At 37.2% G+C, this 72,089-nt stretch overlaps 1 long non-coding RNA gene across 8 annotated transcripts; it reads right to left on the reverse strand.

Moving 5' to 3' along the window:
- Positions 1 to 344: 344 nt before the first annotated feature.
- LOC123524500 (uncharacterized) lies at positions 345 to 47,507 on the reverse strand. Of its 8 annotated transcripts, XR_008370264.1 has the most exons (11): positions 47,393 to 47,507; positions 42,721 to 42,804; positions 39,282 to 39,366; positions 37,997 to 38,094; positions 37,538 to 37,635; positions 35,591 to 36,113; positions 30,864 to 30,977; positions 29,900 to 30,021; positions 28,304 to 28,442; positions 26,295 to 26,422; positions 345 to 3,982 (listed from the first exon to the last, which is right to left on the reverse strand). It is a non-coding gene; the product is annotated as an uncharacterized LOC123524500 (long non-coding RNA). The 8 variants fall into 8 exon arrangements; XR_008370263.1 differs by having other exon boundaries at positions 35,591 to 37,635; XR_008370265.1 differs by having other exon boundaries at positions 35,591 to 35,731; positions 36,016 to 38,094.
- Positions 47,508 to 72,089: the final 24,582 nt, after the last annotated feature.

The raw sequence follows: 72,089 nt of genomic DNA on the forward strand, positions 1-72,089 counted from the left end.
TATGGTAATCTACCCTTTATTTTGCAAATAGGCTCTAAGTAGCTGCATGACAAAAGACAGGTCAGGGTATAATATTTTGCAAATAGCATTAGGGTGATGTAACACTGAATGACCAAGTTTAATAGGGCAGGGGTAAACTCTTATTTTGCAAATGGCTAAAAAGAATGGAGAGTACTATTGATGACAAAGTACAAGTCGGTAAGGATACTCTTTGAATTTTGCATATGAAGGAAGTAAACTTTGTAAAGGAAGGGTAGATTTAATGTTGGAAAGATTTCCGAAATCTTAGGTAATAATAAATGCAATTGTTTGTCATTTCATTGTTTTTAAAAAAGTAAACAACACAACAGAATGGCGTTTATTCGTTATTCAAACAACAATAAATAACACAAAAGACATTTTCAAGTATAATTTTAGTGTTAAAATTCTGAAAAATATATCTTAAAATTAAATACCTGAACTAAAATTCATTGAATTGAACTATGCTCTCACATCAAACAGTAAAACTCCTTGCGAAAAAAGGTAAGCTTACAAGTATATTTAAAATTCTGACTTTGCGAAGGAAAATTATACATTACTACAATACAAAATATAAAATGTATATAATTAATAGATCTAGAAGACAGACATGGTTGATTTATAAGAGAGAAAAATAATTATTTTTCAAATGTGAAAATGTACTCTTCTTAGGATTATAAACCATAAAATATCTAAACACAGTAATACAGTTACTGAAATTGTGAATGTCATTTCGAAATGGTAAATTTTCAAATGTGAAAAGGGCACTCTTCTTGGGATTATAAAAATATTTAACAACAAATATATTAATTTCTGTCTTAGGTTGATTCATCTTATTTTTAACCATTATTCCTCAAAATATTAATGTTTGTTACCTATTCCTGCTGTAAAAGATATAGAAAGGGGGCATTTGCTTGTTTCAGTATAAGATCGAAATATCTTTCACTGAGTAAATTTTAGTCTGGTGTTCCGAGTGCAAGATAATTCAGTATTACACATTTTTTTAAATTCCTACATTGGTCGGTTAAAAAGCTCACTTACAGTTTATGTTGCATTGTTTTATATCTTGTCGAGTTAATATAAATTTATTTAATAATTCCACCGCACAGAGACATGCGTGTTGCGTAACGTCGCTCTGTATTTTATGCTGTCATAATGCTTATGTTGATAGGTCTACGAGATGTGCATTTCTTTTAAATTTTGATCGTTTTGACTGTATTTTAGTGATTTTGTAAGCAATTACTATTATACATATTTGTCTTTTTGAAGCATTTCCAGTCCTTACCATTCATGTCCTTTCGCGTTCAAGTGTAGTTCCACACCAGTGAAAATCATATTTGGATTTCTCTCCGTTTGAAACAATGAGTTTATCATGTTATAACATAACGGTACATTTCAGTAATCCTTTAAAAGCGCAAACTAAAATCCTAAAAGTTTGCCCACAATTCTACTAAACATTTGATCAGGACATATTTTTACACATCGTTCCTAAAACACTTAACGTTTAACACACTGTTCCTATAAAAGACAAAATTGCTTTAAAAGTCATTTCAGCCCCAAGCGTTAATGTTAGTGCTCAGGAGTTAGGTGTCGGTTAAGAGTTATGCGGTTAAGAGTTATGCCAAATTGTGTAAAATTTAATGTACAAGAAATGAGGCCAAAATGACTTTTAAAATTTACATATAGACGACCCAGACAAAAGACGGTAGAATATGTGTTTGAATAAAACAATTATGATTTTATCTCTACATTTTGTAGTAAGGAATTTTACGTCAAGCTTTCAGAGTATTAGTGAAACATAACGACACATTATACCCTGATAGTTTTAGAAGTGGGAAATCCAAATACAATGTTCACTTGCACGCAACATCAATTAAATGCGAAAGAATATATATGAATTAGATCTACACATAATTTGACAGTTTTTTTAACAAAAAAAAATCAGTAGAAAATAGCTATATTAAAATGAAAAAGAAATCAATCTCGTAGAACTATTTTAATTTTTTCCAACATATTTATTGCCATAAGAGCAAGCGTAATGTAACATGTGACCTACACTGATAAATTGTGCACGAAAAAAAATCTTTAATTTATATGTAAAACTGAATTATTTTTACGTGTGAACACTAGAGTTTATATTTTCAGAAGTTGCGTCTTGAGTGATTCGTATTTCGACCTTATACTGAAACAAACAAACAAACAAAATAAAGTTAAACTCCGATCCCAAATTCTTTTATTTGTGTGCATAAACTGATCCCCGCATATTTATTTATCTTTGAAAACTATCCCTGTCCAGTTCTACAATAACTTATATTTGAGATGCTTTTGAAATAATTTAACAAATCTTCATGAATGTATTTTTAAATATAACCCGATACTTTAAAACTATAGATACATTAGTTCAAGACCAGTAACAAACTAAGCTAGAAATATCTGATTTGTCTAAAATAGTTCGACTGTATCACCAATTTAAAATTATATAATTTCCTCAATTACCCTAAAATTTAACTTACATTTAACAAATAAATAATACAATTCAGCTAATGCTATACATTTAGGTCACTTAAACATGAGCAATAAAAGCTATCAATTAAAGTGATTAGTACCCCCAGACGTCGCTTTTGCAAAGGGAATGTAAAATTTTGTCACCATGACTTTTGACCTTCAAGTGTGACCTTGCCCTTGGACCTAGTGATCTACATTGAGTGGGGTGTTGCTGTAGAATAGGAGATGGGGGATGAGATGTGATGTGTGAGAGATGTAAAAAATATATAAGAAAAAAATTAGAGTCGAGTGGGGTTGGGAGTAGAAGTGTGGGAATAAGGGATACTGAAACATCATATAAACATATGATATACAAGATATACATCAATTTACAATCTAATTTATTGTAAAGAAAATGTAAAATAAATCTTTGTTCTGGGCAAGAGGTGGTGAAATGGGGTTGGTGGGAGTAGGTGGAGACAGGTGGGTAGCGGAGATGAGGGGAATATGAAATATAAGTTTGTGTGAGGAATGTATCTTTTGGTAGGTGTCGGGATTGGGGTATAGAAAGTATGGGTAGGACTCAAAAGCGTGGGACATACCAGTGCAAAGAAACAGTATGAGTTATAAGCCCAAATGTGAAGCGTGCATAAAACTTTAACGAACATTATTACAAAATCTGACCCAGTGCCCTTGACCTTTGACCTACCTGATCTTAAACCTAAAGACTTTTGCCCCTTCCTAAGGTCAATCCTTATGTAAGGTTTGATGATTATAGGGTAGTGGTTAAGAGGATATAGTGCAATTGAGAAGTTTGTCATAAAACTTTAACCAGCACTGTTATAATGTTTGACCCAGTGACCTTGACGTTTAAGAAGCCAGACTCTAAAATAACAGATGTCTGTCCCTTACCAAGACTAACACTTATGTGAAGTTTGAAGTTAAAAGGGGAAATAGTAAAGAATATATAGTGACACAAGCTTGCCGTAAAATTTTAACATGAATACATCGGTGGCAGTGACGACGACGCAAAGTCAAGTACAATAATTCTCTTTAATCTTTGAATAGTCCAGCTAAGTACCTGCCAAGCCATTTAGACAATATGGAGCGGACATGAAGTTAAACTACTTGACTTTAGACCTCAAAAGGTAACCTTAACTTTGGACCTAGTGACATGGGTTGTGAGCTATGCACACCGTCCTGATGAGATTAATAACTGATGTCAGTTTTATGAAAGCGGACACGATGGACGGATGGACGAACGGACTGTTGGACATACGTGACTCCAATATAACCCTATATACTTTGTACATGAGTATATGATTATAAACATGTCAGCTTATTTCTAATTTGTTTAAATATGCCCGTGTCAGGGCGGCTGTGATGGTGATATGCTTATATCTTGTGCAAGGTTTGTCATGAATTCATCATACTTTGTTCTTCCTTCTGCATATATTTCTCTTGTGTGTTTGAAATCAATCTGAAAATGATTATAAATAATTAATACACGAAGTACTTCAATCTATAAAGTCAAATCAAATTTAACTAAATATTTCATGATTCTTTTCTTTTCAGAGTAATCGGTAAAATATATCTCTCCTCTTCCTTCGCAAGCAAAATAATAGAAATTTGGAATGGAAATATTTAACCAAAGGCAGCACATAAACAACACGAAACTAGAGTCCTTCCTTCACAAGCAAAATAATAGAAACTTGGAATGGAAATATTTAACCAAAGGCAGCATATAAACAACAAGAAACTACAGATTTTACCCTGCTGTGACAGTGACCTTTGACTTATGTGCATTGCATATTGTCTAATCACCACAAACCTTTATGACAAGTTTAAAGTTAACAAGTGAATGAAGTATTGCCACGCAATACAAAGTCCCCTACTGGAAGGCACCTAATTTTCTCTTCTGCAGTATAACATAATGAACTGATATCTGTCAATGATGTATAAACAATATTGTACTATATATACAATATAACAACGCACTTGGATTAAAATTTGCATATATAAAAACGTAGTTGTTTTCATTTGGATTTTTTGAAGTTATCATAAAAGTTATTTATAGTAACAACAAAGTGAAATTAACCCTAAAAAAAAATCTATATAATGTAAGTCCACAAGGTAGAGATAGATCAAAATGCACCTAAAAATTGGATGTTTCTTTTTTTTTTTTTTTGGTTGGGTTTAACGTCGCACCGACACAATTATAGGTCATATGGCGACTTTCCAGCTTTGATGGTGGAGGAAGACCCCAGGTGCCCCTCCGTGCATTATTTCATCACGAGCGGGCACCTGGGTAGAACCACCGACCTTCCGTAAGCCAGCTGGATGGCTTCCTCACATGAAGAATTCAACGCCCCGATAGAGGCTCGAACCCACATCGATGAGGGGCAAGTGATTTGAAGTCAGCGACCTTAACCACTCGGCCATGGAGGCCCCTAAAAATTGGATGTACCATGCATGTTGTACCACAGAAAAGTGGTCTCGATTTTTCCCTACAGCCAGTAATAAATGAATCGCTCACCTGTTCCCACATAACCCAGTTTTGAGTATGACGTCGTTTTTTTCTATTATTTGACATAGTGACCTAGTTTTTGAGCTCATGTGACCCAGTTTTGAACTTGACCTAGATATTATCAAGATAAAAATTCTGACCAATTTTCATGAAGATCCATTGAAAAATATGGTCTCTAGAGAGGTCACAAGGTTTTTCTATTATTTGAACTATTGACCTAGTTTTCGAAGGTACATGACCCTGTTTTGAACTTGACCTAGATATCATCAAGGTGAACATTCTCACTAATTTTCATGAAGATCTCATGAAAAATATGGCCTCTAGAGAGGTCACAAGGGTTTTCTATTTTTATATCTACTGGCCTAGTTTTTAACAGCACGTGACCCAGTTTCGAAACTGACCTAGATATCATAAAGGTGAACATTCAGATCAATTTTCATGAAGATCCATTGAAAAAAATGGCCTCTAGAGAGGTCAAAAGATTTTTCTAATTTTAGACCTACTGACCTAGTTTTTGTCCGCAGTTGACCCAGTTTCAAACTTGACCTAGATATTATCAAGATGAACATTCAGACCAACTTTTATACAGATCCCATGAAAAGTATGGCCTCTAGAAAGGTCTCAAGGTTTTTTAATTATTTGACCTACTGACCTAGTTTTTTAAGGCACGTGACCCAGTTTCAAACTTGACCTAGATATCATCAAGGTGAACATTCTGACCAATTTTCATGAAGATCCATTCAAGGGTATGGCCTCTGTAAAGGTCATAGGACTTTTCTATTTTAAGACCTACTGACCTAGTTTTTGACTGCAGTTGACCCAGTTTCGAACTTGACCTATATATTATCAAGATAAACATTCAGACCAACCTTCATACAGATCCCATGAAAAATATGGCCTCTAGAGAGGTCACAACGTTTTTTCATTATTTGACCTACCGACCTACTTTTTGATGGCACGTGATCCAATTTCGAACTTTAACTAGATATCATCAAGAGGAACATTCCGACAAATTTTTATGGAGATCCATTCACAAGTATGGCCTCTACAGAGGTCACAAGGTTTTTCTATTTTTAGACCTACTGTCCTAGTTTTTGACCGCACATGATCCTGTTTCGAACTTGACCTAGATATCATCAAGTTGAACATTCAGACCAATTTTCATACAGATCCCATGAAAAATATGGCCTTTAGAGAGGTCACAAGGTTTTTCTATTATTTGACCTACTGACCTAGTTTTTTAGGGCACGTGACCCAGTTTCAAACTTGACCTAGATATCATCAAGATGAACATTCAGACCAATTTTCATACAGATCCCATGAAAAATATGGCCTCTAGAGTGGTCACAAGGTTTTTCTATTATTTGACCTACTGACCTAGTTTTTGAAGGCACGTGACCCACTTTCGAATCTGACCTAGATATCATCAAGGTGAACATTCTCACCAATTTTCATGAAGATCTCATGAAATATATGGCCTCTACAGAGGTCACAAGGTTTTTCTATTTTTAGACCTACTGATGTAGTTTTTGACCGCACGTGACCCAGTTTCGAACTTGACCTAGATATCATCAAGATGAACATTCAGACCAACTTTCATACAGATCCCATGAAATATATGGCCTTTAGAGAGGTCACAAGGTTTTTCTATTATTTGACCTACTGACCTAGTTTTTGATGGCACGTGACCCAGTTTCAAACTTGATCTAGATATCATCAAGATGAACATTCTGACCAATTTTCATGAAGATCTTGTGTAATATATGGCCTCTAGAGAGGTCACAAGGTTTTTCTATTTTTAGACCTACTGACCTAGTTTTTGACGGCACGTGACCCAGTTTCGAACTTGACCTAGATATCATCAAGGTGAACATTCTGACCAATTTTCATGAAGATCTTGTGATATATTTGGCCTCTAGAGAGGTCACAAGGTTTTTCTATTTTTAGACCTACTGACCTAGTTTTTGATGGCACGTGACCCAGTTTCGAACTTGACCTAGATATCATCAAGATGAACATTCTGACCAACTTTAATAAAGATCCCACAAAAAATGTGACCTCTAGAGTGGTCACAAGGAAAAGTTTACAGACGGACGGACGACGGACGCCGCGCGATCACAAAAGCTCACCTTGTCACTTTGTGACAGGTGAGCTAAAAAGTTACAATATAATCTATGTATAGTAACAACAAAAGGGAAGTAATTCCAAAAAAGTGTGCCTCATGGTGGTGAACATTTGTGCCAAGTTACATCAAAATTCCTCCATGCATGAAGAAGAAATGCTCTGGACAAAGTCATTCTTGAATTTGACCTTTGACCTCTAAGTATGACCTTGACCTTTAAGCTAGGGTTCTGGGTGTTGCGCATGACAAGTCAACTCATCATGGGGAACATTTATGCCAAGTAATATTGTAATCCCTTGATGGATGACAGTGTTCTGGATCGGACAGGAAAAAAAACCTATTGACCTTTGTCCTCCAATTGTGACCTTGACCTTTGAGCTAGGGGTCCGGGTTTTGCGCATGACATGTTGTCTCATCATGGGGAACATTTGTACCAAGTAATATCAAAATCCCTTTATGGATGGCAGAGTTACGGACCAGACAGGAAAAAATGCCTGATTGACCTTTGACTCCTAATGGTGACCTTGATCTTTGAGAAAGGGCTCCGGGATTTGCGCATGACATGCCGTCTCATCATGGGGAACATCTATGCCAAGTAATACTGAAATCCCTTAATGAATGACAGAGTTATGGACAGGACATGGAACAGACGCTGTTCATGCCATGTTAACATTTGACTGCTAAGTGTGACCTTGACCTCTGAGCTAGGGGTCTGAAAGTTGTGCAAGACACATTGTCTTATTATGAGGTACAATTGTGCTAATCGATATTAAAATCCCTTCATGAATGGGAGAGTTATGGACCGGACAGAAAAAAAGCCCTGTTGACATCTGACCTCCAATTGTGACCTTGACCTTTGAGCTAGGGGTGGGAATTTTGTGCATGACATGTCGTCTCATCATGGGAAACATTTGAGCCAAGTAATATTAAAATCCCTTCATAGATAAAAGAGTTATGGACCGGACACGAAACAGACCCTTTTCATGTCATGTTAACATTTGACTGCTAAGTGTGACCTTGACCTTTGAGCTAGGGGTCTGAAAATTGTCCATGACACATCGTCTTATTAAAATCCCTTCATGGATGGGAGAGTTATTGACCGGACAGGAAAAAAGCCCTGTTAACCTTGGACCTCCAATTGTGACCTTGACCTTTAAGCTAGGGGTCAGGGTTTTGCGCATGACACGTCGTTTTATCATAGGGAACATTTGTGCCAAGTAATATTAAAATCCCTTCATGGATAAAAGAATTATGGACCGGACACGAAATTGCAGACGGACGGAATGACGGAATAACGGATTGACAGAATGACGGAAAAGCACATTCCTATAGTCCCCGAAACTGGTTTTCAACCAGTAGGGGACTAATAACTTGAATGGTTACTGAGTTATGTTCGGGACATGAAATACAAAGGACAGACAGTCAGTCAGACCGACAGACGCAAACAATCACGCGCCATTATATAAAATGTCCCATTTTTTAAACCAGCATATAAAAAGATATGAAGTTTCAAATCTATAGTATTCAAGCAAAGTGACCCTAGATAAAAGTAAACAAGAGAGCCATGATGGTCCTGAATCGCTCACCTCTTCCCACATGACCCAGTTTTGAGTATGACATCGTTTTTTCTATTATTTGACATAGTGACCTAGTTTTGAACTTGACCTAGGTATTATCAAGATAAAAATTCTGACCAATTTTCATGAAGATCCATTGAAAAATATGATCTCTAGAGAGGTAACAAGGTTTTTCTATTATTTGACCTATTGACCTAGTTTTCGAAGGTACATGACCCTGTTTTGAACTTTATCTAGATATCATCAAGGTGAACATTCTCACTAATTTCATGAAGATCTCATGAAAAATATGGCCTCTAGAGAGGTCACAAGGTTTTTCTATTTTTATACCTGCTGGCCTAGTTTTTGACCGCATGTGACCCAGTTTCGAAACTGCCCTAGATATCATCAAGGTGAATATTCAGATCAATTTCCATGAAGATCCATTGAAAAATATGGCCTCTAGAGAGGTCAAAAGATTTTAACAATTTTAGACCTACTGACCTAGTTTTTTAACGCAGTTGACCCAGTTTCAAACTTGACCTAGATATCATCAAGATGAACATTCAGACCAACTTTCATACAAATCCCATGAAAAGTATGGCCTCTAGAGAGGTCACAAAGTTTTTTTTATTATTTGACCTACTGACCTAGTTTTTTAAGGCACGTGACCCAGTTTCAAACTTGACCTAGATATCATCAAGGTGAACATTCTGACCAATTTTCATGAAGATCCATTCACAAGTATGACCTCTAGAGAGGTCACAAGGTTATTCTATTTTTAGACCTACTAACCTAGCTTTTGACCGCAGTTGACCCAGTTTTGAAAGTGACCTAGATATCATCAAGATGAACATTCAGACCAATTTTCATACAGATCCCATGAAAAATATTGCCTTTAGAGAGGTCACAAGGTTTTTCTATTATTTGACCTACTGACCTAGTTTTTGAAGGCACGTGACCCACTTTCGTATTTGACCTAGATATCATCAAGATGAACATTCAGACCAACTTTCATACAGATCCCATGAAAAATATGGCCTCTAGAGAGGTCACAAGGTTTTTCTATTATTTGACCTACTGACCTAGTTTTTGAAGGCACGTGACCCACTTTCGTATTTGACCTAGATATCATCAAGATGAACATTCAGACCAACTTTCATACAGATCCCATGAAAAATATGGCCTCTAGAGAGGTCACAAGGTTTTTCTATTATTTGACCTACTGACCTAGTTTTTGACGGCACATGACCCACTTTCCAACCTGACCTAGATATCATCAAGATGAACATTCTGACAAATTTTCATAAGGATCTTGTGAAATATATGGCCTCTAGAGAGGTCACAAGGTTTTTCTATTTTTAGACCTTCTGACCTAGTTTTTGACGGCACGTGACCCAGTTTCGAACTTGACCTAGATATCATCAAGGTGAACATTCAGATCAATTTTCATGAAGATCTTATGAAATATATGGCCTCTAGAGAGGTCACAAGGTTTTTCTATTTTTAGACCTACTGACCTCGTTTTTGATGGCGCGTGACCCAGTTTCGAACTTGACCTAGATATCATCAAGATGAACATTCTGACCAACTTTCATAAAGATCCCATGAACAATGTGACCTCTAGAGTGGTCACAAGCAAAAGTTTACGGACGCAGGCACGGATGCACTGACGGACGGACGGACGATGGACACTGCGCGATCACAAAAGCTCACCTTGTCACTTTGTGACAGGTGAGCTAAAAATACCAATTTTCTAAATTTAAATGGGCTTTCATGCTATAAAATGCAAGGAAAAACTAGATGCCCACGGGCAACATGTCGAGCCTGCCAGCTGTCAAAAGGACTGGGAGTTGTACATGACACTCCTTGTCTCATTGAGGCAAACATTTATGCCAAATAAAAAAAGAGATTGCAAAAAGTTACAATATAAGTTATTTAAAGTAACAACAAAGGAACATAAATCTTAAAAGAAAATAAAAAATAAAAAAATTCTAGGTCCACATAAAAATCTGCACCAGTAGAGATAGGTCAAAATACACCTGAAAATTGGATGTAACATGCATGTTGTACTGCAGAAAAGTGGTCTTGATTTTTCCCTACGACCGGTAATAAAAGTTACAAATATAAGCTATTTACAGTAACAACAAAGGGAAGTAATTCTAGGATCTTGCGCATGACACTCCATCTCATGATGATGAACAATGGTGCCAAGTTACATCAAAATCCCTCTATGCATCAAAAAGAAATGCTCCAGACAAAGTCATTCTTGTATCTGACATTTGACCTCTAAGTGTGAGCTTGACCTTAGACCTAGGGACCTGATTCTTGCGCATGACACTCTGTCTCGTGGTGGTGAACATTTGTGCCAAGTTAAATCAAAATCCCTCCATGCATGAAGAAGAAATGCTCTGGACAAAGTTGTCATTCTTGTATCCTTTGACCTCTAAATGTGATCTTGACCTTAGACCTAGGGACCTGGTTCTTGCGCAAGACACTCCGTCTCATGATCGTGAACAATTGTGCCAAGTTACATCAAAATCCCTCCATGCATGAAGAAGAAATGCTCTGGACAAAGTTGTCATTCTTGTATCCTTTGACCTGTAAGTGTGACCTTGACCTTAGACCTAGGAACCTGGTTCTTGCACAAGACACTCCGTCTCATGATGGTGAACAATTGTGCCAAGTTACATCAAAATCCCTCCATGTATGAAGAAGAAATGCTCTGGACAGTCATTTTTGAATTTGACCTTTGACCTGTAAGTGTGACCTTGACCTTTGAGATAGGAACCTGGGATTTGCGCATGACACTCCGTCTCACTGAGGTTAACATTCATACCAAATATAAACAAGATTGCTCCATGCATGTCAAAGTTATGGTCCGGACAGACAAATCCGGACAGATGCACGCACGCACGCACATACACCGAACAGCCATTTGGACAACTATGTCTTCGCTTCCACAAGCGGGCTCAACAAAAACACGAGTCTTTGCCTCCTTACTAACTGAATTATTAACTGTTTTGTTTGTTTGTTTTGGGTTTAACGCCGTTTTTCAACAGTATTTCAGTCATGTAACGACGGGCAGTTAACCTAACCAGTGTTCCTGGATTCTGTACCAGTACAAACCTGTTCTCCGCAAGTAACTGCCAACTTCCCCACATGAATCAGAGGTGGAGGACTAATGATTTCAGACACAATGTCGTTTATCAAATAGTCACGAAGAACATGCGCCCCACCCAAGGATCGAACTCGCGACCCCGCGATCCGTAGACCGACGCTCTTACCTACTGAGCTAAGCGGGCGGGTTCTTGACAGATTTAGATAAATTTTGGTACACATGTACACAGGTGTAATATCATAAAATACTGGTCAAGTTTGATTTAAATTGCACCTTCTTGTAGCCATTCTTTCTTATGGTTGCCATTCTTCTGTGACAAGGCCGTATTATGGGGGTATTCGTCACTCCTGTGACAGTTCTAGTTTTATTTTACGTAAATTATTTATTATTTATAGCTCGTCCGATTTTTAGCTCACCTGTCACAAAGTGACAAGGTGAGCTTTTGTGATCGCGCGGTGTCCGTCGTCCGTCGTCCGTGCGTCCGTGCGTGCGTAAACTTTTCCTTGTGACATCTCTAGAGGTCACATTTTTCATAGGATCTTTATGAAAATGGGTCAGAATGTTCATCTTGGTAAATTCTAGGTCAAGTTCGAAACTGGGTCACGTGCCATCAAAAACTAGGTCAGTAGGTCTAAAAATAGAGAAACTTTGTGACCTCTCTAGAGGCCATAATTTTCAATGGATCTTCATGAAAATTGGTCAGAATGTTCACCTTGATGATATCTAGGTCAAGTTCGAAACTGGGTCACGTGCGGTCAAAAACTAGGTCAGTAGGTCTAAAAATAGAAAAACCTTGTGACCTCTCTAGAGGCCATATGTTTCACAAGATCTTCATGAAAATTGGTCAGAATGTTCACCTTGATAATATCTAGGCCAAGTTCGAAACTGGGTCATCTGCGGTCAAAAACTAGGTCAGTAGGTCTAAAAATCGAAAAACCTTGTGACCTTTCTAGAGGCCATATATTTCACAAGATCTTCATGAAAATTTGTCAGAACGTTCACCTTGATGATATCTAGGTCAAGTTCGAAACTGGGTCACGTGCCGTCAAAAACTAGGTCAGTAGGTCAAATAATAGAAAAACTTTGTGACCTCTCTAAAGGCCATATTTTTCATGGGATCTGTAGGAAAGTTGGTCTGAATGTTCATCTTGATGATATCTAGGTCAAGTTCGAAACTGGGTCACGTGCGGTCAAAAACTAGGTCAGTAGATCTAAAAATAGAAAAACCTTGTGACCTCTCTTGAGGCCATATATTTCATGAAATCTGCATGAAAATTGGTCAGAATGTTCACCTTGATGATATCTGCAAGTTCGAAAGTGGGTCACGTGCCGTCAAAAACTAGGTCAGTAGGTCAAATAATAGAAAAACCTTGTGACCTCTCTACAGGCCATATTTTCCATGGGATCTGCATGAAAGTTGGTCTGAATGTTCATCTTGATGATATCTAGGTCAAGTTCGAAACAGGGTCATGTGCAGTCAAAAACTAGGTCAGTAGGTCTAAAAATAGAAAAACCTTGTGACCTCTCTAGAGGCCATACTTGTGAATGGATCTCCATAAAAATTGGTCAGAATGTTCATCTTGATGATATCTAGATCAGATTCGAAAGTTGGTCACGTGCCCTCAAAAAGTAGGTCAGTAGGTCAAATAATGAAAAAACGTTGTGACCTCTCTAGAGGCCATATTTTTCATGGGATCTGTATGAAAGTTGGTCTGAATGTTTATCTTGATGATATCTAGGTCAAGTTTGAAACTGGGTCAACTGCGATCAAAAACTAGGTCAGTAGGTCTTGAAATAGAAAAACCTTGTGACCTCTCTAGAGGCCATACCCTTGAATGGATCTTCATGAAAATTGGTCAGAATGTTCACCTTGATGAGATCTAGGTCAAGTTTGAAACTGGGTCACGTGCCTTAAAAAACTAGGGCAATAGGTCAAATAATAGAAAAACCTTGTGACCTCTCTAGAGACCATATTTTTCAATGGATCTTCATGAAAATTGGTCAGAATTTTTATCTTGATAATATCTAGGTCAAGTTCAAAACTGGGTCACATGAGCTCAAAAACTAGGTCACTATGTCAAATAATAGAAAAAACGACGTCATACTCAAAACTGGATCATGTGGGAAAAGGTGAGCGATTCAGGACCATCATGGTCCTCTTGTTTAAAAAAAAGGCATTATCGTCACTTCATTGTCGCGTCAACGTTGAATAAGAATTTTTCAATTTAGGTCCATTTTTAGCTCCACTATTCGAAAAATAGTCTCAGCTATTGTACTTACACTGGCGTCCTCGTGGTTAAAGTTTTGTATGCAAGTACGTATAGCTATCATTTAAATGTACGCTGTATATAACTTTGAAATTCCCGTTTGGGACTTAGAAAATCTTGGTAAAAGTTTTGCATTTAAGTAACTATAGCTATTGTTTGCATATAGCTTTGAAACATATTTTTGTTTCTTTTTCTAGGTAAAAAACCAAGTTCTCAGGATCAAGTCCCATAGCTCTGACATATATTTCGGGCAAAATATGCCCCCTTTTGGAATTAGAAAGTCCCGGTTAAAGTTTTGCATGGAACTTAATCAAACCTAATCCAGATATTGATTTGAAACATGTGTCTTCCGGGTTATAAAACTAGGCGATAGCATCGAGTTCTGTAACTCTGATATCTATTTTGCAAAATTATAAGCTTTTTGAACTTTTTAACTTCTGGTCAAGTTTTGCATGCAAATTACTATTTTTAGCTCATCTGAACAGTTTCTGTCTTATTATTCATATCAATCGTCATTAATAACAAGAGCTGTTCGTAAGACAGCGCGCTCGACTTTTCTCAGTGCTTGACTCTGAATTCGAGCTTTGCCAGTAAAAAAAAAAATCCAAGTTAAAAAGGGGCATAACTCTGTTAAAATTCAAATTATAGTTATGAGAATTGTGTCTCCTGGTGTAGACTTTGATAGTAAATAACTATTTTGAGTTTCAAGTCAAAAGCTTTAATAGTAACAGAGATATTTGACTTTATCAAAAATTTTAACAAAAAAAATCTAAGTTAAAAAGGGGCATAATTCTGTCAAAATTCAAACCAGGGTTATAGACATTGTGTCTCCTGGTGTAGATTTTGATAGTAAATAACTATTTTAAGTTTCAAGTCAAAAGCTTTAACAGTAACAGAGATATTAGACTTTATCAAAAATTTTAACATAATTTCTAAGTTAAAAAGGGGCATAATTCTGTCAAAATTCAATTCAGTGTTATGGGGATTATTTCTCCTGGTGTAGACTTTGATAGTTAATAAGTATTTTAAGTTTCAAGTCAATAGATTTGATAGTAACAGAGATATTTGACTATCAAAAACTTTAACCAAAAATTCTAAGTTAAAAAGGGGCATAATTCTGTCAAAATTCAAACCAGAGTTATGGGGATTGTTTCTCCTGGTGTAGACTTTGATAGTAAATAAGTATTTTAAGTTTCAAGTCAATAGCTTTGATAGCAACAGAGATATTTGACTTTATCAAAAACTTTAACCAACAGCGACGCCGACGCCAACGCTGGGGCGAGTGCAATAGCTCTACATTTTCTTCGAAAAGTCGAGCTAAAATTCATAAATTATGTCCAACATATATCAAAAAGTGATAATTTTCGCGTTATACCCATATCTAATAAAAGTGTTTTTAAAACCTGTTTTGCGGAGACATGCACCACACGACATCCTTATCCTTCAAGTGTTATGGAACTGCTTGAAATTTAAGAACGAATCGGAACTATTGTTCGAGGAATCGCCAGTCCTTTCGGCGTCATGACATACATGTACTTTTTAAAGTCAAGATGCCTTTGACGGAAAGTAATTCTTTCAAAATTGTATTTTGTTGAAACAGTGTCTTATACATTATCTACAATAACGCCATTCTGCTTTTTATTATTAAGAACGACACATTTTCTGAATGTCTCATAAAACAAGAGGTAGTTTATACGTGTTTTGGCGAGAAAGTTGCATGTGCCTTCCATGATGTGCATATGTTGATGTTACATTTTTGTGTAAATAAAAATATGAAATATGTTGACGTTACATTTTTGTGTAAATAAAAATGTTGAGCTTTCATACTGCATTTGAACAGTTATCTTCAATTAGAAACCAATAGATAAAACAAACAACTAATTTTTGATTGGCCTACACACTTGTCATTGTGAGAGTAAACGACAGCTGGCAACTGTGACGTATATACTGCAGCGATATCAAACTATCGTTTTTTTGTTTGAAGTTGTTCAAAGTGAAACGCGTGAAAATCGTCAAACGGGAAAGGTCTTAACGGGTAGTAATTTATGAAATATTAGTGCAAGAGTTATGACCCTTGTGTCATATGATATGAGTGATGAGTGTTGAACAACTATTTTTAGTTTGAATCAAATCCATTCAGTAATAAATCCCTTCCAGGCACATAGAAGTTATAAAGTTAAAACCAAATATCCAACCTTTGACCTTGACCTCTGACCATCAGACATAGGTGATGTGTTCAACACGTCATCTGGTCTTGAGGAATAATAATGTGTTAAATTAAAATCCTTCCAGGCACATAGATTTCGAGATGGGACGTGACGCGATATGCTCAACTGGCTCCTATATGTTCCCCCCCCCCCCCACTTCACCCTCAACATGTTTGGATGTTTGGTGGGGGTATAATGAAAAATTTACTTTTGATTAATCATATATTCATAAAAGGCATACATGCATATCTACAGCACACACCAGCGTTATTCATTTTCATAACTGCTCTTTTTTTAAGGTAGTATCATTTATGGTTAATCATAAGTATTTGAATTCTTAAACATGCTAAGTTTTGGGCGTTTAAGAACACGATTATGCACTAAACAATTTACCATTAAAGGTGCAAGTGTTTTTATCAATATTTCAACAGAATGTATGTTGATTACATGAAGTAAGTTAAATATTCAAAAAAATGGTGAAAATATTTTACTTTTAACAAATGACTTCGTTTACAAAAATCTTTTGAAGCGTATCACAGGGCCACCCTTAAAAATATGTTTGTTTGCCGCTTCCGACCCAAGGTCAGTAATATAATTTTTTTTTCAAAAGTGATTATCAGTCTGTTGTTGTTTAAACAATAACATTCTTTCTTTTTGGAAGCTGAACACATCAATGAAATATTAAGATCTGGAATGAAAAATATAAACTCGACTAATTCAGAGATGGCCACTAGCCTACAGAAACGAAATAAATTCAAGCTCTGAAGCATGCATTTTCATTTGGCTACAGAACATTTTGCTTACAATTCCATGAAAATTCAAAATAGCTGCTGACATGAAAATATAACGCAAATACTAAATTTTCTGTAAATGGAAGGCATGTGCAGGTTTCCCGCCAAAATAATTGACGAAATGTCTGCTTTCTGTTTCATTTGGAAATCCAATATGGCGCATTACATGGTCCGATATTACAAAATTAAAACGCAAATACTAAATTTCTGTAAACCCACGGTCAAGACCAAAGACCAAAATAATTAAAAAAACGTCTGCTTCCCATTCCATTTTGGAAATCCGTTTTGGCGTATATAAAATGGACCGATATTTACGCATATTTAAGTCGTGTTTTCATTCATTAAGGCTGTCTCTTTACAACTTGCGCACCCGTTCAACCAAATATTCGGAAAGTCTGCCTACGAAAATGTATAGACGATATATATCGATCTAGCACAATTTCTACAGAAATACAGTTTTGGAAAAATCCTGTTGCATCAAGGGCATTTTTATTTTAAAACATACATGTATCATGTCCCAACTCCGACAAAGTTTGTCATTTCTGCAAACATGATTTATCGAAAGTTAGATACGATGTTTTAGAATAATGATATCACGCAGTACATGTTTTAGTAAACATGTTTTAAAACATAGAACATGGCTAAAATGCAAAAATAACACATTGTGATCATTTTGGCCACTTACTACTTAAAGAATAACAGAAATTCATAAGACAGATAAAGCTTCGGAAACGAGTATTTCGAGAGTCTCATCTTTTTTTTACAACAGCTGACTTTGTCAATAATAATTTAAAGTAAAAAAAAAATGCAGGTCTACCTATCATTTGCTTTAATCTGGTGACAAACTAACAGAATAGTTTACCTTGCAAATCAATTTGTTTTTTATCATGGAAATATGTTTTGTGTAAATATTTTTTTTAAAAAATGATGTTCGCGATTTTTAGAATTTTTCAAACTTTGCACTGATCCATACCCTTATTGATCCATATTGATTTTGGCAATTCGGCAGAAAAACAGACAAAACACGTGCGCAACAGTTGGGCTAGCAATTTCATGCCAAAGCATTGAAAAGAAAACGAGTGTAAAAGCTGCAGTCAGTAAGTTTGCTGTTTTATAGAGGACTGTATATGGGGTTTCCTAACGACTTAAAAATTTTCTTATATAAACGTTTCGGAATCAGCTAGTGCCTTCACAAATATATAGAAGAAATTCCTGTGTCTATGAATGACGATGATATTTCCCTGATACAAAGGCACTATGTCGCCACCGGATAATGAAATGGGTACATGTGATTTATAAACATGCAAATCGAGGATTCTATAAAATTGTTTTACTACATTGTATTTGTATGAGCAAAGAAAAATTCGACTAGCTTTAGGGAAAAGTGTTTCCATACAGAGAATTTGTTCTCAATTCAAGCACATTTTCATTTCAGCTTTGTTTTCAATTCTGGAACTCTCGTTAGCTGCAGTGCATTCAATTTCTTTTCCTTGTTCAGTTTTGGCCATTACAAGTATATGAAATTATTGTCCTAAGTCTATATAAATTTGTTAACCAGTGGCATGCTGGCATAGTGGTTAACTCTCCAGCTTTTACGCACATCACCATGGGTTCGAATTCAGCTCAGATCATCAATTTTAATTCTATGTAATGTAAATGTATTCACATTACCTTAATTTTTTTTCGTGTACAGGTGAAAGTCCGTTTAATGAACAAAGCACTTGTCCGACTCCTGAAAATTTTAGTGGACATTTCATAGGACGGTTTTAAGGAACTATTATGCATGAAGAAGAATATTAATGTTGAATAGTAGAATAGTTTTTCATGAAAATGAACGAAAATCATAATATAAAAGCATGACAATTTTCCTGTCATGAAATACGAAATGATATGGTAACACAGAGGACTCGATCCTACAACGAGATGGATCTGCTCATGCGATATTAATAGATAAATGTATTTTATTGCTTTTTCAATGATTATCATTATCGAGATCAATGTATTATAAACGTCACGTGCCAGTTGAATAAACGGCGGGAAAATGGAAGAATCAATCGGTCTCCACGGATTTTATCCACATCTACACAAGTGCGAGATACAAAGTACAGTAAATTATGTCAGGACATCTTGATTGACATAATTCTTTCGGTGATCAACAATGCTCTCAATGAAATTTAATGCATGATCCAGACTTAAAATCAACGAGAAGATACGTGACAAAAAGAATATTTAATGAAAAGAAACTGAAAAAAAAAATCATACTTTTTTGGTCAAATTTTTTTTTGGACTGGCGCAATTCTAGAGGGTCGGGCGGAAGCGGCAAACAAATAAAATTTTAATTTAGGCCCAGGTAAAGGTAAATTTTATTTACCTTCGCTTTGTGAAACAATTAACATAATCTCTGTAGAGCTTTTGAGCGACCCTATTTTAAGAACAGTCAAAACCAATTATGCCTTACCCCCAGCAATTTGCTTGTACCCATTTACAGCTGGGTCGACTGAGGCAAACCTGATAATCCATTTCAAGGTCAAAGTTAATTTTGGTAGACAGAACTATGCATGTGCTTCAAATTTGGAGGCTGTAGCTTGAGAAATGTGAAAGTAGGTATTAGGTAAAATTCAATGTCAAATTTCAATTCAGAACACAAAAATATGCATGTGGTCAAAAGGACTTCGGACACTTTCTATATGAATTTGCCTACTCCAAGAGTGAAAAATAAACCACTAAGAAATAAGTATTTAATTACATATACCATCAAAATACATATTTGAGATTATTTCTTAAAGTCAAATTTTTCAATATTTTTTCATAAAATGGTAATTTTTGCTCTAAATAGAATTACGTACCCTGTTATATACATATAAAAGCTATTTTGCTTTAAAGAACATTGTCCCCCCCCCCCACGTGCATCAAAACCATATTTGACCAGCATATGTAGATATTAATTATACACATTTTCTGTGACTATTGTGTTGATGCAAGGGGTGGAACAGTACTTTTAAACAAAAAAATATAACTACAGGGTGTTCCCAAATGTAAAGTAACCAATACTTTTTATATTCATTTTTAATAATTTGATAGTCACATATTTTTACATCTGTTTGTAACTAAAATACAATACAAATGTTTGAATGGGCACATATAGGCATGTTATACATGTAGAGTAGTGAGAGAAGCAAATACTGTTAGTTCATTATTATTCATTGGGTTAAATTTTCATTCGCATATCCTGTTTGTTTGTTGTAGTAGATTGGCAAATGTGTGCTGTAAAATACTAGCAACACACCAGGTAATCTTCTGCATGCCCTCCTCGCGACGCGCATACAAGGATGTAATTTGTTTTCCATTTTGTTTTTATTATTATTTTTTTTTTTTGTATTTTTTTATACATTTTTCATTTCTTTATTTCTTCATCTTTTTCTGTGCATTTATATTTATTTCTTTTAGACACATACTACATGTGACACGCATTCATCACTTCATGTTCTTCCTTCAGTAAAAACTGAATTGAAGATTTTCTTTGCGGCGGACTAGGCCTAAACACAACAAAAAAGGGGCAATATGTGCACAGCATTTTATCTGATCCTGACTATAGTCTATCCAACAGAAATAAAGCTTGGCATTGATATGCCTGTGATGCATAGGTCAAGAACAGTAGCTTCTTGGCAGGTCATATCAGTGACGGTTTCACATTCAGTGTGATGCCACGAAAGTGATGTGTCAAGTCGCTTTCCATGCAGATGGCATGTACAAATACGGCTAGACGCGAACACGAACTAAACGGTTCAGCCGAGTTTCAGGTGGAACTTTTAAGCAGCGACCTGCTTCAACTTTTCGAATATGTTTTGCCCACAACTTCAGCCCTGAACAGACAACATTATCTATAGATGGGTTGTTGTCAAACTTATCCGGATTTAACTTTTTCCGATCCAGCTTCCTTAGGCAAGCCTCAGATAGAACTGTCATTTCGGATACATTTTTATTACATGTTTAAGCGAAATGAGCCGTGCTATGAGAAAACCAACATAGTGGCTTTGCGACCAGCATGGATACAGACCAGCCTGAGCATCTGGGTAGTCTGGTCAGGATCCATGCTGTTTGCTTTCAAAGTCTATTGGAATAAGACAAACCGTTAGCGAACAGCATTGATCCTGACTAGACTGCGCAGATGTGCAGGCTGGTCAGGATCGATCAATGCTGGTGGCAATTGCACTATGTTGGTTTTCTCATGGCGCGACTCAAATATTATGTGTGCCACTGGTACTTATCCTAAACAAAATCCCACCCTACGGCCTTGATAAGATTACTGACTTTTCTTATTATTAATGTTATACATCACACAAATAGCTGCCATCACTTATAACAGAGCTATACAGACATGTACATGTACTTAAATAACTACCTGAACCACTGTAATAAAACTGACCGGTCACTTATACATGTATACCTATTCACACAATGTAATGCGTCAATAACTTTACATTATGAACAGTGTATAGATAAATCAAGTACAGGTTGTTTGGAAAAATATCGTTCCCTTTTTTATTTATTTATAGGATTGTAATCTTAAAATGTTATTTTTTCCTTAAATAAACAGATTTTGTCACTTTTTTCGACTGGAATTAAAATATTTAAAACTTCCGTAAAGTGATGACATTGTATTTTCACGGAAATTTAAACATTTTATTTTTTCAAGAAAATATACCCTGGCCCAGATAAAATAAGAAAAACATCTTGATAGGAACAGATACAAATCAGTTTCTGCTGTAATAAATTAACTAATACATTGGTTTATCACTGACTCGAAACGCTTTGGGTATTGTTTAAATACTTAAGGAGAAATTTGCATTTGAAATGTAGGCTAGAAGCATATGATAGTATCCGAAGTCCTTTGAAGCTGTAGCTTCAGAAATGTGAAAGTCGGTCACTCGGTCAATCTCAAGATCAAAGTTCATTTCGGTATACAAAACTATGCATGGGGTTCAAATTTGAAGCCTGTAGCTTGAGAAATGTGAAAGTAGGTCACTAGGTCAAAATCAAGGTCAAATTTTATTTCGGTACACAAAACTATGCATATGGTCCAAATTTGAAGCCTGTACCTTCAGAAACTATGCTTGTGGTTCAAATTTGAAGTCTGTAGCTTCAAAAATGTGAAAGTAGGTCACTAGGTCAATAACAAAGTCAAAGTTTGTTTCGGTACACAAACCTATGCATGTGGTCCAAATTTGAAGGCTGTAGCTACAGAAATGTGAAAGTAGGTCACTAGGTCAAGATCAAGGTCAACTCATGTCAAGCTTCATCTTGCCACTCAAAACTATACATGTGGTCCAAATTTGAATGATGTAGGTTATGGACATGAAGACATTAAGTTTTTTGCCTATACAAGTCTTTATGAACCATGTGACCCCCGGGGCGGGGCCATATTTGACCCTAGAGGGATAATTTGAACAAACTTGGTAGAGAACCACTAGATGATGCTACATTACAAATATTAAAGCCCTAGTGTCTGATGTTTGGTCTAGAAGATTTTCAAAGTTTTTCCCGATATAAGTCTATATAAACCGTGTGACCCCCAGGGCGGGGCCATATTTGACCCTACGGGAATAATTTGAACAATCTTAGTAGAGGACCACTAGATGATGTCATATACAAAATATCAAAGCCCTAGGCCCTGTGGTTTTGGACAAGAGGTTTTTCGAAGTTTTTTCCTATATAATTCTATATAAACTATGTGACCCCCGGTTTGGGGCCATATTTGACCCCAGGGAAATAATTTGAATAATCTTGGTAGAGGACCACTTAATTTTGCTTCATACCAAATATCAAAGCCCTAGGCCCTGTGGTTTTGGATAAAAAGATCAGAAACCGTTCAACTGTTCCTGGCCAATGTGACCTTGACCTTTGACCTAGTGACCTCAAAATCAATAGGAGTCATCTGCTGGTCATGACCAACCTCACTATCAATTTTCCTGATACTAGGCCCAAGCGTTCTTGAGTTATCATCCGGAAACCATTTAACTGTTCAGGGTCACTGTGACCTTGACTTTTAACATACTGACCTCAAAATCAATAGGGGTCATCTGCTGGTCATGACCAACCTCCCTATCAACTTTCATGATCCTAAGCCCAAGTGTTCTTGAGTTATCATCCGGAAACCGTTTAACTATTCGGGGTCACTGTGACCTTGAACTTTGACATACAGACCTCAAAATTAATAGGGGTAATCTGCTGGTGATGACCAACCTCCCTATCAACTTTCATGATCCTAGGCCCAAGTGTTCTTGAGTTATCATCCGGAAACAGATTGGTCTACATTCCGACCAACAGACTGACCGACCGACCGACTGACATCTGCAAAACAATATACCCCTCCTTCTTCGAAGGGGGGCATAATAAATAGAAAGTGGACAGTATTCATGACAGACTGGTTCCAGGACCTTAATCATATCATGTAAATAATGAAGAAGAACAAATATTTTATGTTTGAGTAACAACAGTACGTAAAAACTTTAGCAAAGAATCTAAAATGCCCGCAGATCGCGACACCGATGAAATGGTGAGTAGGATAGCTCTCTACATATTCAATTAGTCATGCTTAAAAAGAAACTATTGCAGAATAAATGTCACAAAATTAAAAATTAATCATAAATTGCTTACAGACAGGGTCAGTATCAAACAGATTTTTAGCTCACCTGTCACAAAGTGACAAGGTGAGCTTTTGTGATCGCGCAGCGTCCGTCGTCCGTCGTCCGTCCGTCAGTCCGTCCGTCCGTGCGTGCGTGCGTAAACTTTTGCTTGTGACCATTCTAGAGGTCACATTTTTCATGGGATCTTTATGAAAATTAGTCAGAATGTTCACCTTGATGATATCTAGGTCAAGTTCGAAACTGGGTCATGTGCGGTCAAAAACTAGGTCAGTAGGTCTAAAAATAGAAAAACCTTGTGACCTCTCTAGAGGCCATATATTTCAAAAGATCTTTATGAAAATTGGTCAGAATGTTCACCTTTATGATATCTAGGTCAAGTTCGAAACTGGGTCATGTGCCTTCAAAAACTAGGTCATTAGGTCAAATAATAGAAAAACCTTGTGACCTCTCTAAAGGCCATATTTTTCATGGGATCTGTATGAAAGTTGGTCTGAATGTTTATCTTGATGATATCTAGGTCAAGTTCGAAACTGGGTCACGTATGGTCAAAAACTAGGTCAGTAGGTCTAAAAATAGAAAAACCTTGTGACCTCTCTAGAGGCCATACTTGTGAATGGATCGTCATAAAAATTGGTCAGAATGTTCATCTTGATGATATCTAAGTCAAATTTGAAACTGGGTCAAGTGCGGTCAAAAACTAGGTCAGTAGGTCTAAAAATAGAAAATCCTTGTGACCTCCCTAGGGGCCATATTTTTCAACGGATCTTCATGAAAACTGGTCAGAATGTTCATCTTGATAATATCTAAGTCAAGTTCGAAACTGGGTCAAGAGCGATCTAAAACTAGGTCAGTAGGTCTAAAAATAGAAAATCTTTGTGACCTCCCTAGAGGCCATATTTTTCAATGGATCTTCATGAAAATTGGTCAGAATGTTCATCTTGATGATATCTAGGTCAAGTTTGAAACTGGGTTACATGCGTTCAAAAACTAGGTCAGTAGGTCTAAAAATAGAAAAACCTTGTGACCTCCCTAGGGGCCATATTTTTCAACGGATCTTCATGAAAACTGGTCAGAATGTTCATCTTGATAATATCTAAGTCAAGTTCGAAACTGGGTCAAGAGCGATCTAAAACTAGGTCAGTAGGTCTAAAAATAGAAAATCTTTGTGACCTCCCTAGAGGCCATATTTTTCAATGGATCTTCATGAAAATTGGTCAGAATGTTCATCTTGATGATATCTAGGTCAAGTTCGAAACTGGGTTACATGCGTTCAAAAACTAGGTCATTAGGTCTTAAAATAGAAAAACCTTGTGACCTCTCTAGAGACCATATTTTTCAATGGATCTTCATGAAAGTTGGTCTGAATGTTCACCTTGATGATATCTAGATCAAGTTTGAAAGTGGGTCACGTGCGGTCAAAAACTAGGTCATTAGGTCTAAAAATAGAAAAACCTAGTGACCTCTCTAGAAGCCATATTTTTCAATGGATCTTCATGAAAATTGGTCAGAATGTTCACCTTGATGATATCTAGTTCAAGTTTGAAAGTGGGTCACATGCGGTCAAAAACTAGGTCATTAGGTCTAAAAATAGAAAAACCTTGTGACCTCCCTAGAGGCCATATTTTTCAATGGATCTTCATGAAAATTGGTCAGAATGTTCATCTTGATGATATCTAGGTCAAATTCGAAACCGGGTCACGTGTGGTCCAAAACTAGGTCAGTAGATCTAAAAATAGAAAATCCTTGTGACCTCCCTAGAGGCCATATTTTTCAATGGATCTTCCTGAAAATTGGTATGAATGTTCACCTTGATAATATCTAGGTCATTTTCGAAAGTGGGTCATGTGCGGTCAAAAACTAGGTCAGTAGGTCTAAAAATAGAAAAACCTTGTGACCTCTCTAGAGGCCGTATTTTTCAATGGATCTTCATGAAAGTTGGTCTGAATGTTCATCTTGATGATATCTAGGTCAAGTTCGAAAGTGGGTCACGTGCAGTCAAAAACTTGGTCAGTAGGTCTAAAAATAGAAAACCTTGTGACCTCTCTAGAGGCCATACTGTTCAGGAGATCTTCATGAAAATTGGTGAGAATGTTCGCCTTGATGATATCTAGGTCAGATTCGAAACTGGGTCACGTGTGATCAAAAACTAGGTCATTAGGTCAAATAATAGAAAAACCTTGTGACCTCTCTAGAGGCCATACTTTTCATGAGATCTTCATGAAAATTGGTGAGAATGTTCACCTTGATAATATCTAGGTCAAGTTCGAAACTCGGTCACGTGCCTTCAAAAACTAGGTCTTTAGGTCAAATAATAGAAAAACCTTGTGTCCTCTCTAGAGGCCATATTTTTTCAAATGCTCTTCATGAAAATTGGTCAGAATTTTTATCTCGATGATGTCTAGGTCAAGTTCAAAACTGGGTCACGTGAGCTCTAAAACTAGGTCACTATGTCAAATAATGGAAAAAACGACGTCATGCTCAGTTCAAAACTGGGTCATGTGGGGACAGGCGAGCGATTCAGGACCATCATGGTCCTCTTGTTTAAACGTATTACCTGGAACGCATTGCGCTGCCATCTATCAGAAATAACAAACACAGTACGGCATGGTGATATTTTTCTGCAATCGGTTCTTTTCTATGTCTTTCAGCAACGTAAAACACTATCTTCATGCCTTTTTAAACCTGAAACAATTGATACTTTATACACCTGGTACTACAATAACCATTGAAATCCATGAAATTCAATAACAAGAGCTGTCTCCATAGGATGACACATGCCCATGATGGCACTTTGAATGAATAGTTATGGCCAATGTTAGAGTTTAGGACCTTTGACCTACGGACCTGGGTCTTGCGCGCGACACATTGTCTTACTGTGCCACACATTCATGCGTAGTTATTTTAAAATCCATGCATGAATGACAAAGATATGGACCGGACAGGCCCATCATTGCACTATCATGAAATATGACCTTTAATGTCTAAGTGTGACCTTGACTTTTGAGCTACGGACCTGGGTCTTGCACGCGACATGTCGTCTTAATGTGGTACACATTCATGCCCAATAATTTTAAAATGCATGCATGAATGACAAAGATATGGACCGGACACGCCCATCAATACACTATCATGAAATATGACCTTTAACATCTAAGTGTGACCTTAACCTTTGAGCTACAGACCTGGGTCTTGTGCGCAACACGTTGTCTTACTGTGCCACACATTTATGCATAGTTACTTGAAAATCCATATATGGATGACAAAGATATGGACCGGACACGCCCATCAATACACTATCATGAAAAATTACCTTTAACGTCAAAGTGTGACCTTGACCTTTGAGCTACGGACCTGGGTCTTGCGCGCGACATGTCGTCTTACTGTGGTACACATTCATGCCAAGTTATTTGAAAATACATCCATGGATGACAAAGATATGGACCGGACACGAAAATTGCGGACAGACCGACAGACAGACGGTTCAAAAACTATATGCCTCCCTTCGGGGGCATAAAAATATGCAATGTATAGCTTAATGATTGGCAACCAATTGCCAGGTATGTCTTTTCACAGTAATTCTCTTGCCTATAATATATATTGTTTAATATCATTGACTTCGGACCATTGACAATACTGTGGGTCCACTTTGTTTCATTGGAAATTGGCGGAAACTATACGTGAAGCTGTGTCATAATGTTCTGATCTAGTTGTAACATTTCAAAGTGTCAACGTCCAGAAAAGGACTATTACTCAAAAAGAATATCACATGAAAATCCGGACAGTATGCGCATGTCAGTTAAATGTTAATGTTGTATACCAAGTTTCATTTCAATAAGATATAAACTGTAAGAGCAGCCGAGTACAAAAGAAATGTGACAGACAGACAGACAGATGGTTCAAACACTATATACTCATGAGCCTTTGACACCGTGAGCTTGAAACATATCTAACAATTTACGTCGTGTCAAAATTCACATTTAATGCGTGCAAAAAAAATAGTTATTGAAATCAGATCTATTTTCATAATTTTGCAAGCTGGTTTCTGACCAGTACCTGCACCTCACCAGATACCGCGGCGATCAAAGTCCTCTCTCATCGGGGTTTGAATCAGCGACTCCATATAAGGAGTCGAATAATCTACCATTATAACCACAATTGCAAGTCTGTGTGAGCACATTGTGTCAGGAATTTATACGGCAATATTATTCATATAATACATTTGTTGGTCGCAATACCTTCTACCGTGTTTATGGAATTTTATCTTAACCTCTGCATACAAAGCAATTTAAATAACAAACAGTTGTGAAGTAATATTTGAGCAGCATCATGAGAAAACCAACATAGTGTTTTTGCGACCAGCATGAATCAAGACCAGCCTGCGCCTCCTCCCAATGTGGTCAGGATCCATGCTGAACGCTAACGGTTTCTCTAATTGCAGTAGGTTTTGAAAGCGAACAGCATGGATCCTGGCCAGACTGCGCAGATGTGCAGGCTGGTCTGGATCCATACTGGCCGCAAAGCCACTGTGTTGGTTTTCACATGGTGCGTCTCATTTCACTTTACCCAACTGAAGTCTTTGTCTGTCCGGCCATCAAGGATTTTCCGTTTTGTGCAAGAGGTGTGGAAGAACATGAGCATGACAGGCCAAATACAGACAACATGTCCACCAAGCCTTGAATTCCATTGAGACCATCAAACAGTGCTGAAAATTTATTTATTACATAATCAATTATAAATTCAAAGTTATAATGGAACTGAAATATTTTGATATTTCATAATTTAGTGTAGATGCGTATGTGATAAAAAAATTATTAGATTTGTATCGGGGAAATATGCACTCGTTCTCTAGCGGAAGAATATTGCACAATATTTCCGCTGCAGAACTTGTGCATATTTCTCTAAATAAATCTAATTACCTATAGGTCTTACATTTATAAATTTCTACTGCACTATAAAAAAGACAGCATATGACACTAAATTATTTTTTAGTCATATAATCTGATGAAGCAATTGATCTATGAGTTGCCAAGTGATACACTCTCTAAGACAGAGCACACTCTTCAGTTTAGGGTTGATATGGCATCACCTTTGAGATTTGTATGTTATACAAGTCAGTATCACTGTTCGTGATGACGACAATTAAATTCAATTCTACTTTATCAAAGTTTTTTCCAGGCATCAGACCTACTTCTGCCACTGGTGTCAACTGGTGTCGTCCGCCAGATACAGGCCTAATTGAAAACTATTTGTCTTGTTAGAAATCCTCTTATATCATGTGGATATTATTCTTAACCCTTACCCTGCTAAATTTCTATAATGAACTTGTCCATCTTTCAATTTGGACAGTACCATTGACTGTTAATAGGGGGTGCATACCAAAAAGATACTGACTGAATGGCGAACAATACAGATCTTGATCAGACTGCACAGATGTGCAGGCTGACCATGATCTACACTGGTCACAAAAGCAGAATCAATCGTGTCCAGTTTGACAGAATGATATGGGTTAGGTTCAGTTACTGAAATAATTATTTTGTAAAATTTAATAACTACATGTACCAGTCAAATCTCTCAACATGTTCAGGAAACATAAGGGAAGTTATGTGACAGAACCAGATATTAGCCTATATCAACAGCAGCTTCCGGTGTGCCTATCATATTTTACATTGTTTCAGATAAGTCAATAAGCTCAAGATAACCAAATTAAATTACTTTACCAGTAGAATTAAGCTCTCCATCAAGCACAAGGCTAAAGTCAGAAACCAAAATTGTAATGCAAATTCTTGCTCGAACTCGTAAATGGCAATTCTTAAGCAAGCAAGCTGCCTACCTGGCCGAAAACAGTTGATTAATAAATATGTTAACATAAGGGGCCCAGCACACCTCTGATGATAGGCATCCATAGGGTACCAGTGCATCTCTGGTGACCGGTATCGACTGGTACTAGTGCACCTCTGGTTATCAGCAGCTTTATGGTACCAGCAAGGCTGTCCTTCGGCAGTTATAGTTCCATCAATTTAAAGTTTCTTCCTGTTAATAAAATAAAATAAATAGCCGCATTGCGTTTTTCCTGGGTTTCTCACCAATACTTGGAAAGCTGGGTATTTCAACCCTCTTTGAAAATGAAAAGACACTGTTTACTAGATTATACGTCCTTACGTGTATGATCCAGGAAACTGCTTCTCGCCGGATAGTTTGAGTTTCTCATCAAACATTCGAGCTTTACAATCACCAAAGCCAGAAACTGTATGTGCATGCTCAAAGCTCTTCATTCACTCTGGCTGGAAGAAAAGTCGACCTTAGCTTTCTAAAGATTCAAAGTCATGCACTGCTAACTGAATACTGCTAGTCGTTATTTAACATTTCATAGGTTTACAATAAAAAAAAAAATTTAAATAATGCGGGCTTGAATATAAATTTGTAGAAAAGTTATAAAATTACAAGAGCTGTCCGTAAGACAGCGCGCTAGACTTTTCTCAGTGCTTGACTCTGAATTAGAGCTTCGCCAGTAAAAAAATTCCAAGTTAAAAAGGGACATAATTCTGTCAAAATTCAAATCAGAGTTATGGGAATTGTGTCTCCTGGTGTAGAATTTGATAAAAAAATACCTATTTTGAGTTTCAAGTCAAAAGCTTTAATAGTAACAGAGATATTTGACTTTATCAATTTTTTTTTTTAAATTCTAAGTTGAAAAGGGGCATAATTCTGTCAAAATTCAAATCAGAGCTATGGGAATTGTTTCTCCTGGTGTAGATTTTGATGGTAAATAAGTATTTTAAGTTTCAAGTCAATAGCTTTGACAGTAACAGATATTTGACTTTATCAAAAACTTTAACCAACAATTCTAAGTTAAAAAGGGGATTGTTTCTCCTGGTGTAGACTTTGATAGTAAATATCTATTTTAAGTTTCAAGTCAATAGCTTTGATAGTAACAGAGATATTTGACTTTATCAAAAACTTTAACCAACAGCGACGCCGACACAGACGCCAGGGCGAGTGCAATAGCTCTACATTTTCTTCGAAGAGTCGAGCTAAAAATGAATGTGCATAATGTGCTTGAAAACTGCACTTTGATATAAAACTAACCAAAGAAATAAACTAATTGTACAGAAAAAGTACATACCCCGTTGTGCCTTAGAAAAAGGACCAAGCTGCACCATCCACTTAACCACTGTGAAATCTACAACATGACATCCGTGCACGTGTTTGTCAATATCAAGCACCATAGTTGCAACATCTACAACATTATATCTTCAAAATCTTCAAATGTGCTTGTATTAAACATCCGCCACCAATTTGGAAAAATCTGTTCATGATAAAGAGCAGTGCGATGCATCTCTATATCCTGCTGCAACATTTTTTCCCAAATACTCCATCATTCTAGTGTAAAAAATAGCTATACAAAACTAAAAGAATACAAGGCAGTCTGAAAGACAGCTAAATCCCCCCCCCCCCCACTGCTATGGATAGTGAAAGGATAAACCTTTGACCTTAAGCTGTGACCTTGACCTTGAACTGACATGGCTGACTCATGAATTCTGCACAATAACTTGATGGGTTGATCACTTGACCCAAGTTTCATGACAATCCTTCAAATCCTTAAGGAGACACAGAGCTCAAACCTTTGACCTTGAGTTGTGACCTTGACCTTGAGTTGACACAGCTGACTCATGAGTTCTTGATGAGGTGATCATTTGACCCATGTTTGATGTAAATCCTTCAAGGGGTGTAGGAGATATAGAGCGGACACAAAATGGAAGGCTCAAACCTTTCACCCTAAGTTGTGACCTTGACCTTGAGCCGGCATGGCTGACTCATGGATTCTGCACATTGTTTTGATGAGGTGATCATTTGACCCAAGTTTTATAAAATTCCTTCAAGGGGTTTAGGAGATATATAGCGGACATGAAATGGAAGGCTAAAACTTTTGACCTTGAGTTGTGACCTTGACCTTTAGCCAGCATGGCTGACTCATGAGTTCTGCACATCGCCTTAATGAGGTGATCATTTGACCCAAGTTTCATAAGAATCCTTAAAGGGAATTAGGACATACAGAGCAGACACAAAATGGAAGGCTCAAACCTTTGACCCTCAGTTGTGACCTTGACCTTGAACATGAATGGATAACTCATATGTTCTGCACATCGTTTTGATGAGGTGATCATTTGACCTAAGTTTAATGAAAATCCTTCAAGGGGTGTAGGAGAAATAGAGCAGACACAAAATGGAAGGCTCAAACCATTCACCCTAAGCTGTGACCTTGACCTTGAGCCGACATGGCTGACTAGTTGGTTCTGCACATCGTCTTGATGAGGTGCTCATTTGACCCAAGTTTTATAAAATTCCTTTAAGGGGTTTAGGAGATATAGAGCGGACACAAAATGGAAGGCTCAAACCTTTGACCTTGAGTTGTGACCTTGACCTTGAGCCCACAAGGCTGACTCACAGGTTCTGCACATTGTCTTGATGAGGTGATCATTTGACCCATGTTTGATGTAAATCCTTCAAGGGGTGTAGGAGATATAGAGCGGACACAAAATGGAAGGCTCAAACCTTTCACCCTAAGTTGTGACCTTGACCTTGAGCCGGCATGGCTGACTCATGGATTCTGCACATTGTCTTCACGTGGTGATCATTCGACCCAAGTTTTATAAAATTCCTTCAAGGGGTTTAGGAGATATAGAGCGCACATAAAATGGAAGGCTCAAACCTTTGACCTTGAGTTGTGACCTTGACTTTGAGCCGACAATGCTGACCCATGGGTTCTGCACATCGTCTTTATGAGGTGATCATTAGACCCAAATTTCACCAAAATCCTTCAAGGGGTTTAGGAGATATGGAGCGGACACGAAAGTGTTACGGACAGACGGAAGGATGGACAGAAGGACGGACGGAGACCATTCCTATAACCCTCCGCCATTTGTGGCGGGGGATTAAAAAGCAGACATAAAATAGAACAGTTGCGTGCCCTTACCAAAATGTTGTCTGCACCTTATATCTGTTGTCTGGTAGTTTCAGCAGCTATCTAAACTTGATGAGACAAAAAATTATTAAAACACATCGCACTGTTTAACTTATTTACATAAATGTGTACATGAATAAATAGTAAAACCATATTTACAATGGTAAAAACAAAATACAGTGTAATGGAACAAAAGACGAAGAACCAAATTCGAGAAATAATCTGCAGCAACAAAAAACCCTTTTGACAAAACAGCTCAAACCACATCGTTTACAACTGAAGACACCACGAACATTACAAGAAACACTAAAACACCAGCACAAAACACCACCACAACACACAAACACCACCGCAAACACTAAAACACCACCACAAATACAACCACAAACACCCCCACAAATACAACCACAAACACTGCCATAAATACAACCACAAACACCGCCACAAATACAACCACAAACACCGCCACAAACACTAAAACACTGCCACAAATACAACCACAAACACCCCCACAAATACAACCACAAACACCGACACAAATACAACCACAAACACCGCCACAAACACTAAAACACTGCCATGAATCAACCACAAACACCGCCACAAATACAACCACAAACACCCCACAAATACAACCACAAACACCGCCACAAATCATAAACATCGCCACAAATACAACCACAAACACCGACACAAATATAACCATAAACACCGCCACAAACACTAAAACACCACCACAAATACAACCACAAACACCCCCACAAATACAACCACAAACACCCCCACAAATACAACCACAAACACTACCACAAATACAACCACAAACACTGACACAAATACAACCACAAACACCGCCACAAACACTAAAACACTGCCACAAATACAACCACAAACACTGCCACAAATACAACCACAAACACCCCACAAATACAACCACAAACACCGCCACAAATACAAACACAAACACCGACACAAATATAACCACAAACACCGCCACAAACACTAAAACACTGCCATAAATACAACCACAAACACCCCCACAAATACAAACACAAACACCGCCACAAATACAACCACAAACACTGCCACAAATACAACCACAGACACAAATATGACCACAAACACCGCCACAAACACTAAAACACCACCACAAATACAACCACAAACACTACCACAAATACAACCACAAACACCGACACAAATATAACCATAAACACTGCCACAAACACTAAAACACCACCACAAATACAACCACAAACACCCCCACAAATACAACCACAAACACTGCCATAAATACAACCACAAACACAGACACAAATACAACCACAAACACCGCCACAAATACAACCACAAACACCACCACAAACACTAAAACACTGCCACAAATACAACCACAAACACCCCCACAAATACAACCACAAACACTACCACAAATACAACCACAAACACCGACACAAATACAACCACAAACACCGCCACAAATACAACCACAGACACAAATATGACCACAAACACCGCCACAAACACTAAAACACCACCACAAATACAACCACAAACACCCCCACAAATACAACCACAAACACTGCCATAAATACAACCACAAACACAGACACAAATACAACCACAAACACCGCCACAAATACAACCACAAACACCACCACAAACACTAAAACACTGCCACAAATACAACCACAAACACCCCCACAAATACAACCACAAACACTACCACAAATACAACCACAAACACCGACACAAATACAACCACAAACACTGCCACAAATACAACCACAGACACAAATATGACCACAAACACCGCCACAAACACTAAAACACCACCACAAATACAACCACAAACACTACCACAAATACAACCACAAACACCGACACAAATAAACCATAAACACTGCCACAAACACTAAAACACACCACAAATACACCACAAACACCCCCACAAATACAACCACAAACACTGCCATAAATACAACCACAAACACAGACACAAATACAACCACAAACCCGCCACAAATACAACCACAAACACCACCACAAACACAAAAAACACTGCCACAAATACAACCACAAACACCCCCACAAATACAACCACAAACACTACCACAAATACAACCACAAACACCGACACAAATACAACCACAAACACCGCCACAAACACCACCACAAACACTAAAACACTGCCATAAATACAACCACAAACACCGCCACGAATACAACCACAAACACCCCCACAAATACAACCACAAACACCGCCACAAATACAACCACAAACACTGCCACAAATACAACCACAAACACCGACACAAATACAACCACAAACACTGCCACAAACACTAAAACACTGCCACAAATACAACCACAAACACCCCCACAAATACAACCACAAACACCGCCACAAATACAACCACAAACACCGCCACAAACACTAAAACACTGCCACAAATACAACCACAAACACTGCCACAAATACAACCACAAACACCGCCACAAATACAACCACAAACACTGCCACAAATACAACCACAAACACCGCCACAAACACTAAAACACTGCCACAAATACAACCACAAACAGCCCCACAAATACAACCACAAACACCACCACAAACACCCCCACAAATACAACCATGAACACCCCCACAAATACAACAACAAACACCCCCACAAATACAACCACAAACACCGCCACAAATACAACCACAAACACTGCCACAAATACAACCACAAACACCCCCACAAATACAACCACAAACACCACCACAAATACAACCACAAACACCCCCACAAATACAACCTGACAATACAGCAAACACCGAACACAAATCATTATGAAATGAAAACATACAAGGTAGAGGCACCTATTAACCATATTCCTACCTGAATTCATTTACAGGTCTTGGAGCTAAGCATATGTCACGTGATCATTTGCAGAATTTCTCTCACGGCTGATTGTAGACGTCGACGTTGGTCATCCATTTATATCAATGGCTAGATGTAGATTGTTTCCATGGTAACCCTCTTGTGTATATAGATACAGAAATGCATGTGTAAAAACAGAAACAAATATATCAAAGTGTCGCTACAAGAAATGAAAAGTAAACATACACAACCTATATGCTCTAAAATTTGCTGTATAACTTTTTACATCTGAACGTCCGTCATCCATTATACCATTGTGGGGATGTAGATACAAGTTTCCATGGTAACCCTGTTGTGTATATAGATACAGAAAGGCATGTGTAAAACGAGAAATAAATAAATCAAAGTGTTGCCACAAGAAATGAAAAAGTAAACATACACACCCTACTGTCTGAAATCTGCTGTATAACTTTGTACAGGTTGGCTATTACACTACTGCAGCTTCATTGCTTCTATGTAGAGGTACGTTTCCATGGTAACCCTGTTGTGTGTATAGATACAACAAGAGCTGTCTCCATAGGATGACACATGCCCCCAATGGCACTTTGAATGAATAGTTATGGCCGATGTTAGAGTTTAGGACCTTTGACCTACGGACCTGGGTCTTGCGCGCGACACGTCGTCTTACTGTGGTACACATTCATGCCAAGTTATTTGAAAATCCATCCATCGATGACAAAGATATGGACCGGACACGAAAATTGAGGACAGACTGACAGACAGACTGACAGACCGACAGACAGTTCAAAAACTATATGCCTCCCTTCGGGGGCATAAAAATGCATGTGTAAAACAAGAAATAAACTAGAGCTATCATTAAAGGTGATGAATGTACCCCCCGCATGCACTGACACAGTACATTGCAATTTGATGCACACAAGATTGCATAATTATGTGGACTGTATATATATATAGACTGTATGTATACAGTATAGTAACAAAAAACAAAGTCCCATAACTATGCAGAATATTTATCTAAAAGAATGTAACATGCACCATGCACAACTAGGGTTCAGGTACTGATCACTTGTGTGAAGTTTCATTAAATTGTGTGCAAGGGTTTGGTAGATTAGGCATGCACAAGATTGCATATGCAGACTGTATGTACATAGTATGTTAACAAGAAACAAAGTCCCATAACTCTGCAATTTTTGTCACTGAAAGAACCTAACATGCCCCGTGCACAACTACTGTTGTTACTGATCACTTGTGTGAAGTTTCATTAAATTGTGTCAAGGAGATGAGGAGAGATGGTGCGCACAACATTGTGTCTATATATATAGTATAGTAACAAAAAAACAAAGTCCCATAACTCTGCAAATTTTTTTTCTAAAAGAACCTAACATGCCCCATGCACAACTACTGTTGGTACTGATCACTTGTGTGAAGTTTCGTTAAATTGTGTCAAGGGGATGAGGAGAGATGGTGCGCACAAGATTGTGTCTATGTATATAGTATAGTAACAAAAAAAACAAAGTCCCATAACTCTGCAAATTTTTTTTCTAAAAGAACCTAACATGCCCCATGCACAACTTCTGTTGGTACTGATCACTTGTGTGAAGTTTCATTAAATTGTGTCAAGGGGATGAGGAGAGATGGTGCGCACAAGATTGTGTCTATGTATATAGTATAGTAACAAAAAACAAAGTCCCATAACTCTGCAAATTTTTTTTCTAAAAGAACCTAACATGCCCCATGCACAACTACTGTTGGTACTGATCCCTTGTGTGAAGTTTCATTGAATTCTGTCAAGGGGATAAGGAGAGATGGTGCGCACAAGATTGCGTCTACGGACAGACGGACAGACAACCTGAAACCAGTATACCCCCCCCCCTTACAACTTTGTTGTTGGGGGGTACAATAAATCAGTGTTGCCACAAGAAATGAAAAAGTAAACATACACACCCTACTGTCTGAAATCTGCTGTATAACTTTGTACAGGTTGGCTATTACTCTACTGCAGCTTCATTGCTTCTATGTAGAGGTACGTTTCCATGGTAACCCTGTTGTGTGTATAGATACAACAAGAGCTGTCTCCATAGGTTGACACATGCCCCCGATGGCACTTTGAATGAATAGTTATGGCCGATGTTAGAGTTTAGGACCTTTGACCTACGGACCTGGGTCTTGCGTGCGACACGTCGTCTTACTGTGGTACACATTCATGCCAAGTTATTTGAAAATCCATCCATCGATGACAAAGATATGGACCGGACACAAAAATTGCGGACAGACTGACCGACAGACCGACAGACGGTTCAAAAACTATATGCCTCCCTTCAGGGGCATAAAAATGCATGTGTAAGACGAGAAATAAATAAATCAAAGTGTTGCCACAAGAAATGAAAAAGTAAACATACACACCCTACTGTCTGAAATCTGCTATATAACTTTGTACAGGTTGGCTATTACACTACTGCAGCTTCATTGCTTCTATGTAGAGGTATGTTTCCATGGTAACCCTGTTGTGTGTATAGATACAACTAGAGCTATCACTAAAGGTGATGAATGTACCCCCCACATGCACTGACACAGTACATTGCAATTTGACGCACACAAGATTGCATAATTATGTGGACTGTATGTATATAGACTGTATGTATACAGAATAGTAACAAAAAACAAAGTCCCATAACTATGCAGAATATTTATCTAAAAGAACGTAACATGCACCATGCACAACTAGGGTTGGTACTGATCACTTGTGTGAAGTTTCATTAAATTGTGTGCAAGGGTTCGGAAGATTAGGCGCACACAAGACTGCATATGCAGACTGTAAGTACATAGTATGCTAACAAGAAACAAAGTCCCATAACTCTGCAATTTTTGTTGTTGAAAGAACCTAACATGCCCCATGCACAACTACTGTTGTTACTGATCACTTATGTGAAGTTTCATTAAATTGTGTCAAGGGGATGAGGAGAGATGGTGCACACAAGATTGTGTCTATGTATATAGTAAAGTAACAAAAAACAAAGTCCCGTAACTCTGCGATTTTTTTTTCTGAAAGACCCTAACATGACCCATGCACAACTACTGTTGTTACTGATCACTTGTGTGAAGTTTCATTAAACTGTGTCAATGGGATGAGGAGAGATGGTGCGCACAAGATTGTGTCTACGGACAGACGAACGGACAGACAGATGGACAGACAGACAACCTGAAACCAGTATACACCTCCTTACAACTTTGTTGTCAGGGGGTACAAAAATGCATGTGTAAAAAGATAAACAAACATATCAAAGTGTTGTCACAAAGAATGAAAAAGTAAACATACACACTATATACATTTAAACATCGGTCATCCATTATACCATTGTAAATATGTAGAGGTACGTTTAGATGTGAATGTAAGTTTCCATGGTAACCCTGTTGTGTGTAAAGATACAAAAAGGTATGTGTACAAACAGAAAAAATATATCAAAGTATTGCCACAAGAAAGAAAAATACATACAAACTTTATACACTTAAAATCTGCTGTATAACCGTCGGTCATTCATTTATTTATTGCCTAGATGTAGCTGTATGTTTCAATAGAAACCCTGTTGAGTGTTTAAGACACAGGACGGCATTTTTAAGAACTGTGACAAAAATTTTCTAGTGGGACCTATAGAAATTCCAGAAAAAGAAATTTTGAAAACATACACACCATTTATGGTTCAGACCTGTCAGTACCTTCGTCCACCATCGTCCATGATGTATGGCATCTCTGCCGTTGAACATTAAATCACAACCTAAAATGCACGAAGAAAGAAAACATAATTTTGTTAAACGTAAATGTCTCACTTGGCAATAAAACTGTTTTGCAAAACATGTTTTCATTGCATGAGACGAATGACTGAAAATCAGTGAACGATATTTCAGCCAAGCTTCAAAATGAGTGTACATAAAAGCTGTCCAAAAGACAGCGTACTCGACTATTCAGCAACTAAAGTCAAACAAGGGCTATAATTTGGCAAGACTGACATAACTGAGTCATTTTATTATGATATATTACAAACTGATGTTTTATTATGACAACTACTAGCATGCAAAACTTCAAACAAAATTTCTAAGAGAAATAAAGGATATAATGTGAATTAATTTCACCAAAGAGCTCTTTAACCTTGTATTTTTTTATGAAAATGCCTTATGTGCAGTTTCAATCGTTACTGAGATACAACTTAATACGCGAAACTTTCTAGGTCGAAAACAGACCATAATTTAAACACAGTTCAACAAAGAGTTATCTAACTTGGCAATTCAAGTAGGTTTGAGGACTGGGAAGCATGATTTGAAGTTTCAATCCAATACATGTATTTGTTACCGAAATAGTGATAGTTGCATGCAAAACTTCATCGAATTTTCTAAGTCAAAAAAAGTGATATTTTGAACTAAAATCAAGCAAGAGTAATCTAACTTGCTTACTGCAATAGATTTATGACTGAAAAGTACTGTGTGAAGTTTCAGTCCATTACATATGTTACTGAGATACAGCTGCAAACTTTAACCCAGTGTTTTAAATAAACAAGAGCTGTCGGAGGACAGCAACGCTGGACTATTCAACAGCCTTATCAACTGAATGAATACAAAATTAGAAAACGAGGCATAATTTAGTAAAGCAAAGCAGGGTTATGGAACCTGTATAGTGCTTATCAGCTCATGACAGTAAACAAGTGTGTGAAGTTTCAATCCATTTCCATTAGCGGATACTGGGATACTAGCTTACACATAAAAATTTAACCAAAAACTCCTAAGTTGAAAAAGCGCCATAATTTTGTAAAATGCAAAGTAGAGTTATTGATTATTTGCATTGCATGTGTCATCGTGACAGTGAACAAGTGTGTGAAGTTTCAATCCTTCCGAAATAGTGGAAACTGAGAACCAGCTTACATACAAAAAACTTAACCAAAAAAAGTCGAAAAAGGGGCATCATTTTGAAAAGAAAAAATGAATAGAAAAATGGGACCTGCTTTGTGCATGTCATATCATGACAGTAAACAAGTGTGTGAAGTTTCGATCCATTCTCATTAGCACGTACTGAGATACCAGCTTACATACAAAACCTTAACCGAAAATTTCTAAGTCGAAAAAGGGGCATAATTTTGTAAAACAGCAAAATAGAGTTATGGAACCTGTGCAATATATGTCAGTTTATCACAGTGAATAAGTGTGTGAAGTTTCAATCCATTCCCACTAGTGGTTACTGAGATACCAGCTTACATACAAAACCGTAACCAAATCGGGACGCCAACGCACTGGCGAGTCCAATAGCTGTACTATTCTATGAATAGAAGATCTAACAAGAGCTGTCACAGGAGACAGCGCGCTCAACTATTTTGATGCTGGCTAGTGGAACTGGGCACATCTGAGGAAACTAGAGCTGTAACTGGAGTGTTTAATGACTCCAGTTGTGGATGAAGATATTGCACAACAGCCTGAGTCTATATCAAAAATATCAACTTAAAGTAATAAGAGAGGTAAAGATAAAATGTATCAAAACACTATATAAGTATATCCTAAGCAAAAAGGGACATAAATCATTAAATATTGGTGCCAGAGTTATGCAGCTTGTGTCATATAGTGTGGGTGATGACGTTGAACAACTATTTTAAGTTTGAATCAAATCCATTCAGTAATAACAGAGACAGAGTGAAAGTGCATCAAAACTTTAACCTAAAATTCTAAGTAAAAAGGGGGAACAATTAATGAAAAATTGGTGCCAGAGTTATGCACCTTGCGTCATATGGTGTGAGTGATGATGTTGAACAACTATTTTAAATTTGAATCAAATCGATTCAGTAATAACAGAGACAGAGTGAAAGTGCATCAAAACTTTAACCTAAAATTCTAAGTAAAAAGGGTAAATAATTCATGAAATATTGGTCCCAGAGTTATGCACCTTGTGTCATATGATAAGGGTAATGGTGCTGAACAATTGTTTAAGTTTGAATTATGAGTTATGGCCCTTATGTCAGATGATGTGGATGATGATGAGGAATAAGTATTTCAAGTTTGAATCAAATCCATCAAGTGATTACAGAGATAAATTGAAACAAGGAGCTGCGTTCAATAAACGATTGATGCCCCCGGTGACATCCTTGTCGATAGAAAGCAACCTAAGTCCAAAACGAGGTCAAGGTCAAACTGAGGTCAGGTGATGTTTGAAGATGAAGAATGGTCACAGGTTACATCTGTATTAGTATTAATTCATTCTTGTAAGCGGTATTAATGTTAGACGAAACGGTCCCATTTGGTTAACCAAGAGATGGCCCATATAAAGCAATCTAAGTCCAAAATGAGGTCAAGGTCAAAGTCAAACTGAGGTCAGGTGATGTTTGAAGATGAGGAATGGTCACAGGTTACATCTGTATTAGTATCAATTCATTCTTGTAAGCGGTACTGATGCTAGACGAAACGGTCCCATTTGGTTAACCAAGAGATGGCCCATAGCAAGCAACCCAAGTCCAAAATGAGGTCAAGGTCAAGGTCAAACTGAGGTCAGGTGATGTCTGAAGATGAGAAATGGTCACAGGTTACATCTGTGTTAGTATCAAGTCATTCCAGTAAGGGGTATTGATGCTAGACTAAATGGTCCCATTTGGTTAACCTCGTACGGACGAACGGACGGACGGACAGGACGATCACTATATGCCTCCCACATCAGTAGATGCCGGGGGCATAAAAAGAGAAAGTGTAAAAAAACTTTAACCAAGGTGGGGACGCGGAAAGACACCGACTCCAACGCCGGGTCGAGTAAGATAGCTCTCCTTATACTTCGTATAGTCAAGCTAAAAAGCATGATTTTGATAAACGTAATTACCTCACTTGTCATTTAAGCTGTCAAAGCATCAAGAACAATTTCCATGGCAACATCACTTGTATGAGACAAATGGCTCAAAGTCAATGCAAACGAACATTATTACAGAGAAGTAACTGAACGTGAACCATCCATTTCTATCATTATGTAGATGTAGATGTACATTTCCGATTCCATCATGATGGCATCTGGTAAGTGTATAAATTACAGAAAGACATAGAACAGAAACAAACATATATCATCGTGTTACCTTTAGACATTTCAGACAAAAAGGAAAAAGAAAACATACATGCCCTACATGCTCCAAATTTAAAAAAAACACCTCCATCAATGTTCTGTATGTATTGTCTTCCATCTGTATTACCATGGCAACCTGGAAAATCGCAAAAAAACACCACCTAAATGTCTCGCTAACCTGCATTTGTTAATACTTTGTCATTAATTTATGTCATTTATGATACCCCTCTTAAAAAGGATGGATCAAAGACTCATTCAATTTCTTCACTAACTTACCCCCTGTATAACCAATTCTCACACATAGGTTTGGTGCTAAGTAACCAATGTTGAACAACAACCAGTCCCTTCATCCCATACTAGAAAATTATGATACAGTAGCCAAACAAGTAAACTGTTTGTTCACATAAGATTACTGGATAGGTAGTCAGGCAACTTTGGTCAAATTCCACTCTCAATGGGATCTGAACCAGTGACTGCATGGGGATAGCAACCAGCTAAGTACATTGCCACTTGTTTAACACAGAGTCAAAGGATCTGTGACCCTGCTGTTTGCCAGCCAAGCAAATACTGAGTACTACAATTTCATGGCAGTGGAAAATATTTGAAACGATTTTGTTACTTGATAACTTTTCAGGCCCGGATCCAGAAATATTTGACTGGGGGGGGGAAAGAACTTTACTTATGGGAGGGCTACATCCATGTAAAAATAAGTAAAACCTATATAAATTATATGTGAATGAAGGCAAATAACAAATATTTTATATTCAAAAGATGAACAGGTGATGAGAATGATTACAGTCAATCTTAATTCGTCAATGTCTGAATTACTTCTGGTGTAAACGAAAGAAGAATTGATGCAGATCACTGCTAAGGGTACAATAAATTTGTAAGATTTTGAGTTGATTTGTTGATCATTTCATGACCGAATATTCGAATATTCGTTCGGAAGGTTGATCGAATATTCGAATACCAAAATTGCTATTTGTTGCCATCCCTAATATATATATCATAACATAACATTTACAACTCCCACAAACCCATTACAAATATCTCCTTTTTTATTAATGAACGCGTATTACACCAAGTTTGAATTAATCATAAAAATTCATTTGATAGAATAAATATTATAATATAAAACATGAACTACCTTTAACGCTTATCAAACTGGACACGATTGATTCTGCCTTTGCGGCCAGTGCAAATCATGATCAGCCTGCACACCCATGCAGTCTGCTCAAGATCTGCACTGTTCGCCATTCAGTGAGTATCATTTTGGTATGCACCCCTTTTAAACAGTTAATGGTACTGTCCAAATTGCAACGCCATTTCAGCAATATTTCAGTTATGTAACAGTGGACAGTTAACCTAACCAGTGTTCCTGGATTCTGTACCAGTACAAACCTGTTCTCCACAAGTAACTGCCAACTTCCCCACATGAATTAGAAATAGGGGACGAATGATATCAGACACGTCATTTATCACATCTTCACAGAGAACATATGCCCCAGCCGGGGGATCAAACTCAAAAACCCGAGATCAGTAGATTTGTGCTATGATCCCTGCTATATGTATTGAGCTAAAAAAGTGAGTTTTGGGGAGAAACTGCTTGATTTGAAAGAAACTTTGAGGACAAAGGATGTTACTAAAGTGTCTCAGAGAAAATAGTCAGCATTTTCAGATTAGCATTACAAGGACTTTTTCACTATCTTTTTAGTGTTAATAAAATCATATAATCAGCACAATTACATGTAGAATGTTAGTGTGCACATTTTGATTAACATTTTCTAATCTGAAACCTGCCATGAATATTTGTCAAATTTTCTTTGTGCCTTTGAATTTTGGTGTTTGCAGTACCTGATGTGTATTTTACAGGATTTTCTTCTTCACGGAGCACTGTGGTCAGCATTTGTCTCACGTGAACTGTGGAGACATTGGGATAATGTACCTGAAAGTTCATCACAAATTGCTGGTGTTTTGATATCTACAAGGTGTGAGGCTATTGAACATATTTATGATATTTACATAGTATTTATACGTGTAGATGCATATGTAACTTGCGGGTGCTGACGCTCATCTGATTTTTTTTGTATAATAGAAATATTGTCCTACGAATGATTTTCTAAGTCTAAAAAATGCCATCATTCTTGCAAAAAGCAGGATAGAGTTATGTTTCTTGACGTACAGTGTCCGCTTATGATGGCGAAAAACTGTTGCAAGTTTTAAAGCAATAGCTTTGATAGTTTATGAGAAAAACTGACTTAAACATAATACTCAACCAAGACAACTGATTTTCTAAGTCCAAAAGGGGCAATAATGCTTGCAAAAAGCAGGATGGAGTTATGTTTCTTAATGTACAGGGTCAGCTTATGATGGTGAACAAGTGTTGCAAGTTTCAAAGCAATAGCTTTGACAGTTTAAAAGAAAAGTTGACCTAAACATAAAACTTAACCAAGAAATCTGATATTTTGTAAGTACAAAAGGGGCCATAAATCTTGCAAAAAGCAGGATGGAGTTATGTTTCTTGCTTTACAGTGTCAGCTTATGATGGTGAACAAGTGTTGCAAGTTTCAAAGCAATAGCTTTGATAGTTTAGAAGAAAAGCTGACCTAAACATAAAACTTAACCAGGCAACGCCGACACCGATGCCGACTCTGATCAAGTGATGACAATAACTCATAATTTTTTTTCAAAAAATCAGATGAGCTAATAAAAAGGTTATTATCTTTGCATCGGGAAATATGCACTCGTTCTTCAGCAGAAGAATATTGCGCTCAAGAACTCATGCATATTTCCCGATACAAAGCTAATAACCTATAAATATTGCGACTTTCAAGCTTTGACAGCGGAGGAATATGGCACACGAATTGCACAATAAATTAGCCAATTAAAACTGGGGCGCTGAGAATGCGTCACGCCTATCAGCCATTAAAAACCTATTCGCTCGGTTTAATTAATCAAAAACTTATGATATGAGGCTGATATTAAAACCTATGATCCCGACTGAAAACACAAGTTTTTGCCATTTGCACAAATATTCTGGGAACCTAGGTTCTCTGAAAAACTTGTGATCTGAAGTGAAAACATAGGTTCTAGGCCTTAAGGGTAGTTGAATGCTATATACGATAGCATATATAGGCTGAGCATCTGGAAGCTGAGACAGAGACCCAGAGTTTGGTAATCTACTGAGATAGTAGGAGAGTTCCAGCTTATAGACGGTTCAGTGTTATTGGCGTAGTACAGCCAAGGCTTCGGGGACATAACTATATGGTAGCTGAATGCTACATATGATAGCATATAGGCGCTGAGCATCCAGGAGTCAGGGCATTCATACAGATCTGAGAGGACAGAGGCCGAGCATCTATGCGATAGGACTCGTATGTTGTTGATTCAAAGACATCGTCTCACGGGAACTTCAACAAAAAGACCAGTCAAGTATAGAGTCTCCAGCCTATAGGAGTTTGAGCTAATTAAAAATTGTTAGTTTGAAACATTTAGTGATTTGCCTGATCCCTGAAACTGTCTAGCTCATAATTGAAATCATTTACAAATCATTGGTACACGAATCATTTAGGCAAGGTAGCCAGAGGAAAATTGTATATACGAGATATTTGGTCTCACCAGCTATACGTTTTAACAAAGGACATTCTACATCGTTTGTTAGCTAGTCTAAGACATAGTCAACTTAGCGATTGGACCCAAACCATTGTTCAAGATACTAAAGGCGTAGGCACTTCCCTGGGTCATATAATCAGTATCCTGACAATTTGGGGGCTCGTCCGGGATCTATATCCAAGGAGGTACAGAGATTAGTGGTTTAGACGTTCTGTTGGTGTACCAAAAGGAACTGTGACTGGGAGTAGCCAGAGCTACATATATTTGAGTTCCAGACAAAGTTTCAACTTAAGGCTTTAAGATGAACTACGATAAATGGGATAAAATGGGCGAACGTATGGGTCTCTCAGGTTCAGAGCTCATAGAGTTTGTGGATAGGAAAGAGAAGGAATATACTGAACGTGAGGAACGTAAGCTGAGACGTGATGAAGACAAGCGTAGGTTTGAGGCTCAAGAAGCTGAAAAGAAAAGATTATATGAGCTCGAACGTTTAAAAGAAGAACAAGTTTTGAAAGAACTGGAGTTGGAAATGATAAAAATTAAGGCAAAAACCGGAGCTTTGGGGGATGATAAAAGCACAGCTCCCTTACAGAAGAAAAAGGGCTGCTGTGTACTCTTGCTGTGTACATACAGCGTATATGATGCGTACATGATGTGTACTGAAATCAAGGGCTTTAAATAGTACGCAGGATATACACTGCACATACACCGATAGTACGTTTGTAGTACACTTTTGACATGCAAATGAGCTCTGCCGCGTACTACTTGCTGCGTACATGCTGTGGACTACATAGTACACAGGATGTACGCTGGAGGAATTTAGTATGTGGGAAATAGTACGCAGCATGTACGCGGCACATACACTTTTCACATGCAAATGAGCCTGCGGTGTACTACCCCTGCGGCGTACATGCTGTGTACTCCTGGCCCGAGTCCTGCGGCGTACATGCTGTGTACTCCTGCTGCATACATGCTGTGTACTCTTGTGGCGAAACTGCTGTGATAATGTAAATTCCTTACCCCACCAACTTTCGTATGCAAATGCTGATCATTTGGACAGAAAAAAACAGAAAAAAGATAAGTGACATGCATCAATAAGTATTTACCCTTACCAAAATAATGTAGATTGATGTTATCAAATAAATTACTATGCTTTTCTTCATCCACTTTTCAATGAAATAAATCAATTTTTTGTAGCATGTAATTTGGTAAACATTTGAAGAAAATGGCGTAACTGCATCAAGGGGAAACAACTTTAATGCAACTAAATATAAGTGTTATGATCTATTATAGACGATGTGTGCGTAGTATGTATTTATTTTGATGAAAATCCATCTGAGAACAATCTAGGAATGGAATTATATAAGCATTTATGCACTTTTAGGTCCGTAAAGAGTAGCGCACCAACAAATTTTGGATTGATTTTTTCAAATGGGGCGAGCGCAATTAGCCAAAAACGTTCTGAAAATATACGAGCGGCAAATCCGATGAACAACTTTTTAATTTGGTGAGGCCTTAATGAGTTAACATAATAAGCATTAAAGCCTTTATAAAACATGGTAGAATGATGTTTTGCTTAAGAGTATTCAAATAACAGTGAGAGCTATTAATTCTTCTCATTCGGGCGCTGTTGAGGCATTATCTTGGTAATTATTTCATGTATTACAAAATGTAATGCAAGGAAGTTCAAATAAGGCTTTTCAATTATACAAGTTAGAAAGCTCAAGGATTAATTCAAAATGAAAAAGAATATATTTTTACACTGCATGCAAGGTGCAGCTCAGAAATCACTAAGATGTAAGCTTCACAAATGAATATTGCAAATAGTTTGGCAAATTTTCATTGTTCAGAATACCGGTAATCTGAACTATTCTATGCTATTAAGATAAAAGTTACTCGGAAATCAAGTTCTTGCTTCCAAAAAAAACAACAGTACAAATCCTTCCTGCATGAAGTGTACTTCAGACTTTTACCTAAAAAAATTCAAAGTATAAACACCAAAAGAAAATGAACAAGTCCCTCCCGCATATATGAAGTTTACTTCAGACTTTAACTTATATAAAAAAAACTAAGTATAAATGCCAAAAGAAATTGTACAAGTCTTTCCCGCGTATATGAAGTGTACTGCACAAATTTCAAAGTATCTGCGGTGTACATGCAGTGTACTATTTTGTTGTACAAGTCCCTCCTGCGTACATGCAGTGTACTCCTTAAATTTTCAGAGTCTGTGCTGCGTACTTGAAGTGTACTATTGACCTCCTGTGTACATGCTGTGTACTCGTCGAAATAGTATGCGGCATGTACGCGGCATGCGGTGTATGTAAAATGTACTCCTCAGGCGTACTACTGTGTTCGCGGCATATACACAGCAAATACGCAGCATGTACGCCACAGAGGCTTGCTTCTGTAAGGGAGAGCACATGAGTAGTAAGACACTACGGCCGAGGCTACCGAAGTTCGAGGAAAGTAAAGATGATATGGATGCATACTTCGAACGATTTGAGCGGTGTCATTGGATGACAAAAATGTAAAAGAAAACATAGAAGATGGATGGCTTTTCTTTGCAAATGGACAATCCGTTTCGGTCATAGCAAGTATCTGTACTATTGACTCAACAAACAGTGAAAGAAACTTGGTATTGAAGAAAGGATGTGTGAATTGGCAGCTTCTAGGAAAGACTCCGTATCAGAAGACCAAATGTTAGATAAGAAGTATCTTATGGTTGCAATTGATGGACGTTCAAGGGTAGTTCCGTCAGCAAAGATAAAGGCTGTCACACCTTATCACACAGGAGAAGTTGAAGCCATGGTTCTGACAACTTTGATCTGCGATTTAGTTATTGGAAATATCAAAGGGGCTTCTGATAGACCAGACATTAACTGGAGTAGTAGGGACGTAAAACAGTCTTCATCAAAAGAAAATATTGTTGCAGCTGTGGTAACAAGAGCACAGGCTGAGAAAGAAAAACAGTCAATAAAACCTTTGAAGGTCACAGAACCTAAACAAGATAAACTTGATATCGAGCAATTAAAAAAAGCTCAGAAGGAAGACAATACCTTAGAAAAACTGTGGACATATGCCTCACATCAGAAGAAAATGAAGACGAAGAGTGGTTTAACATTTATGTACGAAGTCAAGAAGGATGTATTATATAGAACCTTCGAAGAAAAGAAAGGCAGTATTATCAAAGAGATAAAGCAAATTGTAGTTTCAACTCAGTTCAGAAAGAGGGTTATGTCTTTAGCTCATGAATCAATAGTTGGAGGACATCTATCAATAAGAAAGACAGTTGATAGGATACAAACAAGTTTTTACTGGCCTGGGTTAACTAGTGATGTCACAAGGTTTTGTAGGTCGTGTGATATATGTCAGAAAATGATCCCAAAAGGTAAAGTTAGAAAAGTTCCATTGGGAGACATGCCAATAATGGAGACACCATTTCATCGTGTTGCTGTGGATTTAATAGGACCTATTGCTCCTGTTTCAGAAAAAGGAAATCGGTATATTCTCACCGTGGTCAACTATGCCACAAGATATCCTGAGGCAGTTGCATTACCCAAGATTGAGACAGAACGGGTAGCTGAAGCTTTACTAGATATATTTTCTAGAGTAGGATTTCCATCCGAAATCTTGAGTGACAGAGGAAGTCAGTTTACCTCACAGCTGATGGAAGAAGTTTGTAGACTGATCAGTCTGAAACAAATGTTCACAACTCCGTATAACCCAAAGTGCAATGGTTTTTGTGAACGTATGAATGGTATTTTAAAGAGTATGTTGAAAAAGATGTGTCAAGAAAAACCAAAAGACTAAGATAGATATTTGTCAGCAGTGTTGTTTGCATATCAAGAGGTTCCACAGGCCAGTACCGGATTCTCACCATTTGAACTACTCTATGGCAGGACAGTCAGAGGACCTATGCAAGTACTTAAAGAACTTTGGACAGAAGGTGAAACACCAGAAACAAGAAACACCTATGAATATGTTTTAGACCTTAGAAATCGACTAGAGGAAACTTGTGAGATAGCTAGGGAAAGTCGGAATGCAGCACAGGAAACGTACAAACACCATTATGACAAGAGTGCCAGAAACAGAAATTTGAAGGTCGGGGATAAAGTTCTATTACTTTTACCAACTAACCACAGTAAGTTGATGCTCCAGTGGAAAGGACCTTATGAAGTGGTCAATAAAATGGATTATAAAGTAAAGGTCGGTGACAAAATAGGGCTTTACCATATCAATTTACTCAACAAGAGCGCCGCCAAGCGGGGCAATATACGCCCACAAGGGTTACATCACAGGAGGGAGCAAAATTTAAAGAACATGACTGTTGAAGCCCAAAGAACAGGAACAACAAAAAGAAGAAATAAAAAAAACAAAAATTCTAAGTCCACAAAAAAATTCTTACCAGGTAAAGTTATGTCAAAATACATCTAACAAGAGTGCCAGAATGTCACAATATAGGCCCGTCACAGCAAATTTCTTTACTCTAGCACCTGTATTTGCAAATGGAATTTTAATTTTGTGGTTGTTTAGTAATCATTGTAAGTCTTTTGTTTTTCTAAGTCCACAAAAATACTCTTACCAGGTAGAGATACCTTAAAATACACCTAAAATTTGAAAGTAACATCTATGTTGTACCACAGAAAAGTGGTCTTGTTTTTTCTCTACAGTCAATTATAAAAAAGTTACAATATAAGTTATTTATAGTAACAACTAAGGGAAGGTAATCTGAAAAAAAAAAAAAAAAAAAAAAAAAAAAAAATCCAAAAAAAAAATTGTAAGTCCACACAAAAATCTTTACCAGGTAGAGATTGGTCAAAATACACCTCATAAATGGATGTAGCATGCATGTTGTACTACAGAAAAGTGGTCTCGATTTTTCCCTACGACTAGTTATGAAAAAGTTACAATATAAGCTATTTATAGTAACAACAAAGGGAAGTAATTCTAAAAAGGGAACTGCGCATGACACTTCGTCTCATGATGGTGTATAATTGTGCCAAGTTACATCAAAATCCCTCCATGCATGAAGAAGAAATGCTTCGGACAAAGTCATTCTTGTATCTAACCTTTGGCCTCTAAGTGTGACCTTGACCTTAGACCTAGGGACCTGGTTCTTGCGCATGACACTCCACCTCGTGGTGGTGAACATTTGTGCCAAGTGATATCAAAATCCCTCCATGCATGAAGAAGATATGCTCCGGACAAAGTTTTCTTTCTTGTGTCCTTTGACCTCTAAGTGTGGCCTTGACCTTAGACCTAGGGACCTGGTTCTTGCGCATGACACTCCGTCTCATGATGATGAACAACTGTGCCAACTTTCATCAAAATCCCTCCATGCATGAAGAAGATATGCTCCGGACAAAGTCATTCTTGAATTTGACCTTTGACATCTAAGTGTGACCTTGACCTTAGACCTAGGGACCTGGTTCTTGCGCATGATACTCCATCTCATGATGGTGAACAACAGTTTTACTGTGCCAAGTTTCATCAAAATCCCTCCATGCATGTAGAAGATATGCTCCGGACAAAGTCTGTGGACGCCGCCCGCCCGCCAGGGGCGTTCCCATAATACGTCCCGTTTTTCAAACGGGCACATAAAAATTGGATGTACCATCCATGTTGTACCACAAAAAAGTGGTCTTGGTTTTTCCCTACAGCCAATAATAAACAAGAGGACCATGATGGTCCTGATCGCTCACCTGTCCCCACATGAAAACCCAGTTTTGAAACCCAGTATGAATGTTCTTGTTATTTCTATTATTTGATATTGTGACCTAGTTTTTGAGCCCCAGTGACCCATGTTGAAATCTGATCTAGATATCATCAAGAAAAATTCTGAACCAATATTCATGAAGATCCACTGAAAAATAAGGCCTCTAGAGAGTACACAAGTTTTTTTTATTTGACTATGACTTAGTTTACTGAAGGCACGTGACCCATTTCGAACAGACCTAGATTCATCAAGGAACATTCTGACCAATTTCATGAAGATCCATTCAAAAGTAATGCCTCTAGAGGTCACAAGTTTTTCTTTATTTGACCTATGACCTTTTTTTGACGCTCAGATTACCCATTTCGAACTTGACCTAGATATCATCAAGAGAACAATTCTGACCAAATTTCATACAGATCCATGAAAATAATGCCTCTAGAGAGTCACAAGTTTTTTTATTTGACCTATGACCTAGTTTTTGACGGACATGACCCAGTTTCGAACTTGACCTAGATATCATCAAGATGAACATTCTGACCAACTTTCGTGAAGATCCATGAAAAATAAAGGCCTCTAGAGAGTCACAAGGTTTTTTTTGATTTGACCTATGACCTAGTTTTTGTCCGCAGTTGACCCATTTCGAACTTGACCTAGATATCATCAAGATGACATTCTGACCAACTTTCATAAGATCCCATGAAAAATATGGCCTCTAGAGAGTCACAAGGTTTTTTTTATTTGACCTACTGACCTAGTTTTTGATCGCAGTTGACCCATTTTGAACTTGCCTAGATTCATCAAGTAAACATTCTGACCAACTTTCATACAGATCCCATGAAAATATGGCCTCTACGAGGTCACAAGGTTTTTTTTGATTTGACCTACTGACCTAGTTTTTGATCGCAGTTGACCCAGTTTCGAAACTTGACCTAGATATTCATCAAGATAAACATTCTGACCAATTTCATAAGAATCAATGAAAAAGTACCTCTAAGTGTACACAAGCAAAAGTTTTACGCACGCACGAGACCACGCAACCGCCCACAGCACCAGCACCACGGATCACTGACGACGACGCTGCGTTGATACACAAAGCTCACATTGTCCTTTGTGACCTAGTGACTAAAGTTTTCAAAATAAGCTAATTATAGTAACAAAAAGAGAAGTAATTAAAAAAACTTATTGTAAGAACACAAAAAGGGATCTGCCAAATATAAACAAGAGCACTGCAGTGCATAGCATATCAGTATCAAAAGCAGAAGATCATTAAATAAGCCTTTGACCAACTAAGTGTGACAACTGACACATGAAGTTAGACAACACAAAGACGACAGCGCTCTGACATGAGTCGTAAAACTCACGCTGCATGTCAGGTGAACATTTGTGCCAAGTTTCTTTGAAATCCTTCAAGAGGTTCAAGAGTTACAGAGCGGACACAGCAGTCATATATGACCTTAAACTCCTCAGTGTGACCTTGACCTTGAAGTTAGTCATCCGAAACAAGCGCTCTGCACGTCGTCTCAGTGTGGTGAACATTTGTGCCAAGTTTCTTTGAAATCCTTCAAGCAGTTCAAGAGTTACAGAGCGGACACGAAACACACTCATAAACTCCCAGTGTGACCTTGACCTTGAATACATCCAAAACAGCGCTCTGCACGTCGTCTCAGTGTGGTGAACATTTGTGCCAAGTTTCTTTGAAATCCTTCAAGCAGTTAAGAGTTACAGAGCGGACACGAACACACTCAATAACTTGACCCTAGTTGACCTTGACCTGAATAGACATCAAAAATGCGCTCTGCACGTCGTTCAGTGTGGTTAACATTTGTGCCAATTTTCTTTGAAATCCTTCAAGCAGTTCAAGAGTTACAGAGCGGACACAAACACACTCATATGAACTTAGACCCCTAAGTGTGACCTTGACCTTGAAATGAGACATCTAAAAGATGCGCTCTGCACGTCGTCTCAGTATGGTGAACATTTGTGTCAAGTTTCTTTGAAATCCTTCAAGGGGTTGAAGAGTTACAGAGCGGACATGAAATTGCTAACGGACGGACGTTCCTACATATGGATACTTATGTGGCTACTCTTTTGTCCTCTCTATTGTTCTTTTAGCCACGTAAGAGAAAAATAGCCACATAAAAGCCTTACGGAATGAATGATATCAAAGAAAAAGTACAGTTACCTATTGTTCCTATAGCCACCTAAGTATGCAAATGTGAGCTCGGACGGACGTATAAAAAGTATGAGGAAAGACAAGATATTTTTGTCGGAAGTGTTTCAGTGATCGAGGCTGATGAAAGTACAGAGAGAGGGGTGGTTGATGACGAAAATTTGCTTGACCTTATCAGAATAGGAGGGTCAGAAACATATAAAGATGTAAAAATCAATCCTCATTTATCCGAAGACCAAATCTCTCAAATAAAATCTCTTGTGAAACAATATCAAGACATTTTCACAGAAAGTCCTGGGACTACAAAACTCGCAGAACATAAGGTTGAACTAACAACCAAAGAACCTGTTAGTCAGACAATACCCCATACCATATTATGCAAAACGAAATGAGGTTAACCAAGAGGTTCAACACATGTTAAAGGCTGGTATCATCGAGCCTGCCACCTCTGCATATAACTCCCCTATCGTTATGGTAAAAAACAATCTGACTAAAGTACATCTCCTATTACGCTACGCATAGGATCTGAGAACGACCTATTCAGAGCCTTGTTCTGACGACCCTTTCGCTAGCCAATCAGAGCTTAACTTACAAAATTTAGCAAATTACCTGTAGCCTTGTCTTTTGATATTTACAATTCTTATGTCGGAATATGTCAGATAGCCGGTTAGCTCAGTCGGTAGGCCACTTGCTTAGTAATCGAGGGGTCCCAAGTTCGAGCCCTGGAATAACTGCACATTTTTCTTACTCTTTGACATTCTAACAAGTCGTCTCATTGGTTAAAATAAAAATAGCAATGCTGGAAATCCAAAATATACAGAAGACGTATGTGAATGGGTCGTTCTCAGATCTTCGTTTAGAAGATCAAGTACTTCAGTCAGATTGGGTAAAAAAGAAAGACAATACAAACAGATTTTGTATCAATTTTAGACGTTTAAATTCTGTCACGAAATTTGATACAGAGCCAATGGGAAATGATGAAGATATTCGGTCAAAACTTCATGGGGATAAGTTCTTCACAAAATTAGACCTCAGCAAAGGTTACTGGCAGATTCCTGTCGAGAAGCAATCTAGGCACCTGACAGCATTCACAACATCTGAGGTAAGTTTTCAGTTTCGGAAAATGCCTTTTGGTACGATCAATTCAGGTGCGACATTTAATAAAATGATGCGAAAATTATTGACAGGATGCAAACATGCTGACAATTATGTGGACGATATTTTAGGTCACACAATGACATGGGACACTCATATGTCAATGTTACAAGATACCGGTATTTTTAATCCCCCGCCGTGGCGGAGGGATTATAGGAATGGTCTGCGTCCAGCCTTCCGTCCATCCGTCCTTCCGTCCGTCCTTCCGTCTTTCCGTCCGTAACAAAATTGTGTCCGGTCCATATCTCCTAAACCCCTTGAAGGATTTTCATGAAACTTGGGTCAAATGATCACCTCATCAAGACGATGTGCAGAACCCATGAGTCAGCCTTGTCGGCTCAAGGTCAAGGTCACAACTCAAGGTCAAAGGTTTGAGCCTGCCATTTTGTGTCCGCTCTATATCTCCTAAACCCCTTGAAGGAATTTTATAAAACTTGGGTCAAATGATCACCTCATCAAGACGATGTGCAGAACCCATGAGTCAGCCATACCGGCTCAAGGTCAAGGTCACAACTCAAGGTCAAAGGTTTGAGTCTTCCATTTTGTGTCCGCTCTATATCTCTTAAACCCCTTGAAGGAATTTTATAAAACTTGGGTCAAATGATCACCTCATCAAGGCGATGTGCAGAACCCATGAGTCAGTCATGCCGGCTCAAGGTCAAGGTCACAACTTAGGGTCAAAGGTTTGAGCCTTCCATTTTGTGTCCGTTCTATATCTCCTAAACCCCTTGAAGGATTTTCATCAAACTTGGGTCAAACGATCACCTCATCAAGGGGATGTGCAGAACTTATGAGTCAGCCATGTCGGCTCAAGGTCAAGGTCACAACTGAAGGTCAAAGGTTTGAGCCTTCCATTTCGTGTCCAGTCTATATCTCCTAAATCCCTTGAAGGAATTTTATAAAACTTGGGTCAAATGATTACCTCATCAGAACGATGTGCAGAAATTATGAGTCAACCATTCAAGGTCAAGGTCACAACTAAGGGTCGAAGGTTTGAGCCTTCCATTTGGTGTCCACTCTGTATCTCCTTAACCCCTTGAAGGATTTTCATCAAACTTGGGTCAAATGATCACCTCATCAAGAACTCATGAGTCAGACATGTCAACTCAAGGTCAAGGTCACAACTGAAGGTCAAAGGTTTCAGCTCTGTATCTCCTAAACCCCTTGAAGGATTTTCATGAAACTTTGGTCAAATGATCACCTCATCAAGACGTTGTGCAGAATTCATGAGTCAGCCATGTCAGTTCAAGGTCAAGGTCACAGCTAAAATCAAAGGTTTTACCCTTTCACTATCCATAGCAGTGGCGGGGGATTTAGCTGTCATTCAGACTGCCTTGTTAAGAGAGTTAGGGATGCAAAGCTCACATCAAAGTGTCTCATAGGATAAAGTAATATTTCATTCACTGGACATAAAGTCTGAAACGATCAGCTGGAAATGGAAGATGATAAACTACATCGCATAAGGAATGCTGATGAACCTAAGACTATGAGACAAGTACGGAGCTTCCTTGGTCTAACAGGATATTACAGAAAATTCATAGCATCGTACTCCGAAGTTGCAGCACCCTTGACCGACTTGATTAAGAAAGGTAAACCTAATAACGTTGTATGGGAAGAACAACATGCCAAAGCTTTTAATACTTTGAAAACCTTGCTTACACAAGCACCTATTCTACGGTTACCAGACTTTTCACGGCCTTTTATATTACAGTGTGATGCTTCAGATACTGGTGTTGGAGCAGCACTGCTTCAGAGGTATGAAGATGGACAATTTCCTATAGCTTATGCCAGTAAGAAATTGCTCCAAAGAGAGAAAAACTATTCGGTAATAGAAAGAGAATGTTTATCAATAGTATTTGGAGTTAAGAAATTTCAAAAGTATTTGTATGGCAATGAATTTATCCTCCAGACTGATCATGCCCCATTGAGTTATATACAGAAATGTAAAGTAGAAAGTTCGAGAATTTTGAGATGGGCATTGTTTTTGCAGTGTTACAGATTCAAGATAGAATCTATTAAAGGTACAGAAAATGTATGTGCTGATTATTTAAGCAGACAGTAGTAGATTATATGCGTTAGGTGTAACAGATCTTAAAAAAAAATCAAGAAATAATAAAAAGAAAAAGAGATTTATTTACAAATTATTCTTCATGTTTATGAAAAACTGAAAGTATTTTCTTGAGAAGGGGGCTAATTGTCAGAATAATTTGTATATTTAATATATTGATAACGTAACACATACACCCTCCTCCCCCCGCCCCCGCTTATATTTCACATCAGGAATTAACAAAATGTACAAAAGAAATTCAGAAGAAACAAAATTAATCTTTCATTCACCACAATCATTCGTCACCTCCAGCATTACCATCATCATCAAATACAGATGATTTTAACTTTATTGATAGGATACAATTCTATTCAAAATGCATGACAAGCCACTTTGTTTCATTACTTGTGCACAAAATATGCATCACTTAAGTGTTTATTTTCTTCAAAACTGACATTGACTTACTTCAGTAAATAAAGTTATTCGCCAGGTGACTGTTTTTTTTTTCTTAAATTGGCAAGAAAGAAAAGGATGTTGTGCCCGAAAATTTATCAAAATCTGTATTAATATCATCATTTGGATATATTTTGACACAGAGCACATTGTTGATTAAGGTTTCAGATAATCAAACTTAAGCATGACGATACTTGGACCGAATTTACATACACAAGACAAAATGTTTTTGTACAAATCATCATCAAAAACATCACTTTTACCAATTCCCCTTTATCCCCATTTATCTTAAAGATGACAGGAAATTCCACTTCCTATTGGTTCCCCAAGCCCCTTAAAGTTCCTGTTAAGGTTAAATGTGGGTATGATTTTGTAATGTTATAATAATTATATGGGTCCCACATTTTTTACGTAAAATGCTTGTAACATAATTTTTATGGAAAAAAGGAGCACGTAAGCCATAAAAAATGATATTTTATTAAGAAACAAAAATAAGTGATCAAGATGTGTTCACACCATCATCATCAGGTGTATATATATATATGTCAATCAAAAACGGTATTTCATCCACTTTTAAATATTTTCTGCCAATTACTTTAGACCGTCTGGTTTTTCTTTTCTTCTTCTGCCAAAAGTAATTAACAATGTATTTTCCTCCATTTGAACTTAAATGGTGTAACGATAGATATCTCTCTCCGCCCAAAGAATTCATATAACCTTGACCTTCACCCGCTTGCTTATTATTACCAATAATACATCTGTCTGTCTGTCTGTCTGTCTTGCTACTGTTATCAATTGTATGTCTCCCCTGTATTCCGGTAGATATTTAAAGAGCTGTCGTTTTGTCTTTATGAAGTCTGTCTATCTGTATGAGTACATGTGTGTCTGCTCTATATACATGTCTTTTTAGGTAACGGGGACAATTTATATATGTTCAGTGTGTTCGACAACAGTTCCGTCATAACAATGTGGGAAAAAATCTTTTGTCAGTATGTTTGCATTGTCATTCATCAGTATGTATGCATTGTCATATGTCAGTATGTTTACATTGTCATATAATTATGTTGAACCTAACTACCCGTTGAAATTACTACATATTATTTGACATAATTAGAATTTTGTTCCTACAGTAGAATATGTACATTATAGATTTATAAAGCAACACATTTTGTAGCATCACCTTCAACAGCTTGGTAGATTGACACCAAGAACAAAGTGCATTGCCCAAACTTACGCCACAATGGGAGTGACCAGGATTCGAATCCAGGACCTTCGCCCTGTAGGAAAGCGTCTTAGCCCTCTCGACCAATGCTTTAACGTAAGTTTCACAAGCACGCACTGTACCTACAAAAAGATACAGCGATGTAAGTGGTCGTGTATAAGTAACTCCATATTGAAAGCCTAGCCAAACCCTTCAGCAAGACCGGCTTTACAGTACTGGACCATACAAACTCATCATCTCGCCACAAATCCAAATGCTTTCCATTTGGAAACTCTCACCTCTTATGTGAGCTACGCAACTTTGCTTTATCAATCATAAAGGAACATTTCTATTGTAGGGTTATCAAAAGTATAATTTTGAGAAAAGCGCGTATGTAGCAGAATGAGCCAAGAGTAGTTAGCATCAAAACGTTTTCATGGTCACCACTGAAAATGCATAACCAACTTTTTATTTTGATGGATTTGCAAAATTCATACACATGTATTAGAACTACTTGGAAAATGATAAACTGCTGATCCAACCAAAAAAGCAAAGTTTGACCATCAAATAAAATGCCGAAAAAAGATTGGATGAAAAAAAATGACAATGGAACCTGCGAAAAATGCAAATATGACATTGTGTTATTTTGATTCAGTTGTAATATTGTAAAATCATTAAATGTCGTGGGCATGAAATTTCGTGGCTTTGGTCCAAACGGCAATTTCTTGGGGATATAAATTCGTGGATTTCAACTTTTGAACATAAAATGAATGAGAATTTTACTTGTTCGTTGGGATTAAATTTCGTGGATTAACTTAACCACGAAATCCATGAAAATTAGTCCCCACGAATATTAATGATTTCACAGGATTATATGTTTCTCTTTAAAACCTCTGTTTTAACAGGTTCATCAATTTGAAAGGTGAATGTCCATCATAGCATCCTATGTCGAAGGTGTAAAATAATTTGATACTTAATTCTGTGTAAACACTGTCCAACTTGTCTATATATCTATCTATAATGGAAGCTGACCATAGCTCATAGGGGCCGTAATACTTGACACATAACATGTTTGGACAAAGAAACACTGGCAATAATAATTTCATAATTGCAAGCAAGCCAATATCTGAGCAAAAGATTTGAGTATTAGAAAATTCCCATTGGTTTGGAAATGCCGCCAAAGCTAGAGGAATAGGGAAAATAGCATTGTTAATTGTTTTAATTTGGAAAATTATTAAGTGTTCTTTTTATAGTTTCTGTAGCGCTTTCAGTGCGCATACATTTAGTCTATGGTATTTGTCATGATTTGACATGACCTCCCTTTCTTTTGAAATCCATGATGTACATACATCCTAGAATTGAAAAGAATTGAAACTGTTAAGTCGACGAAAAACAAAAGTTAGGTATCAATTCTCATTTAGGATTTTTTTTTAAAAAACTGGAATGAATGGTAAAAGTGTGTCTGCCAGTTATGTAACATAATTTTCAGTTCAAAATTCATTTAAAGCATATAACAATCATTTCATAAAACAAACATGTTGATAACTGAATACAAAAATAGGGAAGTAATGACTAAATCTATTGTCCAATTAGAACATCAATACTCGAGAGGACCAGACATATTTAAAAATATTTCAATATGTAATTGCTGTTTTATATCCAATTGCAACTGATGACATCATGTAAAAATATTGCCCTTATAAATAATTTCTGTTATCAACAAGAGCCATGTGAAACCAAAGTGACAAAGTGGAATATTTCTGTAAAGAATCAATTATGCTTCCGTTCAATAAACTACTCAAAAGCCTTGTCACTAAAGAGTTGAAGGCCCATAATATCTCTGTTTAAAATGTGAACAGTAAATATGCATTTCATCTAAATGGGCAACTGCTTTATCTGTTTGTGGTCTTATGGAACTTTAAATAGTAGAAAAAGGGGCTCAACTTAGGAAAACACAAAAATGAGTAGTTGAACCTTAGCAACACACATGAAAAAGTGAAATTTCAATCCATTCTCATTAGTTATTACCGAGATAGCAGCTTATTTACAAAAAAGAAAATCAAAACAAAAACTGTCCGTAAGATAACTTGCTCGACTTTTCTACAGGTCCTACGTCAAACAAGGGTTATATTTCGGCACACTTTACATAACTGAGTTACAACATAACGTGCATGCAAAACTTCCATCACATTTTCTTTATCAAACAGGGCCATAATTTCAATGAACTAAAAGTAAAGCAAGAGTGATCCAATTCAGACATCTGAGTGGGTGTTATGACTGGAAAGCACTGTATGAAGTTTCAATCCAGAACATGTTATTATAGAGATATTGTTTGATAGTTGCTCGTAAACCTTTAACTCAAATTGCTAAGTCAAAAAACGGCCATAATTTGAATTAATATCACCAAGAATTATCTTACTTGGTTATTTCAGTATGTCTGATGGCTGAGAAGCACTGATTAAAGCTTCAACCTAATGCACAGAGTTGGTACTGAGATATGGTTTTTAAAACGCAAAATTTAAACCAAATTTTCTATGTCCGAAAACGTCCATAACTGAATTACATTCAAACAAAAGTCATCTTACATTGTTAAATCAGCCTTGTGTAAAGTTTCAATCCAATACACCCAGTAGTTACCGAGATATGAACTTTCAAGCAATACTTTAACCAATGTGTGACACCGGCGCTGGCACCGACACCAATATCAATGCCTGAGTGAGCAGAATAGCTCTCAGTATACTTCAAAACGTCCTGCAAAAAAGAACCCATTGAAAATAGTGCAAACAGCATTTTAATACAAATTAGATTAGTCTAGATTAGTCTGTTTCTTTCGTCTTTCTTGAATATATCTTATTATTCCCTGCTGGGAAGTTGAAAGAGAGAATATAGAAATGCTTTCCTTATAGTCATCTGTATCTCAGCCCATCTGTCTGTCCCCTCTCACACCCACTGACCATCCAGAAGCAAATTTGAAAAACAAAATTCTAGATTCTTGTATTTCTTTCATAAAATATAGCATAATCTTATCAAAATGAAATCAAGAGTTATAGAACATTGTTCATACTTTTGAAATTAAAGCAACAAAGGCCCAAAGAATCTTTCACTGTTTGAAGGTAAGGATAGAAATATCTGGCTCGGGGGCAACTGTCTATACGGTAACGAGTATCTGTCGCGTTATCGCAAAAAGTTACCCCAGAGCCATGCAGATATTTCCATCTGCACCTTCAACTAGCGACATATTCTTTGTCTTGCATGCCATTTCTTCAATAAATAGAAGAACTTAAGTAAAACAAATGCTTTTCTTTTAAGCTCGTTTTTATAGCAGTAGCGTATGAATTTAAGCATTCATTCATGACTGAGCTTACACACTGGTGTGTCAGACGAGTTGTTTTTGACACTGGCAAAACACGAGGAAGTCCTGTCTGGTATGCAAGAAAAGTGTAAAGTATCATACGAATCACTGTCAATTGCGAACAGAATTGTCATGTCCATAGTACACTGATGCCCCACTTCCTGTCACAGTGCATGGTTTAATGATTCTATGTGAAATATTCTTAAATATATGCAACACAAGTTTTAAGCACTTATATTCTTCACAAAGCCATGGGAAATAACTCTGGACTGCCTGGGTGAAATCCAAAACAGAATACAAGCTACACAAGTTCACATGCTATACAACAATCCTCTATCTAGGTCATGTACAAAAGGGGCCTATTTTCAAGAGAATAATAGTCATGAAAGAATCTTTCACTGGCTGAAGGTGTGGACTGAAATATCTGACTCGGGGGTAACTGTTTAGGCGGTCACGAGACTCTGACGAGTTACCGAAAAGCAGTTACCGAAAAGCTGATTATTTCCATCCACACCTTTAACCAGTCATAGATTATTTTTCTTGCATACCATATTCTTCAAATAGTAGCATAAATTTACGCATTCGTTCTAAGCTTAAGCCCTTAAAGACCCGCCACAACCTAGTAACCTACATTTTTTCCCTAACATGAACCTCGTGTAAAATCATTCTGATGATACTTGTATAAATACATTTATAATACAAAATGGCGGGTGGACAATTTAGTCCGTCTCTGAATCAATGCATTTTCGCAACTTAATCTGCAAACTTATTCAGTCAATCTCTTTTCTACGGAAGCATGGAGGGGACACCAGATTTTTTATTTTAATTTATCTCGTGGCCACGAGTTATAACTAAGGAAAAAACAAAAAACAAAAAATGTTATCTCATGGTCACGAGATATAACTAAGAAAAAATAAACAAACAAAAAATTAAATTCTTAATTCATGGCCACGAAATATAACTAAGAAGAAAGAAAAAACAACAACAAACAAGAGCACCGCCTTGCGGGTGCTGACGCTCATCTGATTTTTTTTGTATAATAGAAAAATTGTCCTACCCATGATTTTCTAAGTCCAAAAAGGGCCATAATTCTTGCAAAAAAACTGGATGGAGTTATGTTTCTTGATGTACAGAGTCAGCTTATGATGGTGGACAAGTGTTGCAAGTTTCAAAGCAATAGCTTGAATAGTTTAGGAGAAAAGCTGACCTAAAAATAAAAGTTAACCAATAAATCAGATATTTTCTAAGTCCAAAAGGGGCCATAATTCTTGCAAAAAGCAGGACAGAGTTATGTTTCTTGCTGTACATGGTCAGCTTATGATGGTGAACAAGTGTTGCAAGTTTTAAAGAAATAGCTTTGATAGTTTATGAGAAAAGCTGACCTAAACATAAAACTTAACCAAGAAATTTGATTTTCTAAGTCCAAAAGGGGCAATAATTCTTGAAAAAAGCAGGATGGAGTTACGTTTCTTGATGTACAGGGTCAGCTATTGATGGTGAACAAATGTTCCAAGTTTCAAAGCAATACACTGAGAAAAGCTGACCTAAACATAAAACTTAACCAGGCAACGCCGACGCCGACACCGATCAAGTGATGACAATAACTCATCATTTTTTTTTCAAAAAATCAGATGAGCTAAAAATGATCTTTTGCTAATTCGTGGCCACGAAATATAACTAAGAAAAAAAAACATGAATTAGCAAAAATCGTGTTTTGTTGTTTTTCTTAGTTATATTTTGTGGCCATGAATTAATTAGCAAAGATCGTTTTTTCTTAGCTATATTTCGTGGCCACGAATGAGCAAAAGATCGTCTTTTGTTGTTTTTTTCTTAGTTATATTTCGTGGCCATAAATTAGCAAAAAATGGTTATTTCGTTTTTTTCTTAGTTATATTTCATGGCCACGAATTAGCAAAAAATCGTTTTTTTCTTACTTATATTTCGTGGCCACGAATTAGCAAAAATCGGTTTTTGTTTTTTTCTTCCTTATATTTCATAGCCACAAATTAGCAAATTCATTTTTTGTTTTGTTTTTTTCTTAGTTATATTTCGTGGCCACAAATTAAGACATTGTTTTTTGTTTTTTCTCAATTATATCTTGTGGCCATGAGATACCATCTTTTGTTTTTCAGTTTTTTTTTCTTAGTGGTAACTCTTGGCCACCAGATAAATTAAAATAAGAATATCCGATGTCCCCTTCATGCTTCCGTACTTTTCAGTATAGTTTTATAAACATAGGTAAATAACTATCTTACCCGGTAGAAACAAAGTATAGTCTAAACTCATCTTCATACATCAAAAACTGTGCATACTGCTATAGTCATTTAATTAAATGTTTAGACATGAAACATATTGTCTTGATCTAATATATATCACTGTCAATTTGTAACTAGATACCTGTATTTCTTTTTCTCCCATGCAAATCATGTATAATTACCATTATGGAAATACAAAAGAAAACAGTTATTCTGTGGCGCGTTTTTAAGTCATTTAGCTCCCCGGGGTGAAAGCGGAAAAAAAACGCGGGAAGTCCTATCCAGTATTCAAGAATGAAACAGCATGTCTTTCAGTTGGTATTGTAATGTAGAGTAATAACTAAGACGTGAGTTCGCTGAGAACCATTACTGAGGTGCCTAAACATGATGCCGACGTCACTGCCAGAGGTACAGCAACAACACTTGTGACAGCGTCAAGGAGTGTGATGAAGGGGAACCTCTTTGGTACTCAAACGGGGTTGTTTCGGCGGTTATATTGAGAAATCATAGCATCCGATATTAGTAAAAAAATAAAATAAAAAGATAAGCCTTAAACTTTTGTCGAGAGACTTAGATTAACGGTGCGGCCAGCAGAGGACCATACATTTTTATCAAAGGAATTCGTCCAGGGACGTTTTGGTGCCAGGCTGGATACGCACACCTACGAAGAATAAATTATATCAGATAGTGTCTTACCAGTGATGCCACAAACACCCTTGTCAATAGCCTGGTTACCTCACGGTTAGACTATTGTAATGCCTTGTTAAGTGGTATCCCAAACAGTGCACTTGTCAAGTTGCAACATGTCCAGAATAGGGTAGCTCGTGTTATAACTAGGACACCCCGTCACAATCATAATACGCCGGTACTGAAGGGGGCTCCATTGTTACAGGTGAAATACAGGATACAGCACAAGGTTCTGATCCACACCTTTAAGGCTATACACGATCAGTTCCCTGTCTGTATAAGGGATATACGACAGAAGTTTATAGACCGGATAGACAGGCTGTCCCTGATTGTGCCAAAGACTAAAACCGGGATGTATGGCAATCGGGGCTTAGGCTATGGAACTTCCTTCGCGCTGACACTCAGGCTGCTTTCAACCCGACTTCTTTGTATAATTATATTGACTAAATATAATTATATTGTTTTTCTTTTCATGTCACAGCATAGAAAGCACAATATTTTATCATGGAGTCACTTTTTAAATATGTATGTAATAACTGTATTTGTCTTACTTTGTTTAATCTATATGTTTTACATTCATGTTTTTTGTTAACAGAAAGAGGCATCGTTTTGTTTGTGCTGAAAAGAGTACTAGTTCTTGGACAGAACCTAACAACACAGGCTTTTTTGGAAAAACGATTTTTATTAATAGCTTGCTGTCGCGGGTATCTGAATGGGTGCTCGTTCAAGGACGTTTCGGTGATAAAAATGAAACATGTGCTAGTGACTGGGCATCTAAATGGTTTATTTTAATATTTAATGTAAGTACTCTCAACTTTCGCCCCGTCAGCTCTTTATTTCACGATCCAAGCCGGTAACCACTTTTTAACTACCGAGTTTTCATTGGTGCTTGTTTGGTACTCGGTCTGGTTTGTCACTTGTATTTTGACTGGGTATACCACTCACTTTTAAACAGGAACCGTGAAATCTAGTGTCACTTAGTTCTGAGTTGTTGACATTTTAAATACTAGTCAAATCAGTTTGAAAACAGAACTGAAACAAATGAAGCTGGATATATTAAACATTTTGTTATATCGATTAATTGCTAATATATTAACTGAAGTTTAATAGACCCTTTTGGGTGTCCATTGCAAAAGTGAATTTATGTCGTTTTCATTTGTACTTTGAGAAGAAACATGTTGTTGTTTTTTGGGGTTTTTTTTTTAGACAAATTGCATATAAACAATCATTTTGACCTACATGTGACGTTCGAGTGACGTATCTAGAACTCTTCAGGTTGCAATATCTCTTGATTTATAATGACATCTGGTCTGCGAGAAACAAGAGGGCCAAGATGGCCCTAGGTCGCTCACCTAAGAAACACACCATAACAGTGTAAAACATGTTTGACCTAGTGATTTCATGGAAACAAATATTCTGACCAATTTTCATTAAGATTGGTCTCTTGCGATAAAACAAGCATTTTCTTAGATATGACCTAGTTTTTGACCCTAGATGACCCATGTTCAAACTCGACCTAGATTTTATCCAGGCAATCATTCTGACCAAAATTCATGAAGATCAACTGAAAAATACAGCCTCTATCACATACACAAGTTTTTTCTTTGATTTGACCAAGTGACCTAGTTCTTGACCTCAGATGACCCATATTCAAATTCAACCTAGATTTCATTAAGGCAATCATCCTGACCAGATTTCATAAAAATCATGAAGATCAATTGAAAAATACATCCTCTATTGCATACACAATGTTTTTCTTCGATTTGACCTAGTAACCTAGTTTTTGATCCCAGATGACCCATTTTCGAACTCGGCCTAGATTTTATCAAGGTAATCATTCTGGCTAAATTTCATGAAGATCAGTTGAAAAATACAGCCTCTATTCCATACACAAGGTTTTTCTTTGATTTGACCTAGTGACCTAGTTTTTGACCCCAGATGACCCATTTCGAACTTGGTTTAAATTTCATCAAGGTTATCATTCTGACCAAAATTCATGAAGATCAATTGAAAAATACAGCCTCTATCGCATACACAAGGTTTTTCCTTGATTTGACCTAGTGACCTAGTTTTTGACCCCAGATGACCCATTTTTGAACTCGGCCTAGATTTCATCAAGGTTATCATTCTGACCTAAATTAATGAAGATCAATTGAAAAATACCGCCTCTATCGCATACACAAGGTTTTTCTTTGATTTGACCTAGTGACCTAGTTTTTGATCCGAGATGACCCATTTTACAACTCGGCCTAGATTTCATCAAGGCAATCATTCCGACCAATATTCATGAAGATCGATTGAAAAATACAGCCTCTATCGCATACACAAGGTTTTTCTTTGATTTGACCTAGTGACCTAGTTTTTGACCCGAGATGACCCATTTTCAAACTCGGCCTAGATTTCATCAAGGTTATCATTCTGACCAATATTCATGAAGAATAATTGAAAAATACAGCCTCTATCGCATACACAAGGTTTTTCTTTGATTTGACCTAGTGACCTAGTTTTTGACCCGAGATGACCCATTTTCAAACTCGGCCTAGATTTCATCAAGGCAATCATTCTGACCAATATTCATGAAGATCAATTGAAAAATACAGCCTCTATCGCATACACAAGGTTTTTCTTTGATTTGACCTAGTGACCTAGTTTTTGACCCCAGATGACCCATTTTCGAACTCGGCCTAGATTTCATCAAGGTTATTATTCTGACCAAATATCATGAAGATCAGTTGAAAAATACAGCCTCTATTGCATACACAAGCCAAATGTTGACAGACGACAGACGACAGACAGACAAACAGACGACGGACGCCGGACATCGAGCGATCAGAAAAACTCACCTGAGCATTGCTCAGGTGAGCTAAAAAAAGCGTGAAAATTGACTTCTAAGTCATGATTAAGATTTTCACCAACAGACCCTACAACTGGGGTAAACTGTGAGTCTAACGATGGATCCGTTTCCCGGGATACGAGAAAGAACTCGGTTTTCTCGTCAGTTAAAAAAGGGTCAAAATCAAATGCACCATCTTCCAATGAAGTTGATTCCAATGATCAAGAAATTGAGGCGCCGCAACGGCAGTTCCCAAGAAAAACATTCAGAGTAAAAAAGAGTAAGGGATCAAAATCTGTACCGATTTCATATAAGATCAAAACACTTGTAAAAAGACGTGAGTCGTGTACATTCAAGCTTTAAGAAAACCAGTAGTATCAGACTAAAAAATAGGTGGCAAAATTTTAGGCAAACAGTGAAAAAGAAAGTTAAAATGATACATATGTAAACAACCTAATCGGAGATATTAAAAGTGACTCTAAGCCGTATTGGAAATATATTTGTCACCAAAAACTGAAAAAAAAATCTGGAATTCCTCCCTAAATAACTGGTGACTATAGAACAGTAAAATCTCATATCGATAATTTAACAATAAACTGACGTAGGCAAAATACCTGAAGACTGGAAGATGGCAAATATCTGTCCATTACTAGTGTAGAACAAGAGCACCGCCTTGCGGGTGCTGACGCTCATCTGATTTTTTTTGTATAATAGAAATATTGTCCTACCCATATTTTCTAAGTCTAAAAAGGGCCATCACTCTTGCAAAAAGCAGGATAGAGTTATGTTTCTTGATGTACAGTGTCCACCTATGATGGTGAAAAACTGTTGCAAGTTTTAAAGCAATAGCTTTGATAGTTTATGAGAAAAGTTGACTTAAACATAGTATTCAACCAAGAAAATGATTTTTCTAAGTCCAAAAGGGGCAATAATTATTGCAAAAAGCAGGATGGAGTTATGTTGCTTGCTGTACAGGGTCAGCTTATGATGGTGAACAAGAGTTGCAAGTTTTAAAGCAATAGCTTTGATAGTTTAAGAGAAAAAGTTGACCTAAACATGAAACTTTACCAAGAAATCTGATATTTTCTAAGTCCAACAGGGGCCATAAATCTTGCAAAAAGCAGGATGGAGTTATGTTTCTTGCTGTACAGGGTCAGCTTATGATGGTGAACAAGTGTTGCAAGTTTTAAAGGAATAGCTTTGATAGTTTAGGATAAAAGCTGACCTAAACATAAAACTTAACCAAGAAAACTGATTTTCTAAGTCCAAAAGGGGCAATAATTCTTGCAAAAAGCAAGATGGAGTTATGTTTCTTGATGTACAGGGTCTGCTTATGATGGTGAACAAGTATTCCAAGTTTCAAAGCAAACGCTTTGATAGTTTAGGAGAAAAGTTGACCTAAACATAAAACTTAACCAGGCAACGCCGACGCCGACAACCACTCAAGTGATGACAATAACTCATCATTCTTTTTCAAAAAATCAGATGAGCTAAAAATAAAGGATAAATCTTTACCTAGAAACTACTGTCCAATATCGTTGACTATATGTTGCAAAGTTCTTGAACACATTATTTGTTCAAACTTTATGAAATATTTGGAACTTCATAATATACAACATAACAGGCAACATGCATTAGAAAGCAACATAGCTATGAAACACAACTAGCAACAGTGATCACGTCTGAGCATATTCAATAGATCGGAACAAGCATGTAGACATTTTCAAAGACTTGCGATACTGTGCCACATTAACTTCTAAAGTCCAAAACTGCATATAAGTGTAGTTTAAGATCAAACATTTTAAATTAGACTGACTCTTTCTTAGTAAATCGTAGTCAATGTGTAGTAGTCAACGGTTACTTATCTAACGTATCATCAGTACTATCAGGAGTCAAACAAGGAACGTTACTACCGGTAGGACCTATTATATTTTTGATACATATAAATGACATCTCAGATGATATCACATCAAATATTAGGTTGTGTACGCTATCGGGAAATATTAACGGATAAAGACTGCGCAGAACTACAAAAAGACATTAATAAACTAGGGGAAAGGGAGAGCAACGTCATGATATCCCTGTCAAGAAAAAAAAAACAACCATAAAATATCAATACGTTCTTAGAATTACAACTCTGGAATTTCTAAAATCAATTAAATACTTGGGAGTTGATATAACAAGTGACCTTAGTTGAAACAAGTGACTGAAGTATTGCCAGGTAATACAAAGTCCCCTACTGGAAGGCACCGAATTTTCTCCACTGCAGTAAAACATTATGAACTGATATCTGTCAATAATGTATAAACAATATTGTACTATATATACAATATATTATAACTAAACACTTGGATTAAAATTTGTATATATAAAAACCTATTGTTTTCATATAGCATTTTTTGGCTAATTAGCAAAAAGGTATCATATAAGTTATTTATAGTAAAAACAAAAGTTCTATATAAGTCAACACAAAACTCTTTACCAGATAGAGATAGGTTAAAATACACCTAAATATTGGAAGTAAAATTCATGTTGTACCACAGAAAACTGGTCTCGATTTTTCCCTACGGCCAGTAATAAATAAGTTACAATATAAGCTATTTATAGTAAAACAAATGGACATAATTGTAAAAACAAGGGTGCCTCATGGTGAACATTTGTGCCAAGTTACATCAAAATCCCTCCATGCATGAAAAAGAAATGTTCCGGACAAAGCCATTATTGAGTTTGGCATTTGACCTCTAAGTGTGACCTTGACCTTAGACCCAGGGACCTGGTTATTGAGCACAACAATTTGTCTCATCTTAGTAAATATTTATGCCAAGTTACACCAAAATCCCTCCATACATGAAGAAGAGATGATCCAGACAATGTCATTATTGTATATGACCTTTGCCCACTATGTGTGACATTGACCTTAAATCTAAGGACCAGGTTCTTGTGCAAGACACTCCATCTCACGGTGTTAACCATTTGTACCAAGTAATATTCAAATCCTGTTTTGCATGACAAAGTTATACACTAGACAGGAAAAATGCCCCACTGACATTATTTTGATCTCCAAGTGTGACATTGGCCTTTAAGCTAGGGTTCTGTGTGTTGCGCATGACACGTTGTCTCCTCATGGGGAACATTTTTGCCAAGTAATATTAAAAAACCTTCATGGTTAGGCAAAGTTATGGACCGGACAGGAAATAAGCCCTGTTGACCTTTGACCTCATCATGGGGAACATTTGTGTCAAGTAATATAAAAATCCCTTAATGAATGACATAGTTATGGACCAGACACGAAACTGACCCTGTTCATGCCATGTTAAAGTTTGACCTTCAATTGTGACCTTGACCTTTAAGCTAGGGGTCCGATATTTTTGCATGACATGTCGCCTCATCATGAGGAACTTTTGTGCCAAGTAATATTACAAGAGCTGTCCGTAAGACAGCGCGCTCGACTTTTCTCAGTGCTTTACTGAATTAGAGCTTTGCCAGTAAAAAAATCCAAGTTAAAAAGACACATAACTCTGTCAAAATTCAAACCAGAGTTATGGGAATTGTGTTTCCTGGTGAAGACATTGATAGTAAATAACTATTTTGAGTTTCAAGTCAAAAGCTTTAATAGTAACAGAGATATTTGACTTAATCAAAAAATTTAACAAAAAATTCTAAGTTAAAAAGGGACATAATTCTGTCAAAATTCAAATAAGAGTTATGGGGACTTCTCCTGGTGTAGACTTTGATGGTAAACAAGTATTTTAAGTTTCAAGTCAAAAGCTTCTGATTCGGCAACACGAGCACCGTGTAAAACATTTAAAAGACCCACCACAACCTAGTGACCTAATTTTTCCTCTCACGTGAATTTCATGCAAATCATTCTGATAATTCTGGTGTAAGCTATTCTACAAGATGACAGGTGAAAAATTTAGGCCCTCCCTGAATTAATGTG

The sequence above is a fragment of the Mercenaria mercenaria genome, chromosome 3, assembly GCF_021730395.1.
Source record: "Mercenaria mercenaria strain notata chromosome 3, MADL_Memer_1, whole genome shotgun sequence".
Lineage (NCBI taxonomy): Eukaryota > Metazoa > Mollusca > Bivalvia > Venerida > Veneridae > Mercenaria > Mercenaria mercenaria.